Here is a 72,089-nt window from a genome sequence, read left to right as displayed (position 1 = left end):
AGTTGGTGGTTACCAGAGTGGGAAGAGCAGGGTGAGGACAAATGGGTAAAAGGGATGAACTGTATGGTGCCAGGTAGAAACTAAATTTTGGTAATGAGCATGCTGTAGAGTACACAGAAGCTGAATTATAATGTTGCACTCATGAAGGTTATATAATGCTATAGACCAACATTACTTCAATTTTTTAAAAACCGCAAACTTGAAAGAAAATAAATTTAAAAGCACTTTATGATTCTCTAAAAAATAAAATAAAATAATGACCACTGTAGGATAATGTTTTAAAAGAATCTGTATATTTCACTGAAATACACATTCAGTGTTCTTCTTCAATTGAGTGGGCTTTAATTCTACTAATCTACTACTGTCGGGTCTTCAGTGTCCATTTGTCACCAGGATCTGAATTAAGCATGTCTTGGGCATCATCACATGGCCCAGGTGTAGTAACCTTTCTAATAGTGCTTGTGTAAGCCATCTATACATCACTCTTCCATAATTACAGCCTGAACTTTTTATGATTAAAAGCAGCCATGGTGTGTTTGAAGGCCTCATGAAATCAAAAGGAGGTTTGTGATTGCATTTAATCTGTACTGAATGCATACACGTAGTCTAATCATTCCCAAGTACACTGAACTCTGGATGATTTGATTAAATACTTCCTCTATGGTTCTTTCAGCTTTGTATTGATTTTGCTAGCATTTGGGGTGGTTGCCTTGGTAAGGAGGCATAGCAGGAACTAAGTTTATAGCTGTACCGCTTGGGTCCAGTTTTACAGCCATTGTTCTCAGATACTGAGAACTAAAGATAAAAGATTATTGCCTGGAAACCTTATGTCTACACAAAAACCTGCACGTGGATGTTTACAGCAGCTTTATTCGTAATTGCCAAGATTTGGAAGCAGCCAAGGCGTCTTTCAGTAGGTGAAGGGATAAATAAACTGGCACATCCAGACAGGAGAATACTATCCAGCACTAAAAAGAAATGAGCTACCGAGCCATGAAAAGACATGGAGAAAACTTCAATGCATATTAAAAGAAGTCAGTCTGGAAAGGCCACATACTGTATGAGTCCAACTATATCTCATTCCAGAAAAGGCAAAACTACAGGGGCAGTAAAAAGAGCAGTGGTTACCAGGGGTTAAGGGGAGGAAGGGATGAACAGGCAGAGCACAGAGGATGTTAGGGCAGGGAAACTATTCTGTATGATGCTGTAACGGTGGATACATGCCATTATACACTTAGCAATCCAGACTGTTCAACACCAAGAATGAATGTAATGTAAACTGTGGACTTTGGGGATGATGATGTGTCAGTGCTGGTTCATCAGTTGTTAACAAATGTCCCCACCTGGTGGTAGGGGGCGGTTGAAAGCCGGGGCAGCTGCACCTGTGTGGGGCAGAGGGTATGCTCTGTATTTTCTGCTCAATTTTGCTGAGAACCTAAAACTGCTCTTTAAAAAATCATCTCTTTTTTTTTATTATAGCTTGAATCCTCACAGTAAGCTTAGCTTCCCTCGCAACCAAACGTTTACTAGTAACTGATTTAAGTTATGTCCTCCTTCAAATCTAGGTCCACAGTGCCAGAGAGCATACCCCGCGCACACACACACACCCCTGTGGATTTCCCCTCTCCTGTGCATCCCTACTTCCTGAAGAGCAAACGGTGGCTCATTTCAATAATAGAAAATGAACTATGTACAGTCTCTTTTACTAGTCAGCTCACTATCATTTCTTAAATTCATCTTTTTAAAATTCTGATTATCAAGGCTTAAAAAAATTAGGAACTTGTTGAGGGGGAGGATACAGCTCAGGGGTAGAGTGCCTGCTTAGCATGCACGATGTCCTGGGTTCAATCCCCAGTACCTCCACCAAGAAATAAATACATGAAATAAATAAACGTGATTACCTCCCCCCCCCCCAAAAAAATTAGGAACTCGGGATTTTTAAAAGCAGATCCCACTGCGGAATGCTATCTTTGACACTGCAGCAGTAGTTTCAGTGACATATGCGAGCCACTAGAGGGCGCCATTCTCACACGTCGAGGGCTGCAAACTTCCAACAGCCCCCTCACCTGCTAAAAATGGACAAGTGCTCAGGATGGCTGGGGTTACTAAACATTACAGCTGTCATGTTATAAATGTAGCAGTACACCTTCCGTTGGAGCTCTGAAACTGAAACTCACAAATACACTGCTAAATTTAAACTGCAAATAGGTAACTGTATATTATATTTTTGTTTTCATTTTGCTAAATATATGTACAACATAAAAAGCTAACATGTTAGCCATTTCAAGTGTACAATTCAGTGGCATTAAGTACATTCATAATGTTCTGCAACCATCACCACTATAACCAAAATTTTTCATTATCCCAAACAGAGGCTCTGCATTGTAATATTAACTAGCAAAATGAATTCAAATAGCTACAGACTATTAAGCACTATACAGATATTGTCTCATTTAACATCAAAGGAACTCAGAAGAATGTATTTTTATTTTATTGATTAAAAACTTGAGGATAAGAGAGATTCAACTAATTCCTCTAAATCTAGGAAGTCATAGAATCATAATTCAAATCTAGGTACCTCTACACAGCGCTGTAAGCAAGTGAGATTTGGGGATCAGTGGAATAATACAGAAGTTTGATCATTAAATTATATTGTGTTTTCTCATCATAGTTCAATTTTCTCTTTATACGATATGATACCAAAATGTAAAAGCTCTGATCTTACAAACTCTGATCAGGATGAAAGTATTAAGTTTCTTGGTTTTTAAAGTGTTCCCATTTAAAGACTCTTTTAATAATAACCTCTGAGGAGTAATTGAGGGTTGCGCTAGATTAACTCTTGAAAAGAAAGGAGTAGATACAGAAACAGCTCTTACATGTCAAATGCTAATTAAGGTTTTCACAAAAGAACAAAGTATTTTTTTGAATTAGAATGTATGTTGAGAACATTAAATTTGATTTTTAAAATTTGTTTAATTAGAATTCACAGTCATATCATGAGTCTCTGAATACTTTAATTATCTTCTAAAACTCTCAGATCCTCAGTAAATTCTCAGAACAATATCCCATTGCTCCTCAACCCAGAACTTCCCATGGATTTCCATTTTAATTTTTGACAGAAATAAGTGGACCCTCCTGAGGATGACATTCGATTTGCTCCCAACTTGCATTTCCAGCCTTCTTTTCCCTAATCTCTTCCTGTGGTCTTTTCTCTAGTCACTGTCTTTCTCACTTGTAGCGTTACACAAACAGGTTCGTTTTTGCCCGAGGCACAGCAAGTCAGACACTGAGACACTGAGGTCTATGATAAAGAGAAGGCTTATTTGCAAGACAGCCAAGCAAGGAGATAGGAGAAGTCTTTAATCTGCCCTCCTGAGTGGCTGGGGTATTTATGGGATAAAGAATAAAGAAGCAGGTAGATGTGAGGCGTGGGGAGCGTGGGAAAAGATGCTTGGGAAAACGTGTGATAATCCTGGATCTGAGAAGGGGTACCTCAGCTACAGGGCTCTGTGTTTTAAAAAGGATGCCCAGCGGACACCCACACATGCCCAGGTGAAGGGTCAGTGGTCCTATCCAGTCTTAATCAGTTTGTAAGAAAAAGGTTTCAGCCTCCTAGGCCTTCCCTGAGTTCCAAAGGGCAGGTTCAAATAGTTACTAATTGGCAGAGTGAGGGAATGCAGAAACAAAGGTGACATAATGATCTGATACCTCTCTCTGAGTTCTGCTACCAGAACCAGGGCCCCCACCCGGTGGAGGGTAGTAACTTCAGGCTGAGCACAAGCACCAGGACCCTAGACCGGCTGAAACCAGAAGGCTGATGCCTGAGATTCACCTCACCACCAACCAATCAGAGGAGGGGTCCACAACCCTGCAGACCTCCCCCTAAATTTTATCTATTAAAAACTCTTCCCCAAAAACCATTGGAGAGCTTGAGTTTGAGCATGAGCCAATCAGACTCCTTGCTTAGCCCTGCAAAAATCCTTTCTCTGCCCCCAAACTCCCACACTTTGTTTTGTTTGACCTCATGGCACACGGACTTGGGCTCAACCACAGTTTCAGTTACATGAATACATCAGTAACTCATTCACAAAATCCCATCGCCAGCCAGACAGCCACTCTGAGCTCCAGATCTGTATATCTTCTGTCTGATCTTATGCTATCTCCCCACCTGTCCCTCACCCATGGTTCACAGTGGCTCAGCGACGGGACCAACTTCCCTCATGGTTTGCAAGCCAGAAACTGAGTCATCTGGGACACGTCGTCTCCCTACCCCACAACTACTCTATCACCGCACATGGCTTGTTGTTCCTGCCATGTACAGAGACACTGCATAATCTAGCTTTCAAATGTGAACACTTTTTAGAGTATAAAGACAGCCAGTAATAATTATGCTGGTACCACTGGCTTGCGCTGGGATTGCATGATTTCCTGCTACCTAGGTCTTTTTTTTGTCCATGCCCACTGCTGCCACCAACCCCAAATCTCCATCAGCTCTTTCCTCAGTCATCCCAATGGCTCTCTACATGCACCCTCCATTCCACACTGCACAGGAGCCAGAAAGAGTCATCATTTACAATGTCAATCTGATGAAACCCATCTCTCACATCCCACCTCCTAGTTACAATTCTTCCATGGAGCTCATAGCTCTTACATAAAATCCCAAATCTCTAACACAGCTGAGATGCTCAGAACGACTGGCTCCTCCGTGCATCTTGAACCACGCTCCTCCTCACTTCCTGTTCTCAAGACACATTGGGCCTTTCCCTCAGTCACCGAAAGTGAACGCAGTCGTGAGCCCTCCTGGCAAAGAACTTTCACAAGGGCTTTCCTCTTTCGCTAGAGCACTCTTCCCGCTCCTCCGCTCCTAAGTAAGGGTTACTTGACCTTCAGATTTCAGCTCAATTGTCAGGTCCTTTGGAAAGCCACCCTTGAAATCTCCAATCAACTTGTGGTAGCCCAGCTTACACTCCTGCCCCACAGGCCTGAGATAGCTGTGTCTGTCTCTGCACAACCAAATGCAGCAGTGATGAGAATTCTCTACTTCTGAGCTGAAGCCTTAAATCAGCCTGGAAGTATCTGCTTTTGCACTCTGCAGGATGCCAATCAACGCTGAGGAGTTGGATCCACTGAAGCTACCAGGCTGCAAGGCTACAAGGAGGAGAGGCTCCAGCTGACAGTAAGATGTTTCACAGTGTGGAGGTACCAGAGATTTTTTTTAACCATTTCACTGTCATTAGGCATTTGAATGATTTCCTATTTTGCTATTATAAATGCTGCAATAAGCATAACTTCATATGCCTCTTAATACACATATAAGTGCTTCTCTAGGTAGATACTGAAGAGGGATGGCACTAAGTCACAGTGGATATGCACTCTACTGGACATGCACAGATGGTGCAAACTGTCCTCCAAAATAGCTGTACCGAGAGTGGTGTGCGACTGTCCTTACAACATAGCCAACTTTGATTTTATCAGACCTCACAAAGGCCTCTGTTTTAAATGATTCAAAATTGTATACCACTTTTTAATTTGTATTTCCCTAATTATAACTGTGAAAAGTTATCAAAAGAAACCTCAACTAAAACTGGAGTTTGGAACAGTAGAGGGGGCTTTCACACCCTCCTACTCTGTGTCAGTTACCTTAAACAGGAAGATGTCAATTATAGACCCCAACAGGAAAAGAGGTACCTTGCATCTCCGACAGGAAGGGGCCTCTACTTTATTTCCCTGGCAGGAGGAAAGAAGATTTTCTTCCTGCCCAGCAGCAAGTCCAGCCAATGGAAATACCACAGCTCAGCCAATGAGAAGCCATTGTCACCTGAGCTCTTACTTTCCTCCAATGAACTTCCAGTTTTCTATTGTTGGTGACTTTCTTGTCCCACCCTCCTTTCTATAAAAGCCTTCAATTTTATATCACCCCTCTCTGCTTGCCAGATGAGATGCTGCCCAATTCAATAATTGCTTAATAGAGCCAATTAGACCCTCAAATGTACTCAGTTAAATTTTGTTTTTTAACCTAAGTGTGTTTTCTTATGTTTATTAGCTATATTTATTTCTTATTTTACAAATTTCTTCTTCTTCTTCGTTATCCTTTTTTTTTTAAAATGAGGTTGCTTGTCTTTTTCTTATTGATCTCTAGGAAAGTTTTATATATTCTAAATATTACTCCCTTGTTACATATGCTGCAAATATTTTCACCTGTCTGTTGCTAGATTACAACTTTTAAAGAGTGTCTTTGCTATAGGACATGCTTTAAAAGCAGCTGTTGTCAAATTTGTCAATCTTTTTCTTTATGGATTTTGCTTTTTTTGTTTCTTATTTAAGTAAGCATTCATTTAATGAAGAACTCAAAAAATTTTTCCTATATCATATCAGCGTATGTAGTTCTAACTTTTTTCTTCCCAAATGGAAAATTGGTCATTCCATCATCATCGATTGGATAATTTATTCCACCTGTATTTTATGCAAAATTTCTGTATCTACCTGGCCTCACCTCCTGACTAAGTTCCTGGATCTATTTGGCTATTCTTACAATGACACCACTCAGTAAACTTTTATCTTTCTCCTTCTCCTTCTCCAGGACACAAACAGGATGCTGGAGGTGAGCCTCTGCCTTGTACAGAAGACAAAGGTTATGACGAAAGACAAGAGGAAGAGAAGTTGCTCCTGCTAGCAGGGAATGCCTCCCTCAGACCATGATCACATATGGGGTTTCCTGTGACTCAGAGCCAAATTCAGATTTTAACTGGTACCATGTACTTCTGGTAGAGTTGACTCCACCCTAGACTCCAAGGGTCAGAATGAGACTCCAGCCATCTCCTCTTGGGCAAATGATCCGACAAGGCCCAAGAAAATGAAGTGATTCTTTTGCTGGAATTACTAGTTAAGGGTCAGCCATAGCCTCTCCTACTGAGTGTAAACAGAAGTTGTGCAATGGGGGGCTTCTGGAGCTGCCTTCTGTCCTTGAGGGCAGAAATGCACCTATCAGTCACTTCTCTCTCCTGTCTCCCACATCTCCATTGCTCTGACTCAGCTCGGTGTAAATTATCTGAGATTTGGGTTTCAGATTTTTATGATATCCAACCCCTTTCCCACTCATTTTAGCATTATAAATAAGTTTTACTTGTATTTATGTAAGCGATGATGGTAATGGTAATGGGTTTGGTTTTCTGTTTGTGTGTTATGGGGTTTTTATTTTTGTTTCTTTTGATTCACCATTGCTTCTTTTATCCCATCTTTTTCTCTTGGATCCACTGTTCTTGCTAGATTATGTCATCTAGAAATTATTCAGTCAGGGTGAGTGAGGGTAGTGGACATTATACTTTCTGAGTCTTGCGAATTTGGAAATGTCTTTTTGTTTTTTTAACTCTCACTTAAATGAGAGTTTGGTTATAGATTTGGAAAATTCTAGAATTCTAAGTCCAAATTCCTTCCAATTGGAATTTTGAAAAATTTGATTCTATTTTTTGGTACCTAATATTGCTGATGAGAAGTCTCATTTCCATCTTATTTTTCTGCCTTTATAGCAAGTTTTTTTTCTCTCTCTACAGGATTTTGAAGTGGTCCCCTTGCTCGTGGTGTTCTGAAATTTCCCCATGCTGTGTAGACGTGTGACCCCTGGCACCGTGATCCAGAAGGTTAGTCATTCATGTTGTTCACCTTTCAGACACATGGGATCCCTGATGAATCCCACTCATAAACATCCAAAATTCCTGAACAAAGTATCAGCAAACTCAATCTAGTGACATGTGAAAACAGATAAGGCACAGGGGGGAAGGTATAGCTCAAGAGGTAAAGTGCATACTCAGCATGCACATGGTCCTGGGTTCAATCCCCAGTATCTCCTCTAAAAGTAAATGACAAACCTAATTCTGCCCCCACCAAAAACAAAAAAACAAAAAAAGAAAATATCCCATGTCCAAGTTGAATTTAGTCCAGAAATGCATGCAAACTGATATTTGAAATCAATCAATACAATGTAAAGCATTAACAGAATACAGGAGAGAAATCATATGACCAGCTCAATATTTAGAAACATTTGATAAAATTCAACATTAAAAATTCAAGATTAAAAGAAAAAAAAACCTCTTAGCAAACTAGAAATAGAAGGAAATCTCCCTATTCTGACAAAACAAACAAAATTTTAAATCAAACATTGTACTTAATGGTAAAATGCTCCCTTCTGAAATTGGGGATGACTCAAGGGTGCCCCATATCATCACTCTAACCCTGCATGGGAAGTCCTAGTCAGTTCAATAAGTTGGTAAAATTAATTAACAAGAAAATTAATTAATAATAAGTACATGTATAGAGAGACAGACAGAGACAAAGAAAGAGAATCCAAAAGAATCTACATATAAACATTTGCAAGGTCACTGAATATAAAGTCATTATACAAAAATCAAATTGATATTTTGTTTATACTGTGGATATTTAGTAAATAAAATTACCCCAAAAAAGATTGTTAGAACAACCTTTAAAAAACTCAAATACCTAAGAATAAATTTAGCAAAAATGTACAAGCTCTCTACACACAAATAGTATGAAACAATATTGAGATGGGGGACGGGGATAGATAAGCAGTGGAGTGCGTGCCTTAGCACACACAAGCTCCTGGGTTCGATCCCCAGTACCTCCACTAAAAAATGTAATAAGACTAAGATTAATTTAAAAATACATAAAGAACCTAATTACCCCCCCCAAATGAAAACAGTACTGAGATGAATTAAAGAAAACTTAATAAATGGGAGGAGAGGTGATGTACTATGCCCAAGGTTTGAAAGAATCAATATGATAAAGACCAAATTTTCTTATTCAAAGCAATTTCAATTAAGATCTCAATAGTTTGCATCTGTGTAAATTTAAAAGTCACTTCTAAAACTTATGGAAATATAAAAAACAAAGATAGCTAAGAAAAAAATACAGTAGTAGGAGGAGATAGTTGGAGAACTAACATCAACAAGATAGAGATTTATTATAAAGACACAGCAAAGACGGCACTGTGGGACCAGTTTAGACAAGGGTAGACAAATAAACTGATGGAAAAGACTAGAGATTCCAGAAACAGACCCACGGTCTCATGGACACTTGACCTATGGTTGGAAGCACTGCAGAACATCACGAAAGGACAATCTTTTCATTAAATAGTGCTGCTTCAGTTATGTAGTAATCCGGGGGCAAACAGCACGTGAAACCTACCTGTATCATATGCAAACACACCATTTCTGGTGAATTATGGAATTAAATGTGAAGAGTAAAACAGGAAGGGTTTAGGGATTGTAATATAGGAAACCATCTTCATGACGTTGGGGCAGGAAATGATCTCTTAAAGGATACGCAAGGCACTAACCACTAGGGAAAAGTTTTACAAATTGGACTCAATTAAAATTAGGAATGTCTTTACATCAAAACATAAGATTAAGAGAATTAAGAGACAAGAAAGACTATATTCAAAGTACATATTTGACAACAGAAATACTCAATGAGAAAAGACAGAGTAACAGAAAAATGGGCAAAATACAGCACTTCACCAAAGATATTCAAATGGCCAATAAGTGTATGAAAAGGTGTTTATTCTCAATTGTTATAGAAGAAATGTAAATTAAAACCATAATATTTCCATTATCCAAAATGAGAAAGTCAGCGTGGGCAAGAACATGTGTAAAACAAGCTAAAACTCTCATATGCTTCTGGCAGGGGTATAATCGCACCACCACTTTGGACAAATGATTTGGAAAGCTCTGTGGAAGCAGAACGCTCAGATTCCCTCTGGCTCAGGAATAGCGCTTTAGACGCGCACGATGGAAAGGTGGGCGCGTGCGCACCAAGGCGGGCAAGCCGGTCGGCGGCAGCAGTGTTTGAAAGAGCAGGAAGCTGGAAACGCCCCTCGTGCGCATCAGCAGTGAGGATGCATTGCCTGAGGTGTATTCCGACAGCACTGAAGGTGAACCAACTTGTGAAAATAAAGAAAACCTTATTTTACAGCGCAGTTGGAGAGCCCTGAAGGGGGCGCTCTGATCCGCCTATCACCGCAAGTTACACAGTTCAGGAAGAAAGGACTTCCTTCTGACCCAGCAGCAAGCTGCCCGCTGCTGCAGCCAGTGAGGAACCAGCACAGCCCTCCCCAATTTCCTCCTAAAACCTAATACAAGCTGACATTCCCTTTAGCTCCTTGGGCTTGCCTGTGTATGACATAGTTTGCATGTCCCAGATTGCAATTGCCCTGCTATTCCTGAATAAACTCATGTTCTTGGTAAAATAATTGGCTCTGCTACCTTTTTCAAGGCCAACACGTATAACTACAAAACGTGACCGCATCTCGCCAATATAATGTTGAGCTAAAGAAAGCGGTTGCCGAGGAATCGGTGCTGTGTGATTCTGTTTACAGAAAGTTCAAGAACAGACAAAACGGATCTATGGTTTCACAGACTCATAGACATAGAATACAAACTTGTGGTTGCCAAGAGTGTGGGCGGTGGGAAGGGACAGACTGGGATTTCAAAATGTAGAATAGATAAACAAGATTATACTGTATAGCACAGGGAAATATATACAAGATCTTGTGGTAGCTCACACAGAAAAAAAATGTGACAAGGAATATGTATATGTTCATGTATAACTGAAAAATTGTGCTCTACACTGGAATTTGACACAACATTGTAAAATGATTAAAAACCAATAAAAAATGTTTAAAAAAAACTAATCTATGGTTTCAGAAGTTAGATTAGTGGTTTCCTGTGGGAAGGTGGTCAGGAGGGCCGTACTAATCCTGTTCCATTTATCCATCTGCGTGGTGGGTACAGGATACGGTTTTGTGCCAATATATCATGCTCTACACTTAAAATTTTTGCATTTTTGGCATACGTGTTTCAATACAAATTTTTTTATCAAGTAAAAATAAAACTGAAAGCCGAGACTGCCCTGGCCATGTGGGGCTCTTTGTGCCAAGAAACAAAAAGCAGAGATGCCGTGGTGATCGATCCTGACTACCAGGTGGAAGTTCCGCTGCTGCTCCCCCGGGGAGTAGTCCATTCAGGGGTTGCTCAGTGCCCTCCGTGGTCAGAGGGAAACTGTAGCCACCCGTGAAGACTGGACCACTAAGAAAGGCTTGGATAGTACAAGAATGAAAATTTGCATCAAATCACAGGGTAAAAACTCTGCCGTCCTAAGGTGATGGCAAAGGGGACTTATGAAAACAGTGTATCTGGGTGGTTTCAATTAATTTCTTTTCTTCCCACCGGGCACTATAAACCGTGGATGCATGCACCGCCTTTCTGCAGGGGATGCTTCCCATTCTCACATTTTTACTGGTAGCTTTGACTTAGCTAGAGCAGTCAGTCTGACACAATTTCAATCCGGCCTTAAAACTTAGTATAAAGTTAAATTTGTGCTAACAAAAAAATGTTCTTTTTATATTCACATTCTCCATGTTGAAAAATAACCATAAAACTTACCACCTCATTGTTTCTTAAGAAAAAGGCCATCGTCATTACTAACCAGTGGACACTAGGGAACTAAGCGGTCATTCCCCTGTAACTTTACGTCCCTTCATTTCCATTTTTCAAAAGAATATAGATTTTGTGGTTAAATAGAATTATATTTAATTGTATAACCGAGTTCTTTCCCTGTAAATTCTTTCTCGTGACTGCGTGTCAAAGGCTAAACCAACACCATGTGGGAGTCAGTCAACGTAAGTGAAAGTGGGAAACAAGCAAACACACACAAATGATGCACACAAATGCCAGCATCCAAAGAAACAAAGGACCTGGCTCAAAGAGCAGGTAAAAGTCCAATAGCTGTTTCCTCTCACCAACAGGAAGCCCCACTAAAACAAATGGGTTTATTCCAGACAAAAAGCCCCACACGCAGAGGAATATAGTTTTTGGCTGTACACACCAGAGCGACTCGCCCCACTGTGTGCAGCCTGTTGGCCCCCAGATGTAGAGCCCTTGCTCCAAACGCCAAGTGCTGGGGCAGCAGGTGCTGCTTCAGGGGATTTTGAAGGGAAGGTCCTCAGGACAGGTGGTCCTGGCGGCTGTTAGGGCCTTACCTGAAACTTCCCCAAACAGGGCAGGCTGGCCACAATCAGCAAGGCTCCAGGACGGCTTTGCCCAAATTTATTACTGAGTCCAAACTCGTTCTGCTCGCCACATGACAGGCCAACAAATCAGCAGAAGAGGTGTTGAGGCAAGGAGTAACGACTTTATTTGGAAAGCCAGCAGATTGAGAGAATGGCAGACTCATGTCTTGGAGAACCACCCTACTCAAGTCAGAATTAAGGCTCCATTTATACTAAAAAGGGAAGGGGGTGTGGTTGGTTGCTGCAAACTTCCTGGTGTAGGAATTCTTTCTTCTTGGAATCCTTTGTTCTTGCAGCTGTCCACGTGGGTCAGGTCATGGTGTCCCCGTAAACCTCCAACAAAACAAATGTTATTTTCCATTCTGCAACTTGTTGTCTTTATAGATGTGCAAAAGTGTAAATGTCCTTAAAGGTCAGAGCCTTGAGAACGGGCTCTCCTGTCTATTTCAGGCTAAAGGCAACATTCTTCTACAAAAGTTGCAGAGCCGGCAGGACTCAGCCTAGAAAACAGGGCGCAGGGCTAAAGCCAAAGAAATCGATTTAAGAGGAGTCAGATTTGCTCTTTTCTGCTACAATTACTTCCCACTCCTCAGTGCTGAACCCTTTGCACGCCTGCATTTCTGCAACACATGAAACATCTTCTCCTGCTGTGTGTTTACCCTATCAAAACCCATTGCTCCAGGAGGACAGGCCTCACGTGCTGCCCTTATCAAAGTGGTGAAGCCTATTGTTCAGGGAAGTCCCTGACAGGTCTCACAACCAGTCAGGTCCCTGTGGATAGACTGATCCTGCAGCCACCTTCTCCTTGTGTGCACAGCCTCCTCCCCCAGTAACAAACCCTGCACACTCACCCTTGGGGCTCATGCAGGTACCTCCTGCCTGTGTGGCCTGCTGTTGCCGATAGCACTGTCCCTATTAAACTTTCAAAAACTCTTCTCAGACTCAGGTCATTCTTTACCAAGTCACCAGCTCACCATTGTGCCCAGAACACCTGAGAAAGAATTGGCTAAATTATACAGATTGGTGACTGAGGTTAATTAGCTAGAAAGGTGAAACCAAGGTTTACAAAGAAAAGCAGCATACATACTCAAGGCAGGACTAAGAACCCACACGGATAACTAAGACTCTCCACGTGCATCCCACTGTGGCCTCAGGGCCTTTGCACTGGCTGTTCTTTCAGCCTGGAACTCTCTCCCTCTCTCCTTAAACACCTCCGGGAGTCTGTCAAATGTCCTTCCTGACTTTATTTTTCTCCATGGAACACATCACCGCCGACATTGTGTATATTTTACTTATTTTTCTCTGTGTCCCCCACCAGGCTGTCTGCTGCATGAGAATGGAGACCTGCATGCTTCACTCCCTGCTGTGCCTGGTGTCTGGAACCTGCCCAGCACACAGTAGGGCCTCAGTGAATGTGCACTGGGTGTGTGATCACTGTAGGCCACAGACAAGAGTCTTCCTGGCAGTGATGGTAAGAGTCGTTCATTCACTACTGATTGAGCCCTGCTGCGTGCTGGACACTGACCTGGGCAGGAGGCACTCAGTGAGTGAGACACACAGTGAGCACACAGCGTGTGAGGTGGGACACGTGCTCTGGAGAACACGCAGGGCTCGGGGAAGTCAGGAGTGCAAGGTGGAGGAGGAGAGAGCCAGGTGGCGGGGACAGTGGTGGCAGAGGAGACAGAGAGGTGGGGGCCCAGGTCGTGCAGGGCTCGGTGGCCCCTGTGAGGGCTTTTCCTCTGGGCAGCGGGAACCACGGCCGGGTGTGAAGTGGGGGGCTGGACCCTGAATGCTTTGCAGGAAATGAAGCGGGTAACTGCTGGGGGGGCGTGTGTGGGGGAGGCTGTCCCTGTAGAATATGCAGGCAGGGAAGGCTCCTCTGAGGAGGTGACATCTGAGCTGAGCCCTTGAATGGAACGCGTTTCTCCCTTCTGTAGACTGGATGCCTTCATCTGCCCTGCAGGCCTTTGCGGGACACGCCCTGTTCTCAGTCACCCGGACTTGGCCTCCTGCCTCCCTTGTGGGCCCTCCCGCTCCAGGAGGAGTCCTTTTTCTAGGTCTAAACCCCCCACCTCCTCCACTGGACTCGGACCCACACTGAGCCACTGCCCACCTGCCTGACTCACCCAGAATCAGGTCCAGACACACGGGGTCATCCCTCGACCCCAGAGCCCATGAAGTTACTCTACCGGCCAGTCCTCAGCCTGCTCACCTGCCTCGCCCTTCCCTCCTGCAGAAACCCCGTGACAGCCCTGTCCACAGCGCCCTGCTCCTCCGCCCCTGACCCCGGGGTCCCCACGTGGTGTGGACCCACATGGGCTGCCATCCCCACTCCGGGCCAGTGAGTAGAAAGTGCCTTTTCAGTGGCAGTTGTCTCCTGATCTGTTGGCCTTCCTGGACCTCAGATTTTCTAGTAATATAATCTATTTCACACCAGCTGTGAGACACTTTATGATACCTGTGAGGTCCTAAATATCCATCTCCCCAACCTGAGGGCTCAGGCCCAGGCTTGACCAAGTCCTGCCTTCACACTGTGAGTGGAGTTTCCTTGGTTTTCAAATTAAGCTGTCAGGGTAGTTGCCAGTTCCAAACTCATCTATCGAGTAAAAACCAAGTTACACCACGCGTGACACCTCCTGTTCCCTGAGTTATTTGATTAGAATATGCAGATGTCAGGAGGGAGTCAGCATATTTCCAAACAAGCTGCGTCTTTGGGAGAGAGTGGGGGTGGCCCCCTGGAAGATGTCAGCTCCTGACTCCTTTAGTTGGGAGCATCCATCTTCACACGTTGGCTTTCCAGAGAAGTGTCTGGAGGGGAGAGGGGGCTGGAGCTGGGCTTGGCTGTCACCCACGGAAGGGAGGGCTCGAAACCTGAGACAGCTGTGGTCCTGGGAGCAGCCTGACCCAGGGGGGGCCACTAGAAGTGTCCCCTGCTAGACTGCTGTCCTGCTGAGGGTCAGGCCCAGCTGCTGCAACAGAAATGAGGAGAGGTGGTCCCGGGTAAAAGTGCCAGTTCTGTAGGGTGAGTAGGTCTGCAGACACAGGTGCGGCAGGATGACCACGGTTAATGGCAAGGCATCATGTCGGGGACATTCACCAGGAGAGTAGCTTCGAGGGGCTCACGCCATGCAAAGTGAGAAATAGGGGAGGAGAAGGGTGTGTTAATTAGCTCACCTGCAGTAAGCATTTCACTATGTACATACACACCAAATGTCATGTTGTACAGCTTCAATTCATGGAATTTTTATTAAAAAAAAAATAAAAAGACAAGCTCTGGGATGTGAGTGGCCAGCAGCTGTCCCTGGACCCTGACTTCCACAGTGAGAGAAATGGCACTCCTGCCAGGGTCAGACCCGACCTGCGAAGGACGGAATGTCAGCTTTTGCTTTCTCACTCTTGGAAACCAGCCCGCAGCCTGTGAGGAAACCCAGCAGCCACACGGAGGCCGAGGCCCGGCCACCAGCCCAGCTGAGCCCCAGGCGGCGGCCCCTGGGCGCAAGGCGTGCGCTGAGGTCCCGGGCAGCGGAGAGCAGCCGGCGCCCAGGCCTGCCCGGGCCGGGCCGTCCTGCGGGAGGAAACGAGGAGTGTTTAAACCCCTGAGCTGAGGGGCGGATGGTTTCACAACAGCAGGTACCTGGACGCCGCCCCGCCCTCGCCCCCGCCTGCTCCAGGGCCTCAGACACCCCTCACCATTACAGACTGGTGTTCATGTCCCCCAGATCCACAGGTTGAGGTCCCCCCGTGTGACAGTGTCTGGAGTGCAGAGGCTGAGTGAGGTCCTGAGGGCGGCCCTGCCTGGTTGGTCTGGTGTCCTTACATGACAGAGTCCCCGGGGCTGGCTCCCCATCACATGTGGACACAGCGAGGACGCGGCCAGCGGGCGGCCGGGAGGAGAGCCATCACCAGAAAGTGACCTCGCCGGGCTCCGCCTGGGCCTCCCGCCCCCAGAACTGTAGGAAGATGAACTCCTGCTGTTCAGGCCTCCCAGGCGGTGACCCTGGGTCGTGGCGGCCCCTCCGGCCTCAGCACCTCTGCACACACTCTCCCTCCTGCCTGATGCTTTATGCAGCTCCCAGTGAGCAACTGTGCCCCTAACTCAGGGAGGGGAAGGAGGTGGGGGTATCGGCCAGGCCCCCCTCCCTTTTCCCCCTCTGAAAGCACCCGCCCGCCCCCACAGCTCGGCGCAGGCAGCGGTGGTGGCTCAGGTGTCCCTGTACAATGGTCTGACTGCAGCTCCCCTCCTCCCAGGTCTGCCTGGGGCCTGGCACACACACCTGCTCAATTTTTAGGAAAGATGCTGTTCTTGGCCAGGAAGGTGAGGGCCCCCTCTGATCCAGAAGTTCTGCTCCTGGGTGTAAACACCAGTGAAACGTGGGACACGGCCTGGCGGTGAGTCCTGGGCCCCGAGATAGAACAGGCCCAGCGTGTCTCATCAGGAGAGCGGACAGACGTGGCCCGTCCACACAAGGGACACTCAGCAATCACGGCCTCAGGGTGAGTCACCCGGACAGCCAGTCCCCAAAGCGGGCACGTGAAGGAAGTGGAACAGAAAAGCCTGGTGCCTCGGCTGAGAGGTGCCCCCGGGGAGTCAGAAGAGGAGGCAGAGCAGGGACAGGATTGTCACTGAAGTCCGGGTTCCCCTGGGAGAGGGCTGTTTTCATATACTGACTCCAGCAGTGAGGACAGGTGTCCATACCACAGTGGATCCTCAAACTGTGAACAACACACGCTCACACACACACACAAACACACAACTGTAGGTGTAGGTGAGTTTTGTATGTCTCCTGTGTGTACATCAACAATTTTTAATGGAAAAAAGTGAACAATTGTTCAACAAAGCGGCAAAGTATTGTTTTCAAAAGGGGGGACTGAGCCCCCAGTTTGCTCCTGTAACACCCAGGCCCATTGTCACAGGTGGATGAGCCTGGACTTCTGGCAGCACCCAGCCACCCCTTCAGTCCCACCAGCAGCAAATGAGTGAACAGCCGGTGGTTCCTAGTGACCTGAGTGTAAGCCCCTTGTCCGGAAGGACCCGGACTTCCTCCCACCAGTTCCAGGTGGGCACCAGTGCCCGCCGACACGGCCACACCACCCGGACACTGGCAGGTGACCAGGACCCGAGCAGCCAGTAGAACCCTGCGTTCCTCTTGCCCCAGTTCAGTGACAAGGTCAGCCCAGCCCCGTCGGCTGGACTCTCCAAAGCACAAGCCAGCACAGACCGGTAAGGAAGGGTGGCCTGGGGAAGCCATGGAGGGCTCTTACTCTGCACTTTTGTTCTCTGTTTTATCACAGCTGTGACAGAAAAGAGAGCAGGCAGTGCGTGTATGTGGGTTGCTTGACTCCGTGTTGACCTTGCACTGGAGGAAGCCAGCAGCTCTGTCCTGTGAGCTGCCCTGTCCTGTCCTGTGAGCTCCCCTGTCCTGTCCTGTGAGCTGCCCTGTGCTGTCCTGTGAGCTGCCCTGTCCTGTCCTGTGAGCTGCCCTGTGCTGTCCTGTGAGCTGCCCTGTGCTGTCCTGTGAGCTCCCCTGTCCTGTCCTGTGAGCTCCCCTGTCCTGTCCTGTGAGCTGCCCTGTGCTGTCCTGTGAGCTCCCCTGTCCTGTCCTGTGAGCTCCCCTGTCCTGTCCTGTGAGCTCCCCTGTCCTGTCCTGTGAGCTGCCCTGTGCTGTCCTGTGAGCTGCCCTGTGAGCTGCCCTGTGAGGGGCCCACGTGTGAGGGCCTCACACCTCCTCCACCAGCCACAGGAGTGAGCCGACATTCCCCAGCCCCTCAGGTGATGTGGCCCCAGCTGATATCTTGGCTGCAGCCTCATGAGGGACCCTGAGTCACGACCACCCAGCTCTGTCTGTTCCTGCCCCCCAGAGCCCATGACAATAAGGGTTTGTTGCTGGGGGCCGTGATGCAGCGATGGACTGGGAACACAGGCCTCCTCTTCACGCCTCTCCACCCCTCAGGGCTGCAGAGGCAACCTCATCTTCATCTGTTTACTGCCTCTGTCTTCCTCTGAGAGGACACGGGGCCTCTCAGGGGCACTGCAGGTCTCTGGAGCTAAGGCTGACAGGGTCTCTGGGCACAGTGGCTGAGGTGCAGCAAGGCAGCAATGCTAGGAGCCCCATCATTGTGGGACATCCTGCGTGTGAGAGGCCAGGACACACCAAGGAACAAGGACAGACCCTGAACAGACCTTCCTGGTCCCTGCCCAGCCCCGCCCCGACTGCCTGCCAATCGGTCTCACAATGTCACTCCACCTCTAGGAGCCTCAATTTCCTCCTCGGTGGACAGGGGATGACAGGAACAATGAGCCTCAAGAATGTGGAAGGAGACATGGTGGACACCTGCCCAGGGGAGCTGATCAGTAAAGCTGCTTCTCCCAGCACCTGCCTGAAGGTGTACTGTGAGGCTGTGAGCGCCCTCCACTGGGCGGTGCTCAGGGGCCGCCCCGGGTGCGCGGAGGGAAGGGCGCCTTCCCTAGTACATGAGGCAGCCCCGCGCACAGAAGCCCTGTGCAGGGCCTGGCCCCGAGCAGGCTCCAGGAAACGTGTGTTGTGTGAGCCCACCTCACACGCTGACAGCAGGGTCACATATAAACCGAGGATGGCATGTTCAGAGGACACCAGGGAACCTCATGGTGCATCCTTGCCAATCATAGGACAGGGGAGCCGCACAGCACACAGTGAAGGGGTGGGCAGGACTCAGACAGAAGACACCTGTGTGTGCGTGTGATCGTGGCATCGGCGTGGACTGGGCAGCAGGTGGCGGGAACAGTTCAGAGCCCTCTGGTTTCCTGCCCAGGAGGATGAGAAATAAGAACAGGATGACTTTCCAAACTGGCACGAATGGGTGTGAGGTCACGGAAACAGCCTCACACCTGTTAACACACGTCCAGGGGACTGACCTCAGCAGGAGCCAGGACGAGGCTTCGCATGTGCTCACGCTGAGGCCAGAGATGCCTTAGTCTGAGCTGGCCCAGACCCACCTGGAGAAGAGGCTTCTGGTACAAGTTTATGTGGGAGATGAAGGCAAGGGGGTAGGAGGTGAGAAGAGGAAATGATGCCTCAGTATGGCTGTTATCACACCACCCACCACTGTGCATGCAGCCCCTCTGAAAGGATCCTCCCACTGCAGGATACCGCACTGCCGGAGCCCCTGCTGTGGGATTCCCCCAACTCCCCCACTGCAGCAGGGGGATATGGTCCACCAGGGAGCCTGGGAGCGAGTGCAGAGGGGCAGCTGGGGTCCTGGCTGAGTCTGCTCCCAGGGGAGGTTAAGCCTGTACACTTCAGCTGCCTCACAGGTGGCCAAGGGTCTCTGGCAGCAAGAGAAGTCCCCAGGCAGACAGTTGCTGGCAGTTCATGTGAGAGGAGGCCAGGGCCAGGGGCTCTGACAGCCAGCGCCCCCTGGGATGAGAGAGAGCCTCCTGCCATCTTCATCATAAGGCCAAGGATACCTGAGCCACCATGTGGACTTCAGAAGGTCAAGGTGTGATTTGTCACCCTTGTCTCACTTCTGTGGTGGATCCTGCAGGTTGACTCATTCAGCATGTGTGCCATCCCCTCCCTCCATGCCTTGTGTTAGTCTCTGGGAACCTCAAAGCTGCATTTCCCAGACCCCGGGCAGCCCGGGCTCGGGAGGTGGCCACAGCTCCTCGGGACAGGTGCTGGCCCGAGATCCAAAAGGTGGGAGCGAGCAGCACAGGGCGGTGTAGGGATGGGGCTCCTGGCTGGCAGGGAGCGAGGGGACTGGTTGCCCCACAGCACCAGCAGCAGTCTCTGGGCCCGAGCATCACAGACACCGGGTTTTCCGTGGCAACAGTCACGGGTGGGGTTGGGTGATTGTCCAGCTGGTGGGCCCTGGCTGTGGGGCATCCACTCTTGTTCCCTGGTGGTCCTGGAATCTCAGTCTTAACACCCAGGAATAAGTCCCCCTCTGCTCAGACCACAAAGAGTGGATTCTCTCATCTATAACTAATCACTGTGACTGATACAAATTCAGGTTCTGAAATCACCTCCATTGTTTTCTTGTGTGGAAGACACACAGGAAACTTAAGAAAAACAAGTAAAAACCATCAGTAACCCCCCACCTGGAGGTAACCGTTGTAATAGTTTTGCATGTTTCCTATTTTTAAAATAGTCAAAACGAGACAGTGTGTATTATTCTCTGCCAGCCCCGCTCACTTAATGTCACGTACTGTGGATTATAAATGTGCCCCAGTGGCCTTGCCCATGAGACCTTCAGCTCCCGAGACAAGATCAGGTTCCATTCGCTTTTTATAACCAATGTATTGAGCTGTAATTGACACAGGAAAAGCCGGACACATTTAATGTATGTGACTCAGTGACTCTGGGGATAAGGGTACGTATGTGGAACCAGCACCACAGTTTATGCCATAAACCATCCATCATGTCCAGGTCTCCTCCACCGTCTTCATTTATTATTGTGATGAGAACCCTTGACAGAAGGTCTACAATCTTGGCCAAGATTTCAGTACGTAATGTGACATCACTAACTACAGGCACCACGCCCTGCAGGTCTCTAGGACTGATGCACCCTGCGCAACTGAAACTCTGTGTGTTTGACCACCACCTTCCTGTTCCCCCCTCCCCAGGCCTGGCAACCACCCTTCTACTCCTGTCTATGACTATTCTGATTCCTCATGTAAGTGATATTCTGGAGAATTTGTCCTTCTGTGTCTGGCTTACTCCACTTAGCATAACGTCCCCCAGGTTCATTCACAGTGTTGCAAATGCTAGGACATCTTTTTAAGGCTGAATAATATTCCATTTTGTGTATATACCACCTTTTCTCTATCCATTGATCAGCCAATGCACGTTTAGGCAGCTTCCACGTTCAGGATGTTGTGAGCAATGCTGCAGCGAGCAGGGAGCGCAGGTATCTCTTTGACACCCTGATTTCACTTCCTGAAGTGCATCCACAGAAGTGGGGTTGCTGGGTCACATGGTAGCTCTGTTGCTAATTTTCTGTCTGACTTTGGTGTCAGGGTGATGCTGGCTTCATACAATGAGTTTGGAAGTGCTCTTTCTTCCATTCTTTTGGAAGAGTTTAAGAAAGATTGGTATTAAATCTTTTTAAAATGTTTGGTAGAATTGCCTGGTAAAAGTATCTGGTTCTGAGATTTTTTCTGTTGGAAGCTGTTCTGTTACTGAATACATGTTTTTATTTATTATTGGTCTGTTCAAACTTTCAGTTTATTCTTGATTCCGTCTTGGTCGCTTGTATGCTTCTAGGAATTTATCCACTTCTTCTAGGTTGTCCAATTTATTGGCATTTTATTGTCCATAATAGTTTCTAATACTTAAAAAATAAAAACTCCTGTAGCATTTGTTGTAATGCCTTCTCTTTCATTTATTATTTATTTATTTGAGTTTTCTGTTTTCCTATCTTCTAATTTTATTTATTTATGCTCTGACCTTTATTATTTCATTCCTTCTGCTAAGTTTGTTCTTTTTCTTCTTCCCTGGGGTGAAAATTTACAGTATTTGAGATTCTCTTTTGTGGCGTAGGTGTTTGCTGATATTTCTTGGTACTGCTTTTGCTACATCTTATAAGGTTGTCGCATTTTCATTTCCATTTGTCTGAAATTACTTTCTAATTACTCTGTAAGTTTCTGCTTTGATCCAATGTCACCCAACGGTGTGTTGTTTATCGGGAAGGGTACAGCTCAGCGGTAGAGCACGTGCTTCGCATGCTCCAGGCCCCGGCTTCAATCTCCAGCACCTCCATTTAAAAAATAAATAAACAAATAAATAAACTTAATTACCTCCCCCACAAAAGCTTTAAAAAAAAAAAAGGAATTAAAAAACAGTGTGTTATTTAATTTCCATGTGTTTGTGAATTTCCCCATTTTCCTTCTGTTAATGGTTTGTAATACCGTTCCATGTGGTCGGAAGAGATATCTGGGACGATTTCAATTTTCTTAAATGCGTCAAGACTTGTTCTGTGGTCTCTAATGTGATTTGTCCTGGAGAATCCTTGTGTGCTTGAGGAGCAAGTGCTTTCTGCTGCTGTTGGATGTTTGATAATTCTCTGTCTGGTCCACTGGTTTGCAGTGGTGTTCACCTCCGCTGTTTCCTTACTGATGTTTTGTCCGGCTCGTCTGCTCATTATTGAAAGTGGAGTATTCAAGTGTCCTGCTGTTACTGTGTGACTATCTATTTCTCCCTTTGGATCTGTAGATGTCTGCTTTATGTATTTGGGAGCTCTGATGCTGGGTGCATACAAGTATCTTTTTATACAAAAATATTATATACAATTTTTAAAGGTTATTTTCCATTTACAGTTACTCAAAAATATCGGCCTTGTTCCCCGTGTTGTATAATACACCCCTGAGCCTGTCTTACAACCAGCAGTTTGTACCCCCTGTCCTCCCACACCAACATTATGCCTCCCTCCCATTCATTTGTTCTCTATATCTGTGAGTCTACTTTTTAAAATTATATTCACTAGTTTGTTTCATTTCTTTAGATGCCATATATAAGTGATATCATACAGCATTTGTCTTTCTCTGTCTGACTTATTTCAGTTGGTATAAAGCCCTCCAAATCCATCTACGTTGCTGCAAATGGCAAAATTTCAGTATATTTTATGGCTGAGTAGTATCCCTTTGTGTGTGTGGATATAGATATTTATGTGGGTGTGTATTTTATATAGATAGAAACACACATACATATACATATACACACCACATCTTCTTCATCCGTTCATCTGTTGATGGACTCTTAGGTTGCTTCAGTATCTTGACAATTATACATAATACTGCTGTGAACACTGGGATGCGTATATTTTTTCAAAGTAGTTGTTCTGTTCTGTCAGATATATACCCAAGAATGGAATGGGTGCATATATATTTATAATTGTAATATCTTCCTGTTGAATACACCTTTCAATTTTTATACAATGATTGTCTTTATCTCATGTTATTTTTGTTTTTCAACTTAAAGACTATACTGTCTCCTAGAAGCATAGTCAGCCCTGCCCTCTTTTGGTTCCCACTTGCATGGGACCCTTTTCTATCCATTCACTTTCAGCCTTTGGATGTTCTTAAAGATAGGGCGAGTCTCTGACGCACAGCATACTGCGGTAGCTTGTGTTTTATCCATTCAGCCACTCCTTTGCTTTTGACTAGCGGGTGTGATCCATTTGAAGCTAAAATAACTGTTAGTTGGTTGTTGTAGTTATACTTACTCTTAAGCTTCTGTCTGTTCAGTTCTCGGTCAGGGTTAGCAGTGACTTGGGCACAACCATGAGAGCACCGTGCTCTCTGCATTTGTCTATATATTTACTTTACCAGTGAAATTTGTATTTCCTTGTGCTTTTGTGTTGGTGCTCACACTTTTGTCCCTTTGTTTCAACCTGACAAACCCCGTTTATACTTCTTGTACGGCAGGTCTAGTGATAACAATCTCCCTCAATCTTTGTCTGTCTGGGAACGTGTCTCTCTCCTTCATTGCACAGGACAGTCTTACCAGGTGTAGAATTCTTGGTTGGCAGCTTTTTCTGTCAGCATTTGAATATATCATCCCACTCTCTCCTGGCCTTCAAGGAGTCTGCTAAAAATTCTGCTGACAGTCTTAACGGAGTTCCACTGTATGTGACGAGTCCGTTTTCTTTTGCTGTTCTCAGATTTCTCTTTTTACACTTTTGACAGTTTCATTTTAAGGTGTCTCAGGGTAGAGCTCTTTTACATTCAAACTATTTGGGGTCTTTTGGGATCTATAAATCTAGAAGTAATTTTCCTTCCCCCGAGTTGGGGAACATTTAGCCATTATTTCTTTAAATAAGTTTTCTTCTCCTTTCTCTTCTTCTTCTGGAGCTCCCACTCCCTACTGTATGTCCTGCCTGTGTCCCGTAAGTCCTGCAGGCTCTGTTCACTCTTGTTCGTTCCTTTTTACCTTTGCTCCTCTGAGCGGAGCAGTTCAGATTACCTATCTTCAAGTCTACTGATTCTTGTGCTTTGTCAAGTCTGCGGTTGAAGCACTCTATTGAATGTTTCGGTGCAGTCGTTGTATTCTTTGCTCCAGAATTTGTGTTTGTTTTTTCTTTTTTCTGATTTCTGCCTCTTTGTTGAACTTCACGTTGTGAACATATATTTCTTTTATGATTTTTGTCTAGTTGTCTATCTCCATTCTTTTCCAGCTCCATGAGCTTCTTTAAGATGATTACTTTGAAATGTTTGTCAGGCAATTCATCGCGCTCCATTTCTTTGGGCGCAGATACCGGAACTTTGTTTTGTTTCTTTGGTTATACCGTGTTTCCCTGATTCTGTGTGCTCCTTTTAGCCTGGTTGAAATGTACACACAATTGAAGAACTAACCACCCCTTTCAGCCTTGGTGCACTGCCTTCTGAAGGGAAAGACCTTCAACAGACACTCAGCTAGAAATTCTGGGAGTCAATCAAACTTCCTCTATAGATAAACCCACTCTACTTCTCTCACTCCCTCCTTGGGGAGCTAGACTTAGGACTGGGCGCCTTCTCCTAATCCTAAGGAGCTGTTTAAGGTGCTGAGGACTGATTGCTCCTTTTCCCAAGGGCAGTGCCTTGCTATGCCAGGGCATTAGGGGCAAGCACCCCTTCCCTCCCTCCCTTTGGAATGGTATGTCTTAGAATGTTGTGACTTTTTCCCATCTGACAGAGTGCGAAGAGTCACCTACCCCTTTCCACAGGGCAGTACACTGAGGTGCCAAGACAATAGGTTCAACCCCACTTCTGTCCTTCCCTTCTGAAGGAGCAGTCTCAGGGTTATGCACCTTCTTACAATCCTGCAGGGTCAAGTTGCTTGCTGAGAACTTTGCTGGCTGCTGAGGCTTGTGTGACATCTCTGGGAGTGTGTGGGGCACCATCTGTGGGAAATTGTGGCTCTGGGGCTGAGTAAGCCAGTTTCTATGAGCCTAAACCCTTTTCTTTGTTCTTCACTGCTCCCAGACAACACAGTCGTACTGATTTCATCAGTGTTCTGTGTGCATCAAGATAAGCAAATTTTAGACATTGTCCCAAAAGGCTGGGGAGCCAGACCCTCACCTGCTCTCTCTTTATTCTGCAGGAGAAGTCATAGGCTGGGGATCTCTCTTGGCGCTGAGTTTTGTCAGGCTGGGGGAAGCCATGATGCAAGTAAAGGGACACTGCCCCTTCTGTCCTTTCTGTGTGGCTCATCTTGGATTTTGTGGTCCGCTGGGGGCTGGAACTTCCCAGCTGGACTCCAGAGATCTCACAAAGCTACTTTGTGTCTGTAGATGTTTGTCAAATTATTGTTTCTATGGGAGAATGAGAACTGGGACGTCCTACTCTGCTGTCCTACTGATATCACTTACCCTTCCTATGCAAACTTATAACACTCTGCCCTTAGAGCAAAAGCCAAACTTCACTCACAGCCTACATGGCCTGAGGGGTATGCCCCGCTCACGTCTCCAGGCCCTTCAGCTCCCACCTTCTCTCTGGCTTATCCTGCTCCTGCCACACGTTCTCCATTCTTTCCCTCACACAGCCAAGCTCCTCAACCCCAGCGTCTTGGCCATTTCTGTTCCCTTTGCCTTGCAACATCTTTCCTGGGCTGTCCTCTTTGCTGGCTCCCTTGCACCTGCTGGATTTCACTTTAAGTGCTAGCTGCTAGGATAGGCTCTCCCTGTTCCCCCATGTAAGTAATGGCCCCCAGACTCACCTGTGATTCTCTACCACATTAACCCGTTCTTCCTTCTGTACACTAGTCACAATCTGAGATCTTCTCACTGGCTCACTTGCTTATTGTCTGTCTTCCCCCACAGAATGTCAGCGGCAAGAGGAGGGCAAACATTGTCTGCCCTGTTGATCGGTATATTTCCTGCCCATTCCCTGTAGATTTCTTTTAAAAGAGTATTTCAAACGGTAACATAACAGTCAAAAGTCAATGCCACACTTGTCCTCACTGTTTCCTATTTGTGGATATGCCATTGTTTCAGATTACAAACAATACTGCAATGAACATCTCCACACACAACATTCCTTGTCCTTGCCTCTGGAGCTTTTGTTCAGTTACAGTCGCAGAAATAGAAATATTGGCCCCATCAAAGAGCATGAGAATATTTAAGGCTCCTTCATACACACGGCCACACTGCACTCCAGAAAGTCTGACTGAACTCCTAAGTCCCACCACTCCTGATTGTGAGAGCTAAGAGCCAAGAGATGATTCTAGGTTTTGACTGAAATAAACGCACAGCCTAAAAGTTGAGAGTTATGTTTTATTTGGTGGAGATTTCTGAGGACTCAAACCCCTTCATGCCTGGGATGACAGCCTTCCAGATAGCTCCGAGGGACTGTTCCCAAGAGGTAAGGGAGAAGCCAGGGTATATAGCAGTTTTACAACAAAGATGAGGTAGTTGGAACATTAAAAGATTACTTGTTAACTGAAGAAAAGCAGACACCTCAAGTTAAAGAATTTAGCACTTTTCTATGGATGAGAAGGAGCAAATGTTTGGGCTCATTGGAATCATCCCTTTGACAAGAACCTAGCTGTCAAATCTGGGTTCTTGACAGATTCTGTCAAATCTGGGTTCTTGACAGAATCTGAGTATCCTGTCCTTTCTTATTCTTATTCCCCTCAGAGTGCACACTGTGAGTGGCTGCAGAGGCTGGGCTGCAGGCTTGCCTTCAGTGAGGGGTGGCAGCAGCTGCTGATGACTTGACGGTTTCAGCGATGTTTGTTTACTAATACGGTTCGCAGTATTTTTCATTCACAGCGCTCTCCCTTGGTTTTAACTTGGACCAGTATTTTGGGAAACATTTCATAACCAATTTTGTCCCATGGTGCTAGGAAGGCTCATTCCTAGATCAGGTGAAGATTCTTTTGACATGCCCTCAAAGTGCTAGTTTTTGGACCAGGGCCTGCTGATAGTCAGAAATTCTCTGGATTGCATGTCTTACTAATCCATTATGATCAGGAAATGTTTTCCCCTCATTGCTTATCCCCATACCTAGAATCACATTATTACAGTTATTTTAAGCAGGGTTATAATGTGATCTATTTTTTTTTCAAGATGTTTAGTCATCTTGTCAGAGGCCTAGCTACACAGTGGGAAATGTAAGAAGCACTGATCTTATACATAATAAGTATACAATACAATATAGAATAAGTAATATAGTTAGTAACATTAATAAAGTCATAAAACATAGCAATTTAGAAACAAAGAACAAATTAACTGACAAAATAAGGCCATTTGCAGCAACATGGATGCTCCTGAAGAATGTCATTCTAAGTGAAGTAAGCCAGAAAGAGGAAGAAAAATACCATATGAGATCGCTCATATGTGGAATTAAAAAAAAAACACACAAACAAAGCATAAATACAAAACAGAAATAGACTCACAGACATAGAATACAAACTTGTGGCTGCCAAGAGGACAGAGGGTAGGAAGGCATAGACGGGATTTCAAAATTGTAGAATAGATAAACAAGACTATACTGTGTAGCACAGGGAAATATACACAAGATCTTATGGTACCTCACAGAGAAAACAATGTGAGAATGAATATATATATGTTGATTTATAAGTGAAAAATAGTGCTCTACACTGGAATTTGACATGACATTGTAAAATGATTATAAATCAATAAAAAATGTTTAAAAAATGGTGAACAAACGAAAAAGAACACATCATGTTGTACAGGGTGTAAACAATAAAGGTGGAAATAACATTCAAAATATCAATGGGAATTTGTTTGAGAGAATAAAATTGAGGGCCTGTACAGGGAAGCTCCCGTATAGAAGAAAGGGGAAAGGAAAACATCGTTAGATTTTTAGACATCAGTTATTCTCCTCCTAAACTCTGTGGAGATTCTAATTTGGAAGCCTGCATCTCACACTGTTGGAGGCGAAAATCGGCACAATGTGTTAGATCCACCAGGGACGAGCAGGCCTGTGAGAAAGGGAAGGATGCTGACCAACAGGAAGAAAGCAAGGAGTAAACAGACTACCGTGAAGGTACGTCCCTGGTGACTTTCAGCTTAAATGCTGGGGTTACGTTTGTAAAATGAAAGGAAAATATTCCTAGTTTGGAGGACAGTAAGTTACCTTCTCCTGGTCATGATGTGGCACAAAAAAGTACAAAATTTGCTTAACTATGAGAAGTATTTGGACTCTCACTTTGGGCGCCAACAGACAGGCCCTTGTGTCTTCAACTGAGAAGGGACCAGCGCGTGCACAGGAGGAACCCACCACACTCCAGGAAAGAAACACAGAAAATGCTTAGAGGGAACAAGCCTGGGGCCATAGGCAGTCAGGAACAGAGTCTGTCCTGAACAGTTGGAGTAAGGAAAATCAAATCTTGTCATTTAGGGGCAACAGATGGTGGACACTGAAGGGTTTTACAGAGCATTGGGGAAGCATTAATTTACATTACATACTGGCCCAGTCACCTCCCATTTCCATGCCAGCACTCACAGACACAGCCTTCCCACTTTTCCAGTTCAGCCCTGGCTGAGTTAATATCCAGACCCCACCCACTGCCACACCTGTTGACTGTTACCTAACTATGGTAGGAGACCCACCCAGGGGTAAGCGCTGGCAGGCCCAGGCGGGCTTTGTTCATTGTCAGTGTCCCCTTGACCGGAGGTGGCCACAACAGATGGGTCAGACCTGGCTTCTCTGGGATCCTCTTTTCACCTGTTCTCACTGACAGATGTCCCTCAACAGGGGCACAAAGCTGGCAGAGAGCCAGGTCACTCGGAGGACAGCCCTCTCGCTGCTTGGATTCTGGGCCATGCTGGCTCCAGTCCAGTGTTCTCAAGGCCATCCCTCATGGCGCTACATCTCCTCGGAGGTGGTGATACCCAGGAAGGAGCTCCACCACGGCAAGGGCGTTCAGGTGCCAGGATGGCTCTCCTACAGCCTGTACTTCGGGGGCCAGAGGCACGTTATGCACACGAAGAGCAAAAACATCTTTTGGCCTGGACAGCTGCTGCTGCTGACTCAGGACGAGCAAGGCGCCTTGCAGATGGACTTCCCCTTCATCCCTTCAGACTGTTACCACCTCGGCTACGTGGAGGGGATTCCTTTCTCCGTGGTCACTGTGGACACGTGCTATGGGGGTCTTGAAGGTATTATGAAGCTGGATGACCTTGCCTATGAAATAAAACCCCTCAGGTATTCTAAAACGTTTGAACATGTGGTTTCTCAGATAGTGGCAGACGCCGACACAATGGGACCTGTGCATAGCCTGAAAGACAGGCAGAATGGGGACGCCCTGTTCCCTGAAGCTGGTATCAGTGAAGCCCGCCACCATTATTTGAATTCTAGGTACTTTGCCCCGCATATAGGAGTTATCAGAGGATTCGCTCAATTTTCCAATACAATGTATCGTGTATTCCAAAATGTAACACAGTGTGTAAACTACATGTTACATATGGCTAACTTAATGGACTCCATGTATGCAGGTCTTAACATAAGGTACTTTGTCACTGCAGTCCTAGTATATAATGTGAGAGATCCAACAACTATGAATGATTATCGTGTGTATGAAAGCCCATATGCTGTGTATCACAGAACTAACCTTAGACCAACTGTCAGACCCGTTTCATCCTTCATAGTGATTAAACATGGACCCGCGTCCTTTGACCCACCACTGTATCGTACATGCAATATGCATGACATACTCTTTGTTGGTTACCTAGGCAGACATCACTTAATGGTAAGTATCTTAGCAGCCCGGTACACTGGGAGAAGTTTTGGTCTGTATTTTGATTCTGAAGATTGCACTTGCATGAGAAGGACCGTCTGCATTATGTCACCCTACGCTGCTTTGACAGACGCCTTCAGTGACTGCTCCATCATACACTGGCGGAACATAGTGAAAACTCAAGGCCATTGTATATTTGACACGGTTTGGAAGACATTTAATGCAAGCCTGATAAATGTACGTTGTGGAAACTCTGTAGTGGAGGGTTCAGAGAGATGTGACTGTGGCTCCTTAAAGCAGTGTTATAGCAACACATGCTGTAACACTGACTGTTCCCTTAAGAGAGGATCTGTTTGTGATAAAGAAATGTGCTGTACAAACTGTACGTACGCTACGCCTGGAACGCTGTGCAGACCAATCCAAAATATATGTGACCTCCCCGAGTACTGCCCTGGGGGTACTTACCTATGCCCCCAGAACTTTTATCTGCAAGATGGAACCCCCTGTACCGAGGAGGGCTACTGCTATCATGGAAACTGCACTGACCGCACCATGCACTGCCAAGAGATCTTTGGAAGACACGCTGTGAATGCCGACGACAGCTGCTATACAATAAATACAAAGGCCACTCGATTTGGACACTGTTCAAGAAGAGCTCCTCTAATGACTTTTAACCCTTGTCAGAATGCAGACATAAAGTGTGGAAGGCTGCAGTGCGGCAACGTCACACACCTTCCCCGGCTGCCAGACCACGCCTCGTTCCATCAGTCAAAGATCTCACAGGTGTGGTGCTGGGGATTAGACACACACATAGCAACAGGGATAAATGATGTTGGTCATGTGAGAAACGGTACCCCCTGTGCCCCTGGGAAGTTCTGTGAGAATAACTTCTGCAATGCTTCTATAGCTGCGATAACATATGACTGTAACCCTGAGAAATGCAGTTTTAGAGGAATTTGCAACAACAGAAGGAATTGCCATTGCCATGTAGGCTGGGACCCTCCATATTGTGCAGATAAAGGTGCTGGAGGGAGCCAAGACAGCGGATCCCCACCAAGAATGATGCGGTCAGTAAAACAAAGCCAAGAATCAGTGGTATATTTGAGAGTGGTCTTCGGTCGCATCTATGCCTTCATAGCTGCTCTCCTCTTGGGCGTAGCCACAAATGTAAAAGTTATCAAGACCTCCACAGTGCATGAAGCGACAACAGGTGCAAAATAAATTATAAACCAGCCTGCCAACCCCTGTACAGCCAGAGGCAATATAGAAGTAAGATCTCTGATAAAATCTGTAATGGGATGGCAAAGATGATTTTCACATTCCAGAACCCTCCAAGAGACACTGGAGGACTTCCACACATCAGGGGTGGTGAAGAGGCATTGACGTTCTCATCTCAGGACTCTTTGATAGGCCGTTGATCAGCCCTGTGAAATAAATCTTGAAAAATCATCTGTTTCTGTCCTCTAATATTTCATAAACTCTCAGAGGGAATATCAAGCCTGAGACTTTGGCCAGCAGAGGAGATGGGGGTCGGCAGCTGGGTCCTGACCTGAGTTTGCTGCTCCCACTATTAACAAAAGTTGCCATGGGCGGCTTTAGGCACAGACTCATGACATGTCTCTAAATTAGTGCTCCTGAACACTGGGGTTTTCCTCTTCCTCTAGGTGATCTCTCCTTCTCTAAACCCAGAATGGGTCCAGGGAAATAGAGGGAGGGCTGCTCCCAAGCAGCTTCGTCTGTCCCCTTCCGGTGGGCTGTGGGCTGTGGGCTGTGGGGTGAGAGAGATGTGGGCTCAACTCGCATCTAGTGTAAACTAGGACACCCGGGAGACCTAATTTCCCAAAGTGGGGCACTGGGATCAGGAGGTGGAATGTTGCGTTCGATGAAATTCCATCAGAAAACTAAGTAGATGTGCTTATCGAGGACTCCAGCATCCAGGGGAACTCTGTGAATGTGACTTTCTCCCTCCCCGCACCTACATTTCAACGCACTTTCAGTGAACTTGAACTGAGGAATTAGTGGTGAGTAACAGACAGCAGTCTTCAGCTCACCCTGCCGGGGTGCAAAACCAGTCTCCTTCTGTATCCAAACAACGTTGAGTGAACTATTATTTTACAATGTGAAGCAAAATTAGTACAATAAAATGTGTAAGTAGTAAGAAAGCATTTTTATTATAAATTAACCTTTAAAATTATGTAGACCATTCCCCATGCCATACAGGTAACGTAGCAGGGAATTCAAAGGACAGAAACTCCCAGCAAACTAAGAACGTAGCACTTCCCGCATTATCCACAGAAACTCCCTTTTGGTCTGTTGTAACATTTGTTTTCAGGGTTTCCTTAAATGTGTACACTTAAAGCGGTCCTGCCTCTATGCACGCTGTTTTGAAACCCTAACCTCTTGTCTCCAAATTCATCGTACTGTCCTATTGTTAGAGCAGGCAGGTAGCTAGATAGGAGCAGAGAAGTGGGGAGATGTGCAAATGGCAGAAAACCACACATCTTGTAAACCGTGGGGGTCCTGGGACAGACCAAGAAAAATAGGATCCTCTGGACAGATTGAAAAATAAAATGCCTTCTGGGTTGATAAGCGTCCTGGAGGCAGAAGGGTGGGACAGGACAGGAATCCCCGCCATCCGATTGTAACCTTTCGATCATTAGGATTTCCATCCAAGTATAACTTTTTGTTTATGATACCCCCATCCAAGTGTAACATTTTGTTCACTATGACCTCATCCAACTTGCCAGTCAAGGCGAATAGGGAGGAAAACTGCCTCCTCCCCACCTGGGAAGGTGGAGCCGGGATGCAGGTCAGGAAGGATGGCCCCACACCCCTCCCCACTGAGGAATATTCTTCCCGTTCCTTTTCACACTCATATACTGACCTTGCCAAGGAAACTCAGAGCAGCCACCCACCTGGGTCTGCCTGCTCTTTCCTCGACAGTGTGCCATCTGTCCTTGAATCCTTGCTTTGCTTTCTTAACCCTGTGTCTTGTCTTGAATTCTTCCTGCAGCAAGACAAGAACCTCTCAACCCCCAACACTATCTTTGAACTGCCTACCAACTTCCAACTTTCAGTCTGCATTTAAGGTACTCCAGTCCATTTGTTCGAGCAGCCGGATAGCTCGATGTGAGCAGAGAAAGGGGAACGTGTACCAAATGGCAGGAATCCTTACATTTTGTGAACAACGGGCGTCCTGCGACAAACAAAGAAAAGTAGGAGCTTCCGGACTGATAAAATACCACACGCTTCGGGTTGACAAATCCCCTGGAGGCAGACAAAGAAAGGTGGGAGAAGGCTGGAACTGTGTGCATCTGAATGTAACGTTTTGCTCATTATGCTCTTGCTACAATAAAACTGGCCCTGCAGATGAGAAGTACCCATCATGCACTGATATCATGACATTCCAGTCAAGACTAAAGAAGGACAAAAATTCCTCCTGCCTTGGGAGGGTGGAGCTGGAATGAAAATCAAGAACTACAACCACAACCTCTCCCTTCCCAGTGAACATCCTGCCCATTCACTTTTAAACACCGTATCAACAGCTTGCCAAACACTCAGCGCAGCTACTCACCCAGGACAGCCCATCTCCCTTGGAGAGAAGACTGTCGCTGAGTAATAAGCCCCCACTTTACTTTCTTGACGTCCAGGTCTCATCTCTGAATTCTCCCCATGACGAGCCACAAACCTACTCTGACAACCCGGTGCTGTGCTGCTGTCAGCGTATTCCATTCTTGACGGGTGGCTATTAATGAGAAATTTAAATGAGAGGTCAGATGAATTAAACACCCACCTAATCTCACACCCTCTGCTGTGAATTGTTTGTTGACGCAGCGTCACCCTCCTCGCACCTTTTACCTCCTTCCTGCAGCCAAACTGCAGGCTTCCCCACGTGGCCTGGGGGGGGTCTCTGTACAAGGGGTCAGTGCTCCTCTCCCTGGGGCTCGTCTGCATTCCAAGTTCAGTGCTTGACGCGCACCCGGTCTTGATCTCTTTGAATCTCTTTCTGTTGTCCCTTTGTCTTCCCTTTCTGACTTTTGGTCCTCCTATCATGGCTCCTATGGCTCCTATGTTCTGACTGAAGTCCTGAGGTGGTGCCTAAAATTTATGGGGGTTCTGGGTAATGTGACTGTCCTGCGGAGAGGAGCGACCCCAGTGGTCCCTAAGAAGCACGGCCCGGTCAGATCCCTGTGCTCCCACCAGGGGCTGAGGCGCTTCAGCCCGGGTTCCCGCGTGTGTGCGGGAAGCTCTCCTTCAGGGCGCAGGCTCCCAGGGGCTCAGGCGGGAGTCCGGGCCTTTTCTCCTCAGGAGGCAGTGCTTTCCGCGTTTGACCTAACCTTCCCGCACTACGGGGCGCTGTGCTTAGGTCTGCTTTTCTTTCTCTTCCCTTTGAACCTCATTTATTTAACATTCATTTGTTTAAAATTTAATTGCGATATCATTGATGTGTAACATCGCATGTGTCAGTGTGGAAAGTGGTGATTTCATACATTGACACCTTGTAATGTGATGCCCACCAGAGCGTTACCCAGCACCTCCAGCAGCTCCTACAATTACCATTTCATTTTGTGGTGATAAACTTAAACTCTAGTTCCTTGGAAAGGTTGAAGTTTGTAATACAGCAGTGTCGACTATACTTGCGCGCCGTGCGTTAGATCTCCAGCACTAACTAACTCCGCTGCTGGTTGTACGCTGCGCCCTAAGAACGTATGTCCTCAATTCCCCCACCCCCTGACCCCTGTTAGTCACCAGTCTACTCTGCTTTGACATTTTCTCTTTTTAAGATTCCTCATGTCACTGACGTCGGACACTGCTGTCTTCCTCCTCACATCTGGGGCGAGTCTTGTCATGCCTTGTCTTCTCGATGGCAGCCAACCAAGTGTGAGCTGACATCTGCCCTCCTCCCTCCCTCCCTCCCTCCCTCCCTCCTTGCCTGCCTTTCTTTCTTCCTTCCTCCCTTTATGGATTTAAGTTGCAGCTTTCTGATGACTAGTTACATGGAGCAGCTTTTTATGCACTCGTCGGCCTTATGGATGACTTCTTTGGAACGTGCCCATTCAGTTTCTCTGCCCTTTTCATAGTTTATTTTTTTGTTCTTGAGTTGAATGAGCCTTTTATAGAACTTTGATATTAATGCCTTGTCTGAATTACAGTTTACAAATAGTTTCTCCTGTTCCACAGGCTAACTTTTCATATTTTTATTGTTCCTTTGGCATTGGCGAAGCTTTTGAGTTTGATATAGCTTCATGTGATCCTTTGTGCTTTAGTTGCCTTTGCTTTTGGTGTCGTATCTAAACAAATATTGGCAAGGCCACTGTCCAGGAGTTCCTTCCCTAGATTGTGTTCTAGGATTTTTATGGGATCAGGTCTTACGTTCAAGTCTTTAATACATTTGAGTTAATTTTTTTGTGAGTGATGTAAATAGGGGTCCGATTAATTTTATCTGCACATAGTTATCTGGTTAGCTCAACCCCACGTGTTGAAGAAACTATTCCTTCCCCGTGGATGGTTGTGGGTTCCCCTGATAAATGTCGCTTGACTGTATTCATGAGGGCTTGTTTCTGGGCTCTCTCTTCTGACCCATTGGTCTGTATTTCAGTGTCTGTGTCAGCACCATACAGTGTTAGTTCCTGTAGCTTGGTCATACAGATTGAAGCCAGTAAGGCAAAGCCTCTGGCTTTCTTCTTTGTCATGATTACATTGACTATTTGGGGTTGTTTTTTTGTTTTTTGTTTGTTTGTTTGTTTGTTTGTTTTTTTGGTTCTGTACAAATCTGAGGGGAATTTGTTCAATTTCTGTTTTTAAGAAAAGCCATTGGAAATTTGGCAAGGGTTGCATTGCATGTCTCAATTACTGTGTAGTATGAACATCTTAATAATGTGAATTCTTCCAGTCCATGTGCACAGAAGGTCGTCTCACTTATTTGTGTCTTCAATTTCTTTCACGGATGTCTATTAGTATTTTAGTGTTCAGATCTTTCATGTACTTTGGTAACTTTATTCCTAGGAATTTTATTCTTTTCGATGAAATTGTAAAATGCTGTTTTCTTTTTTTTTAGTTCTGAAGGATTGCTGTGAGCATATAGAAACACAGTTGATGTTGTATATTAAGTTTATATTCTACAACTTTCCTGAAATTGTTTATTCATTCACAACTATTTGTGAATGAATTATTGTCATTCACAATGTTTTGATGGGTTCTTCATGGTTTTCTATAAATAATATCATGTCTTCTGCAAATAAACTCAGTTTTACTTATTTCTTTCTGATTTGTATATATGTTATTTTCCTTGCCTACGTACTCTGGCTAAAATTTTCAGTGCCATGTGGAATACAAGTGATGAGAGTGTGCATTTTTGTCCTGTCCCTGATTTTCAAAGAAACGGTTTTTGATGTGGAGAATAAAGTTACCTTTTGGTTTATCAACTGTGCCTTGCTTATGCTGAGAAATACTTCCTCTTTACCCATTTTTAAAGAATGTTTACCATGAATTGATGTTGAGTTTTCTCAAAAAAATTTTTTTCTACATCTGTTTAGAGGATCATATGGAATCACCATCACTGGAATAAATTCCACTTGATAAAAGTGTTTGGTCTGCCTAATAGTTTTTTGACTTTGGTTTGCTTAGAATTCACGCATCCATATTCATCAGTGTATTTGCTTGTACTTTCCTTTTTTCTCTAGTAGTGTCCTTCGTGGTTTTGATATCAGGATAACGCTGGCCTCATCAAATTGGTATCAAAAAAATTCCCTCTTCTTCTAGTTTTGGAAGAGTTCATAAAAGATGGGTATTCACTCTTTTTAAGCTATTGGGTAGAATTCATTAGTCAGGCCATCTGGTCCTAAAATTTTCTTTTGTCTTAATGTTTTTGATCACTGATTCAACCTTCTCACTCATTATTGGTCTTTTGGGGATTTTCCTTTTTTTAATGATTCAATCTCGGTTGATCCAAGAGTCAAAAAACTTATCCATTTTGGTGGGAGGGAGCAGTTATCCACTCTGTTGGAGAATAATTGTGCATAGTGGTGTCTCACGATCTCTTGTATATCTGTGATATATGTTGTAGCATCTCTTCTTTTGTGTCTAATTTTATTTATTTTGAGCCTTCTCTCTTGGTGAGTCTACTTGAAGATTTGTCTGTTTTCATTTTGAGCTTTTCTGTTGTCTTTTTAGTGTGTATTTCATTTCTATCAACTGAAATCTTTGTTATTTCCTGTCTTCTATTAACCTTGTTCTTAGTTTTCTCTCCTCTTCCTAGGCTTTGATGTGTAAAATTACTTTGTTTATTGGAGATCTTTCCTGTTTCTTTTTTTTAACACTTTTTATTGATTCATAATCATTTTACAATGTTGTGTCAAATTCCAGTATAGAACACAATTTTTCAGTTATACATGAACATATATATATTCCTTGTCACATTTTTTTCTCTGTGAGCTACCATAAGATCTTGTACGTATTTCCCTGTGCTATACAGTATAATCTCATTTATCTATTCTACAATTTTGACCTGTTTCTTAAAATAAATACTTACTGTCATGAATTTCCCTCTAAGAAATGTTTTTGCTAAGTCCCATATTTTGGAATACTGAACGTTCATATTTATTTGCCTCTAGATTTTTAATTTTTACTTTTTTTTATAGGAGTATTGTCAGTTTGCAATGTTTTGTCAATTTCTGGTGTACAGCACAATGTTTAATCACACATGAATATACATATATTCATTTTGATATTCTTTTTTCACCATAAGCTACTACAAGATATTGTATATAGTTCCCTGTGCTGTACAGTATAAACTTGTTTGTCTATTTTATATATACCAGTCAGTATCTGTAAATCTCAAACTCCTGATTTATCCCTTCCCATCCCCTTTTATCCTGGTAACAATAGGTTTGTTTTCCATGTCTGCGAGTTTGTTTCTGTTTCATAAATAAGTCCATTTGCCTTTTTTTTTTTAGATTCCTCATATGAGTGGTATCATATTGTATTTTTCTTTCTCTTTCTGGCTTTCTTCACTTAGAATGACATTCCCCAGGTTCATCCATGCTGCTGAAAATGGCATTATTTTATTCTTTTTATGGCTGAGTAATGTTCCATGGTATAAATATACCACAACTGCTTTATCAAATCCCCTGTCTATGGACATTTATGTTGTTTCCATGTTTTGGCTATTGTAAGTAGTGCTGCTATGAACATTGGGGTGCAGTTGTCTTTTTAAATTAAGGTTCCCTCTGGATATATGCCCAGGAATGGGATTGCTGGATCATATGTTAAGGCTATTTTTAGTCTTTTGAGGAATCTCCGTACTGTTTTCCACAGTGGCTGCAGCAAACTGCATTCCCACCCACAGTCTATGAGGGTTCCTTCTTCTCCATATCCTCTCCAGTATTTATCATTTGTGGCCTTTTGAATGACGGTCATTCTAACTGGTGTGAGGTGATACATGATTGTAGTTTTCATTTGCGTTTCTCTGATAAGTAGCGATATTGAGCATTTTATCATCTGCCTATTGGCCATTTGCATGTCTTTATTGGGGAATTGCTTGTTTATGTCTTCTGCTCAGTTTTTGGATTGGGTTGTTTGTTTTTTCCTTATTAAGTTGTATGAGTGGTTGTCAGTCTCATCTTTTGCAAATATTTCCTCCCATTCCATAGGTTGTCATTTTGTTTTGCTGATGTTTTCCTTTGCTGTGCAAAACCTTGTAAGTTTAATTCAATCCCATTTGTTTATTTTTGCTTTTATTTCTGTTGCCTGGGTAGACTACCTTAGGGCAACATTACTGAGGTGTATGTCAGACAATGTTTTGCCTATGCTTTCTAATAGGAAGTTTATTGTGTCTTGTCTTATGTTTAATTCTTTAATCCATTTTGAGTTTATTTTTGTGTGTGGTATGAGGGAGTGTTCTACCTTCACTGATTTTCATGCTGCTGTCCAGTTTTCCCAACACCATTTGCTGAAGAGACTGTCTTTATTCCATTGTATATTCTTGCCTCCTTTGTCAAAGATTAGTTGACCAAAAGTTTATGGGTTCATTTCTGGGCTCTCTATGCTGTTCCATTGAGTCATATGCCTGTTTTTGTACCAATGCCATGCTGTTTTGATTACTGTAGCTCTGTAGTATTGTCTGAAGTCTGAGAGGGTAATTCCTCCAGCTTCACTTTTTTGTACATCAGTAATGCTTTGGCAATTCTGGGTCTTTTGTGACTCCATATAAATTTTAATATGATTTGTTCTATTTCTGTGAAAAAATGTTGTTGGTAATTTGATAGGGATTGCATTAGCTCCTGGACTCTGGGGGTCTTGGGTGAGGTGGGGACTGGAATGAGTTGGGGTAGGGGTGAGACTGGGCATTCAGCCTAGGAAGCCATCAGGGTCATATTTTTTTCTCTCTCTTTTCTGTCTTCTTTGACCCACTGACTCTTTAGTAGCATGTGTTGTAATCTCAAATATTTGTCAGTTTTCTAATTTTATTTTCATAATTGATTTCTAGTTTTATATCTAGGGTCAGAAAAAAATGCTTAATGAAATTTCAATCTTCTTAAATTTATTGAGGCTCATTTTGTAAACTTACATACAATTATTCATCCTGGAGAATGTTCCATGTGTGCCTGAGAAGAATGTGCATTCTCCTGTTTTCAGGTGGAATGTTCTGTAAGGATCTGGAAAGTCGCTGGTCTCATGTGTAGTTTAAGAGCATTATTTCTTTATTGGTTTTTCTGTCTGGATAATCTATTCTTCAAGGTGTGATATTAAAGTTTCCTACTGTTATTACACTGTTGCCCATTTCCCATTAGAGGTCTGTTAATATTTGCTTAATATTTATGTGCCCCTATGTTGGGTGCATAAGTACTTACAAATGTTATATCCTATTCTTGGGTTGACCCTTTTTCATTATGTGCTAACCTCCTTTGTCTTTCGTTTCAGGTTTAGGCTTAAAGCTTTTTTTTTTTTTTTTTTTTGTCTGCTACAAAGATAACTTTTCCTGTTTTCTTGTGTTTTCCATTTGCGTGGAGTATCTTTTTCCATTACTTGACTTTTAACTTGTGTGCATCCTTAGAACTCAACTCAAACTTTTATTGGTAGGGTATCGCCAAGACTTCCATTTATTCTGCTACTCAGTATCTTTTTTTTTCACAGAGCTTATTTCTTTTTTTCAACTGAAGTATAGTTGATTTACAATGTGATGTTAGTTTGAAGTGTACAACAAAGTGATTCAGAATATGTATATATATTTGTGTATAATGTATATATATTAAAAATCTCTTCCGTTATGGATAATGGTTTTTTAAAAGATACTGAATATAGTTTCCTGTGCTATACAGCATTTGCTTGTTTTGTTAAATTTATTTTCTATATAGTAGTGTGTATTTGTTAATTCCAAACTCGTAGTTTATCTCTTTCCCCCTCTCCTTTCCACTTTGTTAGCTCTAGTTTGTTTTCTATGTCTGTGTACCATGAAATATCCTTTGATGTGAATTTAGCCCATGCAAATTAAAGGAGTCAAGGATAACTACAAATTTGCACTGCTGTCTTGTTCATTATTTTCTGGCTCTTTCATACTGCCTCTGTTGCTATCTTCTTTTACTCTCTTCTTTTGGGATTTGAAGATTTTTATGTAGTTGTATGTTTGATTCTTTACTCTTTATCTTCTTTCCGTGTATCGATTACAGGTTTTTGCTCTGTGGTTACAGTGTGGCTGTTATAAAACAACTAACAGTCTACCTTAACATGATAACTTCTTAAATTTGAATGCATTCTAGAGCTATTCATTTTTATTCTCTCTCTAACATTTTATGTTTCTGATTTCACAACTGACATCTTTTCATCTTGTGTAGTCCTTTGTAATTTATGCAGTTATTGTTCATTTTACCACTTTAGTCTACAACCCCCATGCTAGATTTATAAGTGATTTACTCATCACCATTACAACAGTAGAGAAATCTGAATTTTACTATACATTTTCCTTTGTTGATGAGGTGTATACACTCATACGTTTTCCTGTTACCAATTAGCACCCTTTTACTTTGGCATGAACATTTTCTCTAAGAGTTCTTGCAGGGTTGCTCTAGTGTTGATGACGTCTTTCAGCTTTTGCTTGTCTCCAAACCTCTTACCTTGCCTTCAAATCTGAAGGACTACTTTGCTGGGTAGAGTATTGTTGGTTGGGAGGGTTTTCTTTTTCTTTCATCACTTTGAATATATCATGCCATTCCCTTCAAACCCTCAAAGTTTCTGCTAAATAGTCTGATTGTCTTATGGGGTTTCCTTTGTACATCACAAATCACATTTCCCTTCTTGCTTTTGCAGTTTTCTGCTTGCTTTAAATTTTGATAATTTAATTATAATTTGCTTTGGTGAAGGTCTCTTTAGAGTCATATTATTTCAAACTCCCTTGGCTTCCTGGATCTAGGTAGTACATTCTTTCTCCGTGTTAGAAATGTGTTCAGCTATTAAAAAATATCCTTCTGCCCTCTTCCCCTTCTTTTCTTCTAAAACCTGTATAATCTGCATATCACTCCACTTGATGATGTCTCATATATCCCTCTAGCAATATTTACTATTTCATTTTTTTTTCCACCATTGATTGAATACAGTTCGTTGCCTTGACTTTGAGTTCATTGATTCTTTCTTCTGTTTCATCGAATGTGCCCTTAAACCTCTCTATTGAATTTTTCAGTACTGTTACGGTATTCTATAGCTCTGTAGTTTCTCTTTGGTACTTTCTTCTATTTTCTCTCTTTTTTGAAATCCTCACTTTGTTCATACATTTTTCTCCTGACCTCAGTGAGCATCTTTATGACTCTCATTTGGAACGTAAATCTCTGATCTCCATTTTTTTGGAGCTATGTCTGGACTTTTATCCTGATTTGTCTTTTCTTTGGTACACAGTCCTCTGTTTCTTTATTTTCCTTGACTCTCTGTGTTGATTTGTGCCGTAGATCATCTTATGCAGTAGGTCACTTGAAGGAGTGGCCTGGTGGAGGAGAAACAAAGCTTATTTTTCAACTTGCCCTAGCTCTTGGTAAACTCTCAAGCCTGTGCAGTTACCCAAGCTGCTGACTGTGTTCCTGGAGGCTTCCAGTAGTTGAGAGTGTGCTAAGATTTGTCATTATCCCAAAGTGGTGGGTATCAGTCATCACTTAAAAGCAGACTTCTTGGCAGGTGTGTTTGTCTTCCTGGTGTGGAGGCATCTTTGCAACATGATCTTCTTTTATACTTGTAAATTTCATTGCCAAGGGGGGAAATTATGCTTTATTTTTAGTCACAGTGATTTCCCTGTGTCAGTTTGTTCTCAAGCACCTTCAGCTGAAAATAAACAATGTGCCAGAGCAGCTTATTGTGGGATAGCATCCTCTGAACCCCTTTATTTCCCCCATATAATACTTCCCAGGATATTTCACCTATTAAAAATTTAGTTGAAGTCTGTGGAGGGAAGAATTACATTAGTCACTCAGAGTTGGAGGTCCAAAAATGAGACAAATGTTTATACTGTGATGAAAATAAATAAGCAGAAAAGAAGAAATCTACATGCATTCCCCACGTTCTCTTAAATCAGTCTCTTGGCGCTGGGAATAGGTCATTCCAATAAAATGTCTGACTTTTATTTATCTGATGGGGATTCTCATCTCTTTCCAAACTTGTAAAGTAGACACTACTTGTCTTGCCTGATTCACATAGAAGCAGTATTCTTTGACAGTTACGATTGTTAATTTTCTGTGTCGAATTAATTGGGCACAAGGAGGCCCTGATTACTGGTAAAACATTATTTCTGGGCATGTCTGTGAGGGTGTTTCCAGGAGAAGGGAGCATTGGATCAGCTTAGAAATGATTCTCTCCAACAGCAGTGTGTGTGGAAATTGTCCACTTGATTGAGGGGTTGAAGGAAAAACAGGAGAGAAGTGACAAATCCATTCTTTCTCTTTGAAGTGGAACATTATGTTCTCCTGCTCTCAGATATTAGTACTGCTGGTTCTTGGGCCTTCAAATCCAGACCAGGACTTACACAGTTGTCTCCCCTGGTTCTCCCCTGAAACCGAAAACGCACCACAAGCTTTCAAGTTTGCAGATGACACGTTTTAGGACTTTGGCCTCCATTATTAAATGAACCAATTTCTATCTATCTATCTATCTATCTATCTATCTATCTATCCTCATCTATCAAACATATATATCTATGTGTCTGTCATATGTGTATGTAGATACATTATATATGCATGTATGTATCATCTATAGTATATATGTAAAAATCTATTATCTATGTATGTTTTTCTACTTATGTATGTTTATGTATCTATTGATCTATATATCTATCATCTATGTATATATGCATCTTTTTATTATCTGTAAAGTATATGCCTACCTGTGTTTTTATATGCATGTATCTGCTTTTTATCTGTCTCCATTGAACACTGACTAATACATAACAGTGGCACAAGCTCACCCTTGCTGGGCAGTTATGTATTAGGGAAGCATGATTTTGAAGAACAGCAGAATCTAAACAATGAAATTTTAAGTGCAGTGCTTCCAGTGTTTACGTAGATATATTGAAGTATTTTTTTCTGTTACCATAGATGAATTTAGGACCATTTTTCCAAATTATAATCTGCCAAACAGGAATAAGATTCTAAATGTTGAGAACTTGAAGTGATGGTACAGAGGTTGGTTTCTATGGAGTTGTCTTTTCTGAGTCCCTTAAGTGGCACTACTTTATGCAGGAAGAATCCCAAGTTTATAACTGGCTGGCATTTAAGGTGCATTATCTGGTGACAGAAGGACCCAAGTATCAGAACCCACATTGTTCTGACTATCTAGTTTGGAACCCTTTATACCCCTTGTCACTGGATGAGACTAAAAGGCCAATGTTGTTCACAGACAAGATCAAAGTGGAAACTGAAATTCCCCAGGTCTGGGGCAATTTAGTCCTTTGTCACTAATCAATTGACATCTGCACACCTCAATTCCTGTGTACTCCTGCCAGTTTGTAAGAGCAAAACAGGTTGTGAATTTCTGATATAGAAGACCAGCAGTCTGGTTTTCTCTAGATAGATAGATGATAGAAGATAATACATAGATGATAGGTAGGTAGATAAATAGATAGATAGATAGATAGATAGATAGATAGATAGATAGATAGCTGATAGATAAATGGATAGGGTTTGGCTTTGTCACTTGGCCAAGTTAGTTCAGACTTCTGGTCTGTTTATATTTAACTTGTGGTGTTAGGCAGCCTAACAGGTGGAGCAGCTGAGCTACTTCAAGTTGTACACAGGTGGCCCGAGAACCAGCTGAAACACATGCTCTGGCAAGTATTTGTGCCAAGAGTTAGTGCCAGAACCACTTGTGACCTCCTTGAGGGGTCTGAGGATGCTGCATAGGGAATCAACCCACAGGGTTTGATAGCAATACTGCCGTGGTATGTCCCTGAGGAAAAGTCTAGCACCATGCCTCTTTTCATGCAAAGGAATGTATTCTGTCCCAATACTGTGCCTAAGAAAGGAACAGTCCTTGAGCTTCCATAAGGGTTCCTGGGGCCAGTAAAATTACTGGAAGGGGAGATAGAGTGACATTGTTCCTCATTCATCTATCTCCTGTGGTTGGTCCACCTGCTCAGTTTGGCAGGAATAAAAACTAGTTTGGGTTCTAAGTCACTATCTAGATTTTGACACAACCAACAATCAAAGTGATTCTTTAATTTGGACAGGACACCAGTGTAGGGTGAATGTGGAATGTGGACAGTTTGTCTGTTTTGTATAAAGCTAAATGTAGTTTTAGCCTATGATCCAGCAATCATGCTTCTAGTAATCTATCTGACTGAATTGAAAATTTATGTCTACACAAAGCTGCACACGAATGATTGTACAAGCTTCATTCATAATTGCTGAAACTGGAAGCAAGCAGGGTTTTCTCTCCCAGGTGGATGAATGAGCCACCTCTTGTCCACACACACACACACGCACAGGAACACTATCTGGCAATGGAAGGATAAGCATTCAAACCACAAAGAGTCATAAATGAATCTTTTTGAAAAATGGATGAGATGTCACACATCATGAAATTAACTATTTTCATTAGAACAAGTGAGCGGCATTCAGCGTTACCATGCTGTGCAATGACCTCCTCTATCTAGTTCCCAAACCCTTTGCTTCCCAGTCTGCACTGAATATGTCAATGCCTTCTGAGGGAATCTTGCCACCTTACAATACAAAAAAGTTGTCTGGTCTAAGGACATGGATGTCTTAATATTTATTTAGGGCTTCTTTTTTTATGTTTTGTAGTTCTCTGTGTACATGTCTTTCCTGTCCTTGGTTAACTTTATTCCGGAGTATTTAATTCTTTTAGGTGCTATTTTAAATGGAACACTTTCTTAATTTCCTTTCTGAAATGTCCATGACTGTTGTGAATGAACCTTAAACGCATATGGCTAAGTGAAAGAATCCTGTCTTAAAAGACTACACACTGTTTGATGTCATTTACAAGCCATTGTGCTAAGGGAATATGGTAGTTCAGCTAAACCTGTCTCTACACAGATCCCCACATCCCTCTTGAAGCTTCTAGGACTGAAGCCACGCTCTGTCCCTACACAGGACCCCACATGCCAAATGAAGCTCCCAGTGCTGAGATTGGGTGGGGGCCAATATCCAGGTCACCATGTACCACCAAGCTCCTGGAACTGAAGCCAGGCTGGGTCTCCACCCACATCCCAGTGTTCTCCTAGAAGCTCCAAGGACTGAGGTCAAACCAGGTCACTACCCATATCCTCAAGTAGCCCCTTAAGCTCCCAAGACTGAGAAAAGGCAGGGTCTCTAACCAAGTCAGCAGGGACACCCTGATGCTTTCAAAACAAAGGCCAGGCTGAGTATCTACCCAAGTTTACAAGGCACCCTGAAACTTCCAGGACTGAGGACAGGCCTTTATCCAGGTCTCCACATGTCTCCTAAAGTTCACAGACCGGCCTGAGTCTTCACTCAGGTCCCCATGTCCTAGTGTTTGCAGAACACCGTCAGGTCTAAATGTACTCAGTGTACACAGAATATGAAGAAATGTACATTTACCATGTAGACAGAATTTGGTCAATTTGAACTAGCTTAGGGCTGCTCTCCAAGGAGGCACAGGTCACACACATCTGTCCATTAACTTTGGGCAGGAGAACTAGGGCTTACATTCCTTGGGGAATAAACCAACATTAGGCTCTGCACTTTAACCACATCAGGAAACTGAACAAAATCTTTCTGCCGTTAAACATTTCAACATGCAAGACAAAAAATAGTACCCATTGCTCTGGTCATGTGATGGTCAGAAACCAAGGCTAAGCCAGGAGTTTCTTGTAGTGCAGCCGGTCTCCTGCAAGGACAGGCAAGAAGTGGCCTGATTTCAGTATCCTGGGCTCCCAGCAGGAGGCGGCCACACTGGATTGCTGAGCAGGACAGGCCTGCACAGCAGAAGCGGTGAGAGGCTGTCAGGCCATCCTGTCAGCTGATCCTGGGTGGAGACCAGCCCTACACAGAGGCCTCTCCTCCCCCCACCCCCACCCCCCACTGCAATAGCTCCTGAATAAATCTGCTGTTGCTGCTTTAATCACTGTCTGGCTCTGGTTCTCTTTGAGAGAGGACACAGTAGGAAGAGAAAAGGGGGCCTCTACACACCAGGGAGGGAGGTTGCAGGAGAAACCAACCCTGCCGACACCTTGAACTCAGACCTCCAGGCCCCAGATTCCTTGAGACAATAAATGTCTGCTGTTTATCCACCCAGTCTGTGGTGTTTGCTATGCAGCCCCAGGAAACACACACATCATCGTCTGTGGAGAAGTGGTGAAGAGCTGGGTTTTCATCTGAGCTCCACCACCAATGAGCCACTCTAGGACCAGTTACCCCCACGTCCATGCCTTGGTTTCCCACCTGGAAAATGGGATTGGTAATAGCGCCCATCCCAGAGGGTGGGCCATAGGGTGGATTCCCTGAGCAAAAGCAAGTGAGGTGGGCAGAACTGGGCCCCGTGATAACCATGCAGCATGCTGGCCATCACCCCAATATTCTGGACCCTCTCCTCTGCAGGGGAAGAGTTATGTCTAGTCTGGGGGAGGCCGGCACACAAGCACCATCTCCAGCTGTTAGCAAGACTTTGTGTACAGGTGAGGGGGGATCAAAATTTGTCACCCCAAGTGTACCATTTTGGCATAAGCATCATTCTGAGCTGAAGGTGATGGAGAAGCAGCAAAAGGAAGACCTCTCCTCTCCCCAGCTGCCTGATCCCTTTGAGAGCACGCCTCCCTCTCTCCTGTCCAAGGAAGGGAAAACGAGTCTTACTGTCTGAGACCTCACCGACTGCAGTCTGCAAAACCATCCTCACTAAGTAAGCTTTGTCTTGCCTTGTCCCCCATATATTTACATTCCCACGACTTACTGTCCCTACTAGCTGAAACCTGTTTTCCTTTCTCTTGTCACTTTTCGAGAAACTTATCTCCCTCTGTTAAAATGGCATGGAAGCCCTCAAGTCTAACTGTTTCACTAGGTCTCCACTTCATTTGTGTGAATGGCTCTGTACGCAGACGTGATAAACCTTTTGCTCCTGTTAATCGGTCGTTTGCCATTTTAATTTGCTGATCTGTGATACAGACCAAAAGAGAGCAGAGAAAAAGATTTCCTCCCCTCCAGGGCGGCAAGCACCCCAACAGCCAACACCGCCTGGTTCTTGCTCTTCCAGCGTAACAAGCGCTGACCCTGAGTATAATGCTTTGGGGAGCCCTGGGAGCCTCCAAGAAAACAGAGCCTGGGGTGGTCTCGGGCTTCCCAACCCTGCAGTTGAGGTCAAAAGAGGGAGAGGTCTCAGGGCCTTAAGATCGGCAGGGCCCCTTTGCCAGCGGAAGAGTAGGAGATCTGTTTGTGGTTTAGCTCAGTCCAAGCCCCTCCTGCATACGTGGCATCCTAGCCGTGAGGTTAAGCAAGGGGTTGGCTTCTTCTCCTCAGACCAGTCTGTGGCCTTTGTGAAATGCCCTCGGGATTCATGGTGCTAAAGGTGTCCCAATGCTGTGGCCTCCTGAGACTCCAGGGACACACAGGTCATGCAGGGTGGCCACCACTGGGCTCTGACACAGTGTGAAAACCCACTCTCAGGGCAAGTCTGTCAGGTGAGAAATAGCATCTAATGGCTGTTGTGGGGCTCAGAGGGTGCCTCTGAGTGGGCAGGACAGTTGCAGAATCATCAGAAGAGACTCTCTCTCCGCAGCAGCTCCCCAGAGGAGCCCAGCTGCAGGCAGAGGTGGACCCCACTACTTGGAGCCCTCAGGCCTTGAAACCACCACCCCGGGCCACCCTGGGTGGGACAGACACCTGGGCAGCTTTGGTGATTTCCTGCACCTGCTGCAGGTAGAGCCTGCCCTGTCTTCTTCATGGCCAAGTTCTCACCCCTCCCCGCAGGCCTCCTGGGGGCTAATGGGATAGGGGTGTCCATGGCCGGACTGGAGGTTCCATGGTGGGCTGGAGGCCACACAGCAGGCAGGAAAACTCCCCAGATCCTGCCCATTTACACCTGTCATGATCATGGAATGGCACCCAGTGCGCCAGGCTATCGCTGTGGTAGATGGTGCAGTGGTCCAGGGGCCAGGCGAGCCTGTTGGGGATGCCCAGCCCAGGCAGGTGTCTAACTTCTAAGCAGCCAGCATAATGTCCAGGGATCCCTAACCATGCTCCTAAATTCCCGGGGAGGAGGCCTCAGCAAGTTCCCTGGCAAGACCAAGAGGTCCGCCAGCAGCATCTCCCTCCCCCAACTAAGTTTCAGCAAGAAAATTTTGGCTACTTTGAGTAAAACTGTTGTAAATATTCATGTGTAAGCCTTTGTGCACATATTTTTCATTTCATTTGGCAAAAAAAAAAAAAAATCCTAAAGAGTTACTAGGTCATGTTGCATTTTTGTTTTAAGGAACTACTTGACAAATTTCCAACATGTTGGTACCATTTCCACCAGGAATAGATGAGAGTCCCAGTTGTTCCAAAGCTTCACCAACATTTGCTATGTCCATCTTTCTAATTTCCACTGCCCACTAGAGCCTCCCCACTCTGAGATTCAGAAAACCGGAGGATCCACCAAAAGGAGCCCATCCCTGTGCTATGTTGCAAGCTAGCTTAGATCTGCTCTTTTGGCCTTGAAATGAGACCTGTGGGAAATGGGACCTGAGATTCCCCTAAAGATGGCATTCTGCAAGGTTTCCACAAGACCCCTTTCTACCCTGTCTGAATAAATTACTAGTAAACACCTGTTGCCTTCACTCCAGGAACAGTCTGGGAAGCTGATCATCTGAGTAGCCAAGTAACTGCCCAGAAGCACAGGCATGGCGTCACAGAGGCACGGGAGGAGGATGTTCTCTGCCTCCGCCCCACCAAGTGGCTGCCAGCGCCCAGCCCTTTCCATGCCACCCTCCCCCCAGCCAGGGCCCCACCAAGTGGCTGCTAGCGCCCAGCACTTTCCATGCCACCCTCCCTCCAACCAGGACACCAGCTCACAGAGCCTCCTCTTAGGTGGTTTCCCTTTGCAAAAACTTCCCTCCACCAGGATATGCATTACAAAACCTTCCTTTAGCAGGATTCATCTTATAATTCGGTTTTGGAGGCCACCCAAGAGGCCTGTCTCCCTGAAGCCAGCTCAGCCTAGTTCATCAGGGCAGCTTTTCTGGGACACACTCATCTCTTGTTCATCCACTCCCAGCTCAGACCCAGAAAGACCCCCTCAGGTCTCGTGCCCCACGGCACTGCCTAGAGGCCCAGTCACTCCCATCCTGCAAGGTCCCTCCCTCCCCTGTCCCCTGCAGAGCCACCAGGAGCTCCCATCTGCCCGAGGCAGGCTGTCTGCTCTGTCCTGGGGGAGCCTCTGTGGTCATCCACTCCCAGCTCAGACCCAGAAAGACCCCTTCACACCATGAACCCCATGTCTCTGTCTGGGCCCCTGCTTCCCTCCTGCTTGGTCCCTCATTCCTTTCAGGGTCACCAGGAGCTCCCACTTACCTGAGGCAGGCTGTCTGCTTTGTCCTGGGGAGGCCTCTGCTGACAGGCCAAAGAAACAGGAAATACCCTAGGGGGCCACCCTCACCCAGCACAGCAGCCATCATCTGACTTCGTCACTCTGGATGGGCTCTGGGTGCGGTTCAGGGTCCCACAACATCTCCTGGTTCTCATCACATCCCAGCACAGTCCAGAAGCGAATCACTAAGCAACTCTGTGCCAGCATGCCCCTCTCAACACACGGGGCTCACGTGGGCAGCCCCCCGGCAGGGCTCAGTGCACAAGAACCATGCAAGTAGTCCTTACTGCAGGATACCCTGGGCTCCACCTGGCGCTCAGAGCCAACCCTGAACTAACAAGTGACAGCTCCCGGGCACACCTGTGACCCTGGGCCCCACTCTGCGTGGCCCCTCCACCGGTTCTTCCAGAGGCTTCTAGGTGCCGGGGTCTGGGGCCTCTCTCCGTTGAACCCCTTCTTTTCCTGACTCCTGGATTTCTCTTGTGAGAAAAGGGTTTTCTTGAAATTGTCTACCGCTCATGGACCAGTTGAAATGATTAGAAAACAAGCCAGAGCTGCAGGCCCACATCTGCCCTGACCCTCAGAACCCCACACCCGTTCCTAGGACCTGGACAGCACAGTGGGGCCTGTTTTCCACAACTGTAAGCCCCTGACTGGGGAGGACTGACTGACCCAGGCGGCCCGACCCCGCCGGCTAGCACTTCCCACGTGTGCCAGGGTTGAGGTCTGTACAAATGCCTCCTCCTTGGAGCTAAAGCAACTGCAGGTATACCTGAGGCCATAGTCCCTGCCTGGTCAGTGGCAGTGGGGCTGGGCTGGTGGGAGGGAGGGAGGGGCCAGGGCTACGCAGGTGGCCCGCTCCGAGTGGGCCTCTGCTGGACCTTCCATGTGAGTTGCTGGGGGGCCTCCTACTAAGGAAGAGAATGTTCCTCCCTGTGCTTTTGGAAGTTCTCCCCAGGCAAAAATGAGGACACAAGAGAAAAGGCCATAAGGGCCAGGAAAGGAAGGTAACTCAGGTCCAGAAGAGCGCCCAGACCAGGACTGTCCCGTGTGGCCTGCGGGCACCAACTCAGCATGCGTGCTGTCACTAGTGTGGGTCCAAGCCCTTTTCTCCAGCCTCTATGATCCTTGCACATATCCAGGTGGTTTCCCTGGCGGGGATGAATAAACTTCAGGGCAGCTGGCCTGGGAGTGAGCTCACATTTAGTCAGAGATTCCTCTGCACGGGGACGCTCCTTAGGGGGGCTGCTGGCCACATGGGAGAAAATTCCCCACCTCTGGCCAACTTCAGGATTTTTTTTGTACTTGCCTACACCTGATGTTGTTAGAGCCCACCCCATCCCTACTTCAAGGCTAAGTTCTTACCCCTCTTTATCTCTTTATAGCCCTCTTGGGGGCTAATGGGATACATGTGTCCATGGCAGAACTGTGGGCCCATGACTGGATTGGGGAGTTCATGGCAGGATTAGGGGAACCATGGTGGGTTGGAAGCCACATGGCAGGCAGCGGGGCTCCCACTGATCTTGCCCATCGATAGGTCACGGTTGTAGGCCTGCACACAGTACATCAAGCTCCTGCGTGGTAGAAAGTACAGTGGTCCAGGGACCAGTCCAGTCCATTGGGGATGCCCAGCCCATGCAGGTGTCCGACCAATGAGTGATCAGCCTAGGGCTTGTACAGGGGGCCCTGGCAGTGCTCCCACACTTCCAGGGACCATTTGCTCTGCTTCCCCACTCCTGACACTAGCTGACACACAGTCATGATGCCGTGACTCTGGCTGCAGATGTCCAGTCAGGAGGGCCCCAGAAGCAGCACCTGGCACCAGAGAAGATCTGTCTTTTGATGGGCAGTGGACACATGGGATATTAGGACTTTGCTTTGTGTCTAGAAACACTGAGATTCTTTGAAGCTGGCCTGCCCATGTAGACTGGAAACTCGTTGCACATCCAAGTTACTCAGGACCACCATCTGCACCTCCCAGTACCCACGTCCCACCAACCCATGTTCCTAGTGTGGATATCCATGTACACAAGCTGCTCTGTGTCCTCTTCCCACATGGGATGCCTTCCCACCTCTGCTTCCCCTGACAAGTGCCCAGAACTCACATGTCCTGGGAAGGAAGGGGACTAAGGAGAGGATGGCCTGTCCTGTCTGCTCCCTGAGGACCCAGTCACAGGGCTCAGAGGCTGCTGGGCCTTGAGCTCTGGAAGCTCCTAGGTGTGTGATAAACCCAAGTACATGAAAGATCTGAACACTAAAATACTAATAGACATCCGTGAAAGAAATTGAAGACACAAATAAGTGAGACGACCTTCTGTGCACATGGACTGGAAGAATTCACATTATTAAGATGTTCATACTACACAGTAATTGAGACATGCAATGCAACCCTTGCCAAATTTCCAATGGCTTTTCTTAAAAACAGAAATTGAACAAATTCCCCTCAGATTTGTACAGAACCAAAAAAAAAAAAAAAAAAAACCAAAAAAAAACCCAAAAAAACAAAAAAACAACCCCAAATAGTCAATGTAATCATGACAAAGAAGAAAGCCAGAGGCTTTGCCTTACTGGCTTCAATCTGTATGACCAAGCTACAGGAACTAACACTGTATGGTGCTGACACAGACACTGAAATACAGACCAATGGGTCAGAAGAGAGAGCCCAGAAACAAGCCCTCATGAATACAGTCAAGCGACATTTATCAGGGGAACCCACAACCATCCACGGGGAAGGAATAGTTTCTTCAACACGTGGGGTTGAGCTAACCAGATAACTATGTGCAGATAAAATTAATCGGACCCCTATTTACATCACTCACAAAAAAATTAACTCAAATGTATTAAAGACTTGAACGTAAGACCTGATCCCATAAAAATCCTAGAACACAATCTAGGGAAGGAACTCCTGGACAGTGGCCTTGCCAATATTTGTTTAGATACGACACCAAAAGCAAAGGCAACTAAAGCACAAAGGATCACATGAAGCTATATCAAACTCAAAAGCTTCGCCAATGCCAAAGGAACAATAAAAATACGAAAAGTTAGCCTGTGGAACAGGAGAAACTATTTGTAAACTGTGATTCAGACAAGGCATTAATATCAAAGTTCTATAAAAGGCTCATTCAACTCAAGAACAAAAAAATAAACTATGAAAAGGGCAGAGAAACTGAATGGGCACGTTCCAAAGAAGTCATCCATAAGGCCGACGAGTGCATAAAAAGCTGCTCCATGTAACTAGTCATCAGAAAGCTGCAACTTAAATCCATAAAGGGAGGAAGGAAGAAAGAAAGGCAGGCAAGGAGGGAGGGAGGGAGGGAGGGAGGAGGGCAGATGTCAGCTCACACTTGGTTGGCTGCCATCGAGAAGACAAGGCATGACAAGACTCGCCCCAGATGTGAGGAGGAAGACAGCAGTGTCCGACGTCAGTGACATGAGGAATCCTAAAAAGAGAAAATGTCAAAGCAGAGTAGACTGGTGACTAACAGGGGTCAGGGGGTGGGGGAATTGAGGACATACGTTCTTAGGGCGCAGCGTACAACCAGCAGCGGAGTAAGTTAGTGCTGGAGATCTAACGCACGGCGCGCAAGTGTAGTCGACACTGCTGTATTACAAACTTCAACCTTTCCAAGGAACTAGAGTTTAAGTTTATCACCACAAAATGAAATGGTAATTGTAGGAGCTGCTGGAGGTGCTGGGTAACGCTCTGGTGGGCATCACATTACAAGGTGTCAGTGTATGAAATCACCCCTTTGCACACTGACACATGCGATGTTACACATCAATGATATCGCAATTAAATTTTAAACAAATGAATGTTAAATAAATGAGGTTCAAAGGGAAGAGAAAGAAAAGCAGACCTAAGCACAGCGCCCCGTAGTGCGGGAAGGTTAGGTCAAACGCGGAAAGCACTGCCTCCTGAGGAGAAAAGGCCCGGACTCCCGCCTGAGCCCCTGGGAGCCTGCGCCCTGAAGGAGAGCTTCCCGCACACACGCGGGAACCCGGGCTGAAGCGCCTCAGCCCCTGGTGGGAGCACAGGGATCTGACCGGGCCGTGCTTCTTAGGGACCACTGGGGTCGCTCCTCTCTGCAGGACAGTCACATTACCCAGAACCCCCATAGATTTTAGGCACCACCTCAGGACTTCAGTCAGAACATAGGAGCCATAGGAGCCATGATAGGAGAACCAGAAGTCAGAAAGGGAAGACAAAGGGACAACAGAAAGAGATTCAAAGAGATCAAGACCGGGTACGCGTCAAGCACTGAACTTGGAATGCAGACGAGCCCCAGGGAGAGGAGCACTGACCCCTTGTACAGAGACCCCCCAGGCCACGTGGGGAAGCCTGCAGTTTGGCTGCAGGAAGGAGGCCAGTAAAAGGTGCGAGGAGGGTGACGCTGCGTCAACAAACAATTCACAGCAGAGGGTGTGAGATTAGGTGGGTGTTTAATTCATCTGGCCTCTCATTGAAATTTCTCATTAATAGCCACCCGTCAAGAATGGAATACGCTGACAGCAGCACAGCACCGGGTTGTCAGAGTAGGTTTGTGGCTCGTCATGGGGAGAATTCAGAGATGAGACCTGGACGTCAAGAAAGTAAAGTAGGGGCTTATTACTCAGCGACAGTCTTCTCTCCAAGGGAGATGGGCTGTCCTGGGTGAGTAGCTGCGCTGAGTGTTTGGCAAGCTGTTGATACGGTGTTTAAAAGTGAATGGGCAGGATGTTCACTGGGAAGGGAGAGGTTGTGGTTGTAGTTCTTGATTTTCATTCCAGCTCCACCCTCCCAAGGCAGGAGGAATTTTTGTCCTTCTTTAGTCTTGACTGGAATGTCATGATATCAGTGCATGATGGGTACTTCTCATCTGCAGGGCCAGTTTTATTGTAGCAAGAGCATAATGAGCAAAACGTTACATTCAGATGCACACAGTTCCAGCCTTCTCCCACCTTTCTTTGTCTGCCTCCAGGGGATTTGTCAACCCGAAGCGTGTGGTATTTTATCAGTCTGGAAGCTCCTACTTTTCTTTGTTTGTCGCAGGACGCCCGTTGTTCACAAAATGTAAGGATTCCTGCTATTTGGTACACGTTCCCCTTTCTCTGCTCACATCGAGCTATCCGGCTGCTCGAACAAATGGACTGGAGTACCTTAAATGCAGACTGAAAGTTGGAAGTTGGTAGGCAGTTCAAAGATAGTGTTGGGGGTTGAGAGGTTCTTGTCTTGCTGCAGGAAGAATTCAAGACAAGACACAGGGTTAAGAAAGCAAAGCAAGGATTCAAGGACAGATGGCACACTGTCGAGGAAAGAGCAGGCAGACCCAGGTGGGTGGCTGCTCTGAGTTTCCTTGGCAAGGTCAGTATATGAGTGTGAAAAGGAACGGGAAGAATATTCCTCAGTGGGGAGGGGTGTGGGGCCATCCTTCCTGACCTGCATCCCGGCTCCACCTTCCCAGGTGGGGAGGAGGCAGTTTTCCTCCTTATTCGCCTTGACTGGCAAGTTGGATGAGGTCATAGTGAACAAAATGTTACACTTGGATGGGGGTATCATAAACAAAAAGTTACACTTGTATGGAAATCCTAATGATCGAAAGGTTACAATCGGATGGCGGGGATTCCTGTCCTGTCCCACCCTTCTGCCTCCAGGACGCTTATCAACCCAGAAGGCATTTTATTTTTCAATCTGTCCAGAGGATCCTATTTTTCTTGGTCTGTCCCAGGACCCCCACGGTTTACAAGATGTGTGGTTTTCTGCCATTTGCACATCTCCCCACTTCTCTGCTCCTATCTAGCTACCTGCCTGCTCTAACAATAGGACAGTACGATGAATTTGGAGACAAGAGGTTAGGGTTTCAAAACAGCGTGCATAGAGGCAGGACCGCTTTAAGTGTACACATTTAAGGAAACCCTGAAAACAAATGTTACAACAGACCAAAAGGGAGTTTCTGTGGATAATGCGGGAAGTGCTACATTCTTAGTTTGCTGGGAGTTTCTGTCCTTTGAATTCCCTGCTACGTTACCTGTATGGCATGGGGAATGGTCTACATAATTTTAAAGGTTAATTTATAATAAAAATGCTTTCTTACTACTTACACATTTTATTGTACTAATTTTGCTTCACATTGTAAAATAATAGTTCACTCAACGTTGTTTGGATACAGAAGGAGACTGGTTTTGCACCCCGGCAGGGTGAGCTGAAGACTGCTGTCTGTTACTCACCACTAATTCCTCAGTTCAAGTTCACTGAAAGTGCGTTGAAATGTAGGTGCGGGGAGGGAGAAAGTCACATTCACAGAGTTCCCCTGGATGCTGGAGTCCTGGATAAGCACATCTACTTAGTTTTCTGATGGAATTTCATCGAACGCAACATTCCACCTCCTGATCCCAGTGCCCCACTTTGGGAAATTAGGTCTCCCGGGTGTCCTAGTTTACACTAGATGCGAGTTGAGCCCACATCTCTCTCACCCCACAGCCCACAGCCCACAGCCCACCGGAAGGGGACAGACGAAGCTGCTTGGGAGCAGCCCTCCCTCTATTTCCCTGGACCCATTCTGGGTTTAGAGAAGGAGAGATCACCTAGAGGAAGAGGAAAACCCCAGTGTTCAGGAGCACTAATTTAGAGACATGTCATGAGTCTGTGCCTAAAGCCGCCCATGGCAACTTTTGTTAATAGTGGGAGCAGCAAACTCAGGTCAGGACCCAGCTGCCGACCCCCATCTCCTCTGCGGGCCAAAGTCTCAGGCTTGATTTTCCCTCTGAGAGTTTATGAAATATTAGAGGACAGAAACAGATGATTTTTCAAGATTTATTTCACAGGGCTGATCAACGGCCTATCAAAGAGTCCTGAGATGAGAACGTCAATGCCTCTTCACCACCCCTGATGTGTGGAAGTCCTCCAGTGTCTCTTGGAGGGTTCTGGAATGTGAAAATCATCTTTGCCATCCCATTACAGATTTTATCAGAGATCTTACTTCTATATTGCCTCTGGCTGTACAGGGGTTGGCAGGCTGGTTTATAATTTATTTTGCACCTGTTGTCGCTTCATGAACTGTGGAGGTCTTGATAACTTTTACATTTGTGGCTACGCCCAAGAGGAGAGCAGCTATGAAGGCATAGATGCGACCGAAGACCACTCTCAAATATACCACTGATTCTTGGCTTTGTTTTACTGACCGCATCATTCTTGGTGGGGATCCGCTGTCTTGGCTCCCTCCAGCACCTTTATCTGCACAATATGGAGGGTCCCAGCCTACATGGCAATGGCAATTCCTTCTGTTGTTGCAAATTCCTCTAAAACTGCATTTCTCAGGGTTACAGTCATATGTTATCGCAGCTATAGAAGCATTGCAGAAGTTATTCTCACAGAACTTCCCAGGGGCACAGGGGGTACCGTTTCTCACATGACCAACATCATTTATCCCTGTTGCTATGTGTGTGTCTAATCCCCAGCACCACACCTGTGAGATCTTTGACTGATGGAACGAGGCGTGGTCTGGCAGCCGGGGAAGGTGTGTGACGTTGCCGCACTGCAGCCTTCCACACTTTATGTCTGCATTCTGACAAGGGTTAAAAGTCATTAGAGGAGCTCTTCTTGAACAGTGTCCAAATCGAGTGGCCTTTGTATTTATTGTATAGCAGCTGTCGTCGGCATTCACAGCGTGTCTTCCAAAGATCTCTTGGCAGTGCATGGTGCGGTCAGTGCAGTTTCCATGATAGCAGTAGCCCTCCTCGGTACAGGGGGTTCCATCTTGCAGATAAAAGTTCTGGGGGCATAGGTAAGTACCCCCAGGGCAGTACTCGGGGAGGTCACATATATTTTGGATTGGTCTGCACAGCGTTCCAGGCGTAGCGTACGTACAGTTTGTACAGCACATTTCTTTATCACAAACAGATCCTCTCTTAAGGGAACAGTCAGTGTTACAGCATGTGTTGCTATAACACTGCTTTAAGGAGCCACAGTCACATCTCTCTGAACCCTCCACTACAGAGTTTCCACAACGTACATTTATCAGGCTTGCATTAAATGTCTTCCAAACCGTGTCAAATATACAATGGCCTTGAGTTTTCACTATGTTCCGCCAGTGTATGATGGAGCAGTCACTGAAGGCGTCTGTCAAAGCAGCGTAGGGTGACATAATGCAGACGGTCCTTCTCATGCAAGTGCAATCTTCAGAATCAAAATACAGACCAAAACTTCTCCCAGTGTACCGGGCTGCTAAGATACTTACCATTAAGTGATGTCTGCCTAGGTAACCAACAAAGAGTATGTCATGCATATTGCATGTACGATACAGTGGTGGGTCAAAGGACGCGGGTCCATGTTTAATCACTATGAAGGATGAAACGGGTCTGACAGTTGGTCTAAGGTTAGTTCTGTGATACACAGCATATGGGCTTTCATACACACGATAATCATTCATAGTTGTTGGATCTCTCACATTATATACTAGGACTGCAGTGACAAAGTACCTTATGTTAAGACCTGCATACATGGAGTCCATTAAGTTAGCCATATGTAACATGTAGTTTACACACTGTGTTACATTTTGGAATACACGATACATTGTATTGGAAAATTGAGCGAATCCTCTGATAACTCCTATATGCGGGGCAAAGTACCTAGAATTCAAATAATGGTGGCGGGCTTCACTGATACCAGCTTCAGGGAACAGGGCGTCCCCATTCTGCCTGTCTTTCAGGCTATGCACAGGTCCCATTGTGTCGGCGTCTGCCACTATCTGAGAAACCACATGTTCAAACGTTTTAGAATACCTGAGGGGTTTTATTTCATAGGCAAGGTCATCCAGCTTCATAATACCTTCAAGACCCCCATAGCACGTGTCCACAGTGACCACGGAGAAAGGAATCCCCTCCACGTAGCCGAGGTGGTAACAGTCTGAAGGGATGAAGGGGAAGTCCATCTGCAAGGCGCCTTGCTCGTCCTGAGTCAGCAGCAGCAGCTGTCCAGGCCAAAAGATGTTTTTGCTCTTCGTGTGCATAACGTGCCTCTGGCCCCCGAAGTACAGGCTGTAGGAGAGCCATCCTGGCACCTGAACGCCCTTGCCGTGGTGGAGCTCCTTCCTGGGTATCACCACCTCCGAGGAGATGTAGCGCCACGAGGGATGGCCTTGAGAACACTGGACTGGAGCCAGCATGGCCCAGAATCCAAGCAGCGAGAGGGCTGTCCTCCGAGTGACCTGGCTCTCTGCCAGCTTTGTGCCCCTGTTGAGGGACATCTGTCCGTGAGAACAGGTGAAAAGAGGATCCCAGAGAAGCCAGGTCTGACCCATCTGTTGTGGCCACCTCCGGTCAAGGGGACACTGACAATGAACAAAGCCCGCCTGGGCCTGCCAGCGCTTACCCCTGGGTGGGTCTCCTACCATAGTTAGGTAACAGTCAACAGGTGTGGCAGTGGGTGGGGTCTGGATATTAACTCAGCCAGGGCTGAACTGGAAAAGTGGGAAGGCTGTGTCTGTGAGTGCTGGCATGGAAATGGGAGGTGACTGGGCCAGTATGTAATGTAAATTAATGCTTCCCCAATGCTCTGTAAAACCCTTCAGTGTCCACCATCTGTTGCCCCTAAATGACAAGATTTGATTTTCCTTACTCCAACTGTTCAGGACAGACTCTGTTCCTGACTGCCTATGGCCCCAGGCTTGTTCCCTCTAAGCATTTTCTGTGTTTCTTTCCTGGAGTGTGGTGGGTTCCTCCTGTGCACGCGCTGGTCCCTTCTCAGTTGAAGACACAAGGGCCTGTCTGTTGGCGCCCAAAGTGAGAGTCCAAATACTTCTCATAGTTAAGCAAATTTTGTACTTTTTTGTGCCACATCATGACCAGGAGAAGGTAACTTACTGTCCTCCAAACTAGGAATATTTTCCTTTCATTTTACAAACGTAACCCCAGCATTTAAGCTGAAAGTCACCAGGGACGTACCTTCACGGTAGTCTGTTTACTCCTTGCTTTCTTCCTGTTGGTCAGCATCCTTCCCTTTCTCACAGGCCTGCTCGTCCCTGGTGGATCTAACACATTGTGCCGATTTTCGCCTCCAACAGTGTGAGATGCAGGCTTCCAAATTAGAATCTCCACAGAGTTTAGGAGGAGAATAACTGATGTCTAAAAATCTAACGATGTTTTCCTTTCCCCTTTCTTCTATACGGGAGCTTCCCTGTACAGGCCCAGAATTTTATTCTCTCAAATTCCCATTGATATTTTGAATGTTATTTCCACCTTTATTATTTACACCCTGTACAACATGACGTATTCTTTTCCCTTTGTTCACCATTTTTTAAATAGACTTTATTTTTTAGAGCAGTTTCAGGTTCACAGCAGAATTGATGAGAAAACACGGAGAGTTTGTACATAGCCCTCCCCTCCCACACATATAACTCCCCTACCCTCAACATCCCTCATCAGTGTGGCAAATTTTGTACAATTGATGAACTAACATGAACACGTTATTTTGAACCAAAGTCCATAGTTTACATTAGGGTTCACTCTTGATTTTGTATATTCTGTGGGTTTTAACAAATGCATAATGCCATGTAGACACAACAATTGTATCGTATAGGATAATTTCATTGACCTAAAACTCCCTTGTGCTCCCATCTGTTCATTCCTCCCTCCCTCCCTCTCCCCAAACCCCTGGAAACCATGAACTTTTTATTCTTCCTGCAGCTGTGCCTTTTCCAGAATGTCATTTGGTTGGAATTGTGTAGTTGAGAGCCTTTTCAGACTGGCTTCTTTCATTTACTAATACGTTTTTTTAATTTTCTTCTCTGTCTTTCATAGCTTGAATGATCAATTTTTTCTTTAGTACACATATATTTTTAAATTGACAAATATGTACTGTTCATTGTTTCTAAGAATGTTTAAGCTTTAGATTTTTAAACTTACATAGTTATCAAATGAATAAAGCCAACCACAAAATAAGAATTAACTCAAAAGTTACATACACCTTGCTATTAACAGTAAAATTATTTACAACTGCCAAGATATGGAAGCATCCTAAGTGTACATCAATAGTTCAATAGATAATGGATATATATATATATGCATTATGTGTGTGTGTATATATATGTATATATATATATATGCATTGTGTGTGTGTATAATATATATATATATATTATACACACACATATATATAATGGAATACAACTCACCCATGGGAAAGAAGGATATTTTTCAATTTGTGGCCCTTCATTCACTTTTTTTTTCACTTCAAAAACCAGAGTTTTATATGTCAAAAACCAGAGTTTTATATGTCAAAAACAGCAAAACACCTAGAAATAAACTTAACCAAGGAGGTTACCTATACTTTGAAAATGAAAGTAACACAAAGAAATGGAAAGATTTCTCGTGCTCTTTGGTTGGAAGAATCAACACTATCAAAATGGCCGCACCCCCCAAAACAACCCACAGATCCAGCGCAACTCCATCAAAATACTCCCAACATTCCTCACAGAACTAGAACGATTCCAAAATTTATAAGAAACCACAGAAGACTTCAAACAGCCAAAGCAATCTTTTGTAGGTCTCTCTTCCTTTTTTTCTCTTTCTTCTTTTTGTTCTCTTTTCTTATGGTTTGATGACTAGAGAAGGTCCTTTAACATTTGTTGTAAAGCTGGTATGCTGGTGCTGAAATCTTTTAGCTTTTGTTTATCTGTGAAGCTTTTGATTTCTCCATCAAGTCTGAAGGAGAGCCCTGCTGGATAGATATTCTTGCTTGTAAGTTTCCCCCTTGCATCACTTTAAATATATTGTGCCGCTCCCTTCTGGCCTGTAGAGTTTCTGCTGAAAAATCAGCTGATAACCTTACGGGAGTTCCCTTGTATGTTATTCGTTGCTTTTCTCTTGTTAATTTTTATATTTTCTACTTATCCTTAATTGTTGTCAATTTGATGACTGTGTGCCTTGGTGTGTTCTTCTTAGGGTTGGTTCTGTGTGGTACCGTCTGCACTCCCAGGACATGGGTGACTCTTCCCTTTCCCAAGTTGGGGAATTTTTTGGTTATTATCTCTTCAAAAATTTTCTCAGGTCCTTTCTCTCTTCTCTTCCTGGGACCCTATAATGCGAATATTAGAGCACTTCGAGTTGTCCCAGAGTTCTCTTAAACTATCCTCATTCCTTTTCATGCTTTTTTCTTTTTTCTGTTCTGCAGTCGTGATTTCCACTAATCTGTCTTCTAGCTCACTGATCTGTTCTTCTGCCTCATTTAGTCCAGTCTTGGTTCCTTCTAATGTATTGTTCATTTCAGTGAGTTTATTCTTCAACTGTTTGCGTATTCTTTATATTTTCCAGCTCTTTGCTAAAAACTTCACTCTGTGCATCTATGCTCCTCTTGAGTTCTCTGAACATCTTGGCCGTCATGACTTTGAACTCTTTCTCAGATCCATTGTCTGTCTCCTCATCACTTATTTCCTCTTCTGGGATTTTATCTTGTGCCTTGGCCTGGGAGATATTCCTTTGTCACCTCATACCGTCTCTCTTGTCTCTCTTTCTATGTGTTTGTGGATTCTTTCCATGGGCTTTGGGATTATTGTTTTCTTATTTCTACTCTATGCCCCTGGTGGATGAGGCTGGATTAGAAGTTTATGCAGGTTTCCTGGCAGGAGGAGCCAGTGCCTGCCCACTGCTGGGTACAGCTTGGTCCTGGAGCTCTGGTGGGTAGGGCTGTGTTTAGAGGCCTTTGTGGCTTGGGAAGTCTGCTGATGAGTGGGGCTGTATTCTCACCCTGTATGTTATTTGGCCTGAGGCTTCCCTACAGGCTGTTGGGTGGGACTAAGTCTTGGTGCTAATGATCCAGTCAAAGTGTCAGCCTCCAGGAAAGCTCCTGTAGATGAATACTCCTGGAATGTACGCCACCAGATTTTATGTACCTGAGTGAGTTGCAGCCATCCCCTATGTCCCCAGGAACCCCTCCAAATCCAGCAGGCTGGCCTGATCCAAGTTCCTATGAAATCACTGCCTCTGCCCTTGGACCTGGTGCAGGTGAGTTTCCATGTGTGCTTCCCAAGTGAATGGAGACTCCATTTCCCCCAGTCCCATAGGGGTCTCAGAGCCAAGCCCCACTGGACTTCAAAAGCAAAGATCCTGGGGTCTCCTTCTCTTCCCAATGCTGGGACCCAAGCTGGGGAGCCTGATGTGAGGCTTAGAGCTCTCACTCATCTGGAAGGCCATTGCAAATTAGCAAATCTTCAGTTTGTGGTTCACCCAACAGAGGGGCATGGGGCCCAATTAAATCGTGAGCATGCCCCTCCTACCATCCTGTTGTGGTTCCCTCTTTCTGTTTCCAGTTTCAGAAGATCTTTTTGGCTAGGGTCCGTTCTTTTTTTGATGGTGGTTTCACATTCATTTGTGGTTTCACTGTAGTCATAAAGAGTGGCAATCTTGTGGTCCTACCACTCCGCCATCTTGACCGGAACTCTCCCCTTTATTCACCATTTAATTATGCAAACACACATGGCTTTCATTTGTTTACTTCTCATTTCTTTCTCCTTCTCCCATCCACTATTTGGGCTCATTTTCATTTTACCATAAAATTCTCTTTCACAATCTCCTTTGGTGCCTCACAGATGATATGGACTCTAACTTGCTTTTTAATACTATCTCTTCTGTTAAAGTGTTATTCTCAGCATGAAACATTTTTTTAAGGCCCAGTTTCATAGGTACAGTATGAGAAACTTGTGCTGATTGCCCCCTCAGAATCCATTGTGTCTGCTTATACATCACAATGAAAGGTCTACCTTAACTGCCTATCTTAACCCCTTTGAATAGAATCAGATTTTCTCTCACAAATGGGATGATGGGATAGGCCATGTGTCTGTGTGACTCAGGGTTTTACTCTCTTCCTGGGTACCCAGGCTGAGGACCATGTTGTACAAAGTCATGAGGGAGAGGCAGTCTCCTTGAGGAGGCTCAGCCTCACCTGGTCCACTGACATCTTCTTGACTTCAGAATATTTCCTGAAGTGGATCTCTGTTCACCTAGGGATGGGGCTGGAGTGGGTTGATGTGATTAGAGCTAAGGGGAACATTAAGTATAGCCTGACCGCCAGTCCTCAGTCATCATCTCCGGGGACACAGCCATGAAGGATGTGTTCTTCATTGCACAGCATGAAGGCCAAGAATGCAGGCATGTGTTACTGTGCCCAAGACACTGCAGTCCAGACAAAGCATTGTCCCATGCACAAAAGGCACAGAATCCCTTCTAATTGCCTATTCTCATAAAAATTCCAATTAATTATCAGAGCTTCTGAAGTCAGTCAGCTAAATCCATAGAAGAGACTCTGTGAATCAATAGAGCAGAACAGAACAGCAAAGCTCAGAGAACAAGCTAGCCTGCAAGCAGCACAGGAAAGGCATATGAAAAATTCATCCCATCCATTACTGAGGTGTCTGCTGAGAGCAGGGCAGAACTACCTCTCCAGCAAATCAGAAGTAGTCTCATACAATCCCCAATGAAGACTGCAGTAGGGTTTTAATGTGTTTCAGGCCTGAGGGAGGAAATGTGTCCTGCTCAGAGGAAGGCTTATCGCCCCCGTGCGGTCAGTTGGAATAAGGCAGGTGAAACATGGCTCACACTTCACTGGAGAACATGCTCTCCACCTGAATGCCTTCTGAATCTGTACACCCTTGGAAATTCAAACTGAAATAAAGTCAACTATCCCATATCTTCTCAAACATAGTTAAGGAACCATTCACTGGAGATGGTATGGAAAGCAATGCATGAAGATGCAAACTTTGCCTTACACCAAATTCACTCAAAAGTTTTAGATACCAACTTTACATGGAACACTGTACAAAGCCTAACAGGAAATGTAGAAGGAAATTAATGTAACCAGGGGTTGATTCATGTAGAACCTGAGCCTTGAGTTTCAACACAGAACACAAAAAGGCAAGCTACAAAGAAAAATAAGGAATACTATTGAGTTAATCAAACTGAATGTTTTGAGTTTGTTAGAGACATTACTCAGAAAATCCAAAACAAGTACAAACTAGGACTGAAATATTTGGGAACACATCTCTCAAAAAGGATTCTCACACAATATGCAAAGAACTTTAAAGCAAATGACCTTATTCCAAATAGGGAAACATCTGCTTTGACCCCTTACCAAAGAAGATACTCAGATTCTATGCAAAATTACACCAAGAACTGGGAAGGAAGGGGACAGAAACACAACGGTCCAGTTCAATACCTAGAAGTCTATGTGACTCTGATCTAGTTCAACATGAAAAAGAGAGCCTACAAAGCAACAGCAAACCTCATGCTCAGTGTAAAAGCCTCAGATGTACTGATGATTTCTAAATAGAAAAAGACAGAAACCTGGTCTGGACTCCTGTGCCTCAATGGTGGACTGGAATTCCCACGCAGAGTCATAATGAAAGACATAAGAGGCACCCACGTGCAACCTGAGAGATGAAAATTGTGTCTATTCACAGAACACAAAGTACATCCTTCTATATGTGAAATTATTAGTAATTAAAATTATAATTTCCCCTGCTCAACTAATGTGGCAAAATTATAGGACAAAATACTGTTTCAGGAAAATACACCTAATTTACATACATACACAATCAATTATCTGTCAAAGAATTTATCAAAACAATTTCATTTCCAATAATGTCAATATTTCTATTCAGGAATATTGTTCACCAATGTACAAAACTATTTTTAAGTTGGTAAAATTTACTACATGATTGATATCAATGGAATGTAAAATCCTTTCCCAAGTGCTCTGTGGATACCATGTCAGATTTTTGGAACAGTAACATCAAAATTCCACACAGAGGACAAGCCTCACCCAGATCCAGTTCTCCTAAACTCCACAGACAGAGGCACTTTGGATAAGTTATCTGAGGAGCTAGTGTGTTTCATGTTGTGGATAAACTGGGTGAAGTGAAAACTGTGCTATTTTTTGAATTTCAAATTTCCACAGTATTCCACCAAAATTGTAGAAGAAATTATAAATCAATTCTGTAATGTTACACAATCAACACACATACATTAATTGCATGTCTAAACACTAATAAGGAAACATCAAGGATAAAATTAAGATAGAAGGAAAGGGGGAAAGAAATTAGGAACAAATTAACAAGGATCAAAGTGACTAAGAAGGTGAAAGACTTGCACATTGAAAATTTGAACATATTGTTGGATAATTTAAAAAGATGGCAACAGAGGTTCAGAGATCACATCCTCGTGGAAAGGAAGAATTACAATGGTTACAATGTCCATTCTGCCCAAATGCAGTGAATGTGTCCCTACCAAACCTACAATGGATTCATCAGCGAAATAGAGCCAGTCATCCTAGGTACTGTGTGGAGCAAAGCCAGAGCATCTCGAATAGCCACAGCACCCTCTGAGGAAGGAGACCAAAGTGGGGGCATGGAGCTTTCTGATATCACACTCCACGAGGAGGCTACAAATTTTACATGCAATCGCCATAAGTATATAGAAGGAAACATAGAGGAAAATCAACATAAACTCAGGTTTGCCTTATAGAACCTGATCTCTGAGGTTAAACCCACAACACAAAAAAAGGCAATCCACAAAAAAAAAAAAAAAGAAACTAGAATTCATCCAATTAACTCTTTTTACTCTGTGAAAGTCCTTTTTCAGAAGAAAACCCTGCACCACTCAGAAGCCTGTCACACAGTGTAAGATTCTTCTAATTTTACAATCTTCTCCTCACCTGTTGCTCCAAGTGGATCTTTTCCAAGCAGGTCCTATGAAAACCAAGTTTCTGTCAGCGTAGACACAGCCCTGTGCTGTCCTGAAGCTGAATCCCCAGCATATCTTAAGGAGATCGAGCTCCGTTCAGCCTAGATGCTGAGATTGTAGGTTGCCAAATCTACAGAACTGCTTTCAGCTGCACTCAGGAGCAGGACTCACAGGGAACCCACTTGCAAATCAGGTCTGACAGGAGAGCTCTGAGGCCCCCTGTGGTCACTTGGAATAGTGCAGGTGAAACATGGCTCCCGCTTCACTGGAGAACATGTTCCCTGCTAGCACACCTGCTCAGTCCATTAACACTTGGATATTTTATCTGAAGTAAACTCAATTATTATTCCATGTCTTCTCCAAAATACCTGAGGAATGACTTGTTGGAGATGGTATGGAATGCAATGGATGAAGATGCAAACTTTGTCTTCTATGAAATTCATTTTAACATTTTTAGAGACCAATTTTACAGGCAAAACTCTACCAAGCATAAAAGGAAACATAGAAGAAAAGCCACATAACCTCAGGTTGGTTCATTTAGAACCTGAGATTTGAGTTTTAACACAGAACACACACACACACATCCACAAAGAATAACAAGAAATAATAGTGACTTTATCAAATTGAATATTTCGATTCTGGGAAAGACTTTGTTATGAAAATCAAAGACAAGTACAAAGTAGGCCTAAAATATTTGAAAGCACATATTTCAAAAAGGAGAGCCAAGCAACCTAGAGTTTGTGGGGAACAAAACCACAGAGTATATCAGGGAAGGGAGGGGCCGGGAACACAATGGTCCAGAGCAGCTCCTGGAGTCCTGTGTGACCCTGGTCTGGTTCAAGGTGGAAAAGAGCAGCCTACAAAGCAGCAGCAAACCTCATGCTCAGTGTGAAAGGCTCCCGAGCTCCTCATGGTTTCTACATAGAAAGCTGGTCTTGACTACGATGACTCAGTTGTGCAGCGGAATTACCAACCAGAGTTTTGCAGAAAGGTGTAAAAGGCGTCCACGTGCGTACCGCGAAGCGAAAACTGGGTCTGTTCCCAGCACACAGATCACATCCTCTTATAGGTGAAAACTGTTAGGAATTAAAAACAAATGATTCCCCCTGCTCAACAAATGTGGCAAAATTCTAGTACAACTTATCACTTCTCAAAAAGCCGTGAAATTTGTATACATACACAATCTTCTGTCAAAGAATTTATGAAAACAATTTCATTTCCAATAAGATCAAAATTTATATCAAGGAATATATTTCATCAAGGTACAAGACTTATTTTTATGTCGGTAGAGTTGTAATGACTGGAATGTAAGATACTTCTCTAAACACTGTATCAATACCATGTCAGAAACACAAAGAAAACATCAAAATTCCATAGAGAGGCTAAGCTTCACCCAGATCCACGTCACTCAAGATTCACTGAGAGGTTAGAAGCACTGTGGATAGATTAATTAGGAGTCAGTTTATTCTGTGTTTTGGATGATCTGGGTGTGGTAAAAAAAAAAGTGTGGTATTTTTTAATTTCTAATTTTCCTTATTATTCCACCAAAAAAAGTATAAGAAATAATAACGGAATTCTGTAAAGTTACACAATGAATACACGTAAGTCAACCGCATTTCAAATACTAATGAAACCATCAACAAAAATAAAGAAAGCAAACAACCTTATCTACAATTACATCCAAAGGCAGAAATGACTGAGAAATCAATGTAAAACAGATGAAACACTTGCACTATGAAACTTGAACACATTGATGAATATCTGAAAAAGAAACAGAAGGTCAGAGATCATGTTCTCATGGAAGGAAGAATTACAATGGTTAAAATGACCATTCTGCCCAAATACAATGAATGCAATCTCTACCAAACCTATGATGGATTCTTCACAGAAAGCGAACCAAGCATCCTAGGGTTTGTGGGGAACAAATCCACAGAGTATCTCAAATAGCCGCAGAGAGTCTGAGGAAGGAGACCAGCCTGGAGTCATCGGGCTTCCTGAGGTAACACTGCTTATGAAGCTACAAATTTTACATGTAAAATGATACAAAAGTATATAAGGAAACATAGAAGACGGTTAACCTAACCTTGAGTCTGTCATGCAGAGCCTGATCTTTGAGATCCTGTTCATGCTGGAACATAGATAATCCATCACAATTAACGTGGAGGTTAAGCTTCACCCAGATCGAGTTCATCCAAGCTCCACACAAATTAATGGCACTGAGGAAAGATTATTTGAGGAGTCACTGTCCTGTTTGTTTTGAATGACTAGGTGTTTTAGGAAGTGTGGTATTTTTTGAATGAATGAATTCAGGAAATTTACACAATCCGTAAACAGAAATCAGTTGCAATTTGAAACACTAATCATGAACCATCAAAATATATTTTTTAAAAAAGGAAAAAAGGAAACAGCCCTATCTGCAATTACATCCAAAGGAACAAAATACCTAGGAATCATTGTAAACACGAATGTGAAATTCTTGCACACTGAAGACTAGAAACCATTGAAAAAGACAGAAACAGAGGCAGAGACCCAGGTACTCATGGCCCTAGGGAGAGAGAGAGGGACCGCACTGAGGGGGATGCATTGACACCCACCCTACCACAAGGGGACACAGTGCCCCACTTTGCTCTGAGGGAGATGGAAAGCCCACAGCTTCTTCCTGGGTTTAGAGAGCAGCCTGTACTCCCAAGAGAAACAGGAGGACCCTAATCTACCAGAGGACAGAAAGTCCTCCCATAAGGGAGAGATTAACCCTACACTTGCTGAGCATGATGGACAGCCACCTAACCTCCCTAAGGGCAATGGAGAGGCCTCAATGCCCCCGAGTGAAGCTGAGAGCCCCTGACCTTCCAGAGGAAGGCAGAGGGCCCTGGATCTCCCCCAGCAGCACGAGCGGCCCCAGTCCTCCCCGAAAGAGATGTGGAGCTTGTCATCCTCCCCAAGGGGGAGAGTGAGTCCCCTGTGCACCGCTTCTCAGCTCCCCTTCTGTGCCCTCATCTACTGGTGACTAGGAAGCTGGGCGCACTACTTACAGTAACTGTATCAAGCCGAAGCTGTTTGTTCCATCCTCAGATTTGGACGAGCTTTAGATCAAAAAACACTCTCCTCAGAGCTCTACGGGGATGAGCACAAACCATCTTGTATGAAGTAGGACGAACAATTCTCTTCTTGGTCCTACTGATATGTGGGTCACGTACACTTCTAGCAAGAATTGTCACACAAGATCACCTGTGTGTAATATTCTCGACTTTACCCCACCCACAATTTGACATGAAGCCCTGTTTTACATAACAGAAGGAGAATAAAAACTTGTATTTGTCTTCAAGGCAGAACATGTAGCAGGCCCATTTGCCCTCTTCTTCCTAGCAGAATATGTCAGTTTCATTATAATGAATATTTTCACTACAATCCTGTTTTTAAGAGCAGTTCACAACCTCTACACTCCAGACTGATAAACAGCCCATCATTAAAACACTCCTCCTAACACTGTCCTCTCTATGAATTTGAATATCCTACCCACAATTTGGAGATGGTCAACTTATACCTCTCTGCTGAGAAAGTTTGCCCCTATCGTTAGCTCAATGTCTGTGATAACGTTCACCCTGCATCATCACCCCACCACAAACATGAGAAATGTGTCTGACCACAGAGGTACTCTGACAGAATAAATGATAGAGGTTTAAACACCCTTATTCCTGGAATCATGAAAATGGAACCATCCTTAAGAATTTTGAAGTCTCCATGCCACCACAGGACACCATATGTTCCACAGGAAGGGCCACTGAATGAGCTGTCAGGCCCACAGCCCCAAAATGCGGCTGCGTACGCTTTCAGTACCGATAAACCCTCTCATTTCTACTGTCATTCTCCTGTGTTCTCAGAAATTACACCTGCAGTAAGCAGCTCACAGTGGTCCCTGTTATCTCCATGCTAATTAAAACCTTATCCCCTGAGGTGCTGAAACTCCCAATGCATATTTCTAACATGTTCTACCACATCGATACTATTTCTAATATCATAAGGTATCTTGTGGACTCTGATGCCAACAAGATCTCTAGTCATGGACCCATGACTAATCACTCTATGCTCACATATAACTTTGTTAATGCTGTTGGTGTATATATATATTTAATTTGGAATGATGCTATGACTCAGCTATGGCCATCAGAGGCCTTAACACAATCAAGCCACTTGTAGCTCAGGTTAAACTAAATATTATTTACAGACATAATTAACCATAATGTGTTATTCTGTCACTGCTCACAGGACATAGAACCATTACAATTACATACACACGTGTATCAGGTAAATAGCCTGCTTAATCAAAACCTCCTACCTCCCACTAAATCTCACATTTCCTAAGCCATTTCTGTTCTGACAAACTCCCCAAACAAGGCAAAGCATATGACTACTGTGAACGAAAATACTGCAATGTGAATGAAAATACTGCAACCAAATGAAACCGACAAAGGCCTGATCTCCAGAATAAGTAAGAAGCTCACACGACTCAATAAGAAAAAAATAAACAACCCAATACAAAAATGGGCAGAAGACCTAAACAAGCAATTCTCCAAGGAAGACATATAAATGATAAATAGACATGTGAAAAAATGCTCAATATCACTAATTATCAGAGAAATGCAAATCAAAACTACAATGAGCTATCACCTCACACCAGTCAGAATGGCCATCATTCAAAAGTCCACAAATGACAAATGCTGGAGAGGCTGTGGAGAAAAGGGAACCCTCCTACACTGCTGGTAGGAATGCAGTTTGGTTCAGCCACTGTGGAAAAGAGTATAGAGATTCCTCAAAAGACTAGGAATAGACTTACCATATGACCCAGGAATCCCACTCCTGGGCATATATCCAGAAGGAACCCTACTTCAGGATGACACCTGCACCCCAATGTTCATAGCAGCACTATTTACAATAGCCAAGACATGGAAACAGCCTAAATGTCCATCAACAGATGACTGGATAAAGAAGATGTGGTATATTTATACAATGGAATACTACTCAGCCATAAAAACCGACAACATAACGCCATTTGCAGCAACATGGATGCTCCTGGAGAATGGCATTCTAAGTGAAGTAAGCCAGAAAGAGAAAGAAAAATACCATATGAGATAGCTCATACGTGATATCTAAAAAACAAACAAACAAAAAACAAACAAAGCATAAATACAAAACAGAAATAGACTCACAGACATAGAATACAAACTTGTGGTTGCCAAGGGGGCAGGGGGTGGGAAGAGATAGACTGGGATTTCAAAGTTGTAGAATAGATAAACAAGATTATACTGTATAGCACAGGGGAATATACAAAAGATCTTATGGTAGCTCACAGAGAAAAAAAATGTGACAATGAATATATATATGTTGATGTATAACTGAAAAATTGTGCTCTACACTGGAATTTGGCACAACATTGTAAAATGATTATAAATCAATAAAAGATGTTTAAAAAAATTCACCCTCTTCCCACCACCCACCTCTGGTAACCAAAAATCTGATCTTTTTCTATGAGTTTGTTTTTGTTTTTTTACATATAAACCAAATCATACAGTATTTGTCTTGCTCTGTATGACTTTTCTCACTTAGCCTGATGCTCTCAAGGTCAATCCATATTGTCACCC

The 72,089-nt window shown here is 44.5% G+C and overlaps 2 protein-coding genes across 2 annotated transcripts; one reads left to right on the top strand and one right to left on the bottom strand.

Moving 5' to 3' along the window:
• The first annotated feature begins 27,995 nt into the window (after positions 1-27,995).
• Positions 27,996-30,957, top strand: LOC135321888 (disintegrin and metalloproteinase domain-containing protein 20-like). Its single transcript, XM_064488632.1, has 3 exons — positions 27,996-28,043; positions 28,741-29,320; positions 29,648-30,957. Exons 1-3 carry the CDS (start codon positions 27,996-27,998, stop codon positions 30,955-30,957), a joined length of 1,938 nt encoding a protein of 645 aa, XP_064344702.1.
• A 15,082-nt stretch (positions 30,958-46,039) lies between these two features.
• LOC105091675 (disintegrin and metalloproteinase domain-containing protein 20) lies at positions 46,040-58,964 on the bottom strand. Its single transcript, XM_064488631.1, has 3 exons — positions 58,385-58,964; positions 56,759-58,057; positions 46,040-46,074 (listed from the first exon to the last, which is right to left on the bottom strand). The coding sequence occupies exons 1-3, from the start codon at positions 58,962-58,964 to the stop codon at positions 46,040-46,042; spliced, it is 1,914 nt and encodes a 637-aa protein (XP_064344701.1).
• Between the last annotated feature and the right edge of the window lie 13,125 nt (positions 58,965-72,089).

The sequence above is a fragment of the Camelus dromedarius genome, chromosome 8, assembly GCF_036321535.1.
Source record: "Camelus dromedarius isolate mCamDro1 chromosome 8, mCamDro1.pat, whole genome shotgun sequence".
Classification (NCBI taxonomy): Eukaryota; Metazoa; Chordata; class Mammalia; order Artiodactyla; family Camelidae; genus Camelus; species Camelus dromedarius.
This window is presented reverse-complemented; position numbering and strand designations above follow the sequence as displayed.

What these genes read in the sequence shown, in the direction of transcription:
- LOC135321888 (XM_064488632.1), top strand. Translation starts at nt 27,996, where the DNA reads ATGCTGACCAACAGGAAGAAAGCAAGGAGTAAACAGACTACCGTGAAG. An exon ending in GTAAACAGACTACCGTGAAG is followed by an intron (nt 28,044 to 28,740) that starts GTACGTCCCTGG and finishes TCTCACTGACAG; the next exon opens with ATGTCCCTCAACAGGGGCAC. An exon ending in CGCCCTGTTCCCTGAAGCTG is followed by an intron (nt 29,321 to 29,647) that starts GTATCAGTGAAG and finishes CATCCTTCATAG; the next exon opens with TGATTAAACATGGACCCGCG.
- LOC105091675 (XM_064488631.1), bottom strand. Translation starts at nt 58,964, where the DNA reads ATGTCCCTCAACAGGGGCACAAAGCTGGCAGAGAGCCAGGTCACTCGG. An exon ending in CGCCCTGTTCCCTGAAGCTG is followed by an intron (nt 58,058 to 58,384) that starts GTATCAGTGAAG and finishes CATCCTTCATAG; the next exon opens with TGATTAAACATGGACCCGCG. An exon ending in AGTTCATGAAGCGACAACAG is followed by an intron (nt 46,075 to 56,758) that starts GTGCAAAATAAA and finishes CTGTCCTTGCAG; the next exon opens with GAGACCGGCTGCACTACAAG.